The sequence below is a fragment of the Bidens hawaiensis genome, unplaced genomic scaffold, assembly GCF_021521415.1.
Source record: "Bidens hawaiensis isolate Kalapana, Puna unplaced genomic scaffold, B.hawaiensis_p1.1 tig00000142_1, whole genome shotgun sequence".
Classification (NCBI taxonomy): Eukaryota; Viridiplantae; Streptophyta; class Magnoliopsida; order Asterales; family Asteraceae; genus Bidens; species Bidens hawaiensis.
This window is the reverse complement of record NW_027491019.1, coordinates 1,436,501-1,508,589: the sequence shown is the minus strand read 5'-3', so window position 1 is coordinate 1,508,589 and position 72,089 is coordinate 1,436,501. Positions and strand designations below refer to the sequence as shown.

Sequence of the window (72,089 nt, the reverse complement as noted above, 5' to 3'; positions counted from 1 at the left end):
TCTAATTTCTAGACTTGAAGGTATGTTTTGAAAAACACCCTATGGTTGTTCTTGATAGCATGTATATTGTATATGGATCCCGGATTGGGTTTAACATTAATGGGTTTATGTGTTTTGGTAAAACAAAATTTAAAACTATTATTTCCGCTGCGTTTTCCTAATAAATCGGTTTATTTGGACTTTGATAATCTTGCTAAAACCCAACATTAACGACTTGCTATTTAGAGTAAGAATAAATGTATGTTAACGATGGAATCACTAACACACAAGATTGTTGCTTCAAGAGTGTAAAATGTAACAGACACAAACATTAACTCAAAAGATTTCCATTTATAGAAAGATTCATACATATGCAAATCAATTAGGGTTTCAGTAAGGAATGTTTATCTGTACAATTCTTAGGACAGCCGTCACACTTAATATTCAGTACAATTCAGGAATATTCAGTAGGTGTGAAAAGTGTAAACTGTTATCCGTCGTATGTGTGCCCCAAAATATTCTATTTATAGGCCTGGCACTACCTGACAGCTGTCCTGACATCTGGAAACCCTAATAATTGATACATATTCATAAAATATATTACAAAATATTCTAAGTGTAAAAAACAGGTCTTCGGATAGACATTTGTGTCTTTTGTCTTTTTCGAGCAGACCTAGTAACCTTGAAGTGTGCTGGCAAACAGTTCTCCGAGTAGATTTTACTTGAGTGTTTTCCTTATAAAATACTCACCTAGCAAACTTCAATCTTCTTGACCATAGCAAACTTTGCTTGATATGGTCCTATGAACAAACTGTTATTCATGAATCCCTTCAACTCTATGTTAAAGAATAACTTATTAAGCAAACCAAAGTGTGCTAGGAACAATGTTTGACTTGTGCTATGAGCACTGTAGCTTGCTAGGAGTTGAACCTTGATAGAGAAAGTCCTTAGAATATTTCTTGATCAACTTTCCTCAAGCATGTTCGGACTACTTTTTATTAATCAAACCTTGTTAGATCTTCCAAAATACTTGGCTTCATCAGCTTGGTTTAGTCAAGAGTTTGCTCGTAAGCAAACAATGCTTGACTTGAAGAACACCTTTTCTAGACAAAGTGAACCCTGCTCGGATTATCACTTAAGAAGACTTCAAGAAGATAACCTTGCCCGAATGGCAAAATATCTTGCTAGGACAAGTAAAACCTTGCTATGAGGTCAAAGTGTGCTCGGTATCCGTACTTAGCCATATTTGAGAAGTGTTGAGAAGATTCCAATCTCCCTTAAGTCATATCATGTCAAATATTTGACCCAAAAATCTCCCCCTAGATTGGAACACCTCAGCTGTACCAAAACACCTCTAAGGTTACATACACTTAGTCAAAAATACATATCAAATCAAAGTCAAATTACATGACAAAATCAAAATATTATAAAGTTTAAATTCTGTCCGTAGATATTACAAAGCAACCCTAAGCTAAAACATAGTCTTCACTTTCTTGAGCTATAGGCTGCTTATCATCTATCCACTCTTACGGATCCTGCCTTTTCTTTGAATATAAACAATTTATGTTGATGAGGATGATTCACAGGAAGTGTCCACTTCATTATGTCTTTCAAATCCTCATCATGTAGAAAGGTCAGATCTTCATCAGACTTGATAATATCCAAGATAAGTCCATCAGAGTTGCGAAGAATGTAGGAGTCTTCATTTTTGTTGTAGTCAATTTGGGTAATCCTACCATTCTTTTGGACTTCATGGTTGGGCCTTGTCATTTGTCTTCTCATATTGATGCAAGTGTTCAAATTGGAAAGTGGGTTTTTGTTCTTGACTCTTGAGATGTAGCCATATTCAGCATGCTTTATGTCACTAAGTTTCTTGGCTCTCTTTGTCTTTTCATACTCGGTCAATTTCCACTTCTTCTTTTGATTCAACAAAGGGTATCCCATCCCTGCTTCACTTCTCAAATACTTGGACAACTCATTTGTTTTCTACCTGCTAGTTTGTTCCTGTTATGGTAGTCATACAACTCCAAAGTTGCCATCTTTTCAAGTTGTTCTTTTTTCAGTCTGCAAAATCATCATTAAAAATAATTTCTCTCAATTCTCTGCTTTTCATTATCACCTTCAATGTATGAGAGACACAGTCATAGAAGAGCTTTATTGGTAGGTCCACATCAGTTGGCGGCCTTTCTTGTCTTTGTGGTTCATCTCTTCTTGGATCATTTCTGGTTGTTGAGCTTTGTCCCTTGAAGCTGAGGGCCTTGATGGAATAGACTTCATAGGTTTAGTGGCCCCCACTATTTCAAATTTCTTCTTATACATGGAGATCACCATCTCCACTGGCATATTCAACAGATCAAGAAGATTTTCACCTCCATCTCTGATTAATCTTCCAATCATATTCATTACATTTTCATCTCCAAGCTGACCGACTAGTACAAACCTTACTCCACCGGGTTCAGCTACAAAACTTCTGGGGTTCCTCTCCTCAGTTAATAGTTTCTCCCATTCAACCTTTTCTTCATAAAACAATTGTTTCAATTAAGCTTTTCCAAGCATATCAAAAACATTTTCTTTCATACCGTTATTCTTCATTATTTCGTTCAGGATCTTGATCATCTCCTCATCTTCCCATGGATCTTTGTGTTCAATAGGTTCTGGTTTGACTTCCATAGGAATAGGAGTCTTTGAGGCTTCAGCTCTTTCCAAATCATCTTATTCAATTTCAGACATCTATAGAGACAGTTTTTCTGTTCTGGTCATTCCTTCAAGTTCACTGAGTCTCCCCCTTGCTTCCATCAATCTGTTTAGCAAATTTAATTGTTCTTCTTCCCATTTCCTTTTCTTTTCATTTTTCCTCTTTTCACCCAAAGTCACAAGTCTTGGCCTTTTTGCAGAGGTTTCTAGTTGATCTTTCATGGATAATCTTCTAAAGTGAGACTCAATCATTTCTTTTATTAGACTGTCAACTAACTCATGAGCCATCCCTTTCTCGATCAAGTACTTACATTTCCCTCCATACTTCTTCATCACACATCTATCTTTTCATTTAGCTTTGTTTCTATTTCAAACCTCTCCTTCTCCTCTTTCTCGATTGTTTCTCTGGTTGTATTGTAATGTCTTTGCAAATCATAGAAACTCATTCTGCTCAAATCTTTCACATTAAGTCCTTGTTTTCATAGAGTCTCGGTTTCTCTTTTCCATTAGCTTCTTGATTTCATCATTTTTCTCATCAATTAACTTTTGTAACTCCTCATCAGATAGAGGAGCCAAATTTTCAAATTTAAATTCATGTCTTAACAGACTTATCACCAACGGGTTATTCCTTCTTGCTTCATCAAGACTTCATTGTATATTCACCCTCTGTTCATCAGTCATTTCAACTTGAGGGGACACAATATCAACTTTTTCAGCCTTATCACCTTGACCATCATCATTATTGTTGTCATCATCAGTATCATCTTCAGCACTTTCATCAACTTCAGTGTCATCATCTTGTTTGGTGGAATCATCAAGTGCTTCAATTCTTGGTTCATTCATATCTGGTTCTGCATCAGGCATAACCTTTTGAATAGGAGCAACCATCACAGGGCTTTCATGTTTCTTGGGACTTTCAACTGTATATTCTGGTTCATCATTCTTTTTAGCCCTTTTCTTTTCCACTTCATCATCACTATGATCACGATCATCATATCATTTTTTATCATCATCTTCATCTTTTCCTTCATCTTTCTTAGCAAGTTTCTTTGCATATTCAATCCATTTCTTGCTTAGTTGTACAGTAATTGATTCTCCAGCCTCATCTACCACCATTTATGTGTTTGTTTCATTAGTAGCCTTTTTAGTAGTGTTTGGTGCTTCAGGCTGAGCAAACTTTCTTATAACCATTGCTAAGGTGTTGTCAACTTCCTCAACTTGTTTCAATTTGATGAGCACTTCAATCACTTCTTGTTCCACATTACTTTCTTGTTCAAGAGTTTTGGAAATGTTAGCTTGTTCAATCAGTGTTTCTTGCTCAGCCAACTCTTCTTCAGTCATGGTTTGGGCAATAAATTCCCTCTCCAATGTTTCATTTACAATACTTGCATGTCTCTTGCTTGCCTGAGCATCCTCATCTTCTTTATCCTTATAATTCACATCATGTATACTAACAGGCTCATCTTCAGATTCAATTTCAAGTATTGACTTTCCCTTCTCCTTCCTCCTATTCTCCTCTTCAGATTCATGTGTGAAATTATCAATATCATCCAACAACTCTTCCATTTCCTTATCATGCTCAACCTTCTTGGAAATTTCTTCATTTGTTTCTTGTTCAGTCAAAATCAGTTCCTCAGTTGTTGCATCCTCATATATCACATCAGTTAACACATCAGTGGCAATGACGTCAGTAGCTACAGCTTCTGTGGTCAATATATTATCAGTAGCTTGATCATTCATTTCATCATCATCATCATCATCAATCCACATTCATATCTTTCTTCTTTGCTAACACATCTTCAACATCATATTCCTGCTCATCAATGTCAGACTTGTCACTTTCATAACCTTCATCATCATCCATTCTCTCATCACTGTCTTCAACATCACTATCACCATACGTATTCAAATGTGTTTTTCAGTCCATCAGCCTCAACCTCCACTACTACATCTGCCATATCTTCATCAACAGTAGCATCAGTTGCCTCTGGGATATTCTCCCCCTGTTTTAGTACAGCTGAGGTCTTCTGAACCTCAGCCTCCAGGGCTTGAATTCTCAATTGAGCTTGGGCCAACTGTGCTTTTAACTCCTCATTTTCTTTAAATACCTCTGCATTTCTCCCTCTCAAATTAGCATTTTCCAACATAAGGTCTAGATTCCTTTCAAATAGATAAGTACCAAAGGGAGGGGTTTGTGGTGGTGAAGTAGAGAAAAGTTCAGGTAAAGGTTGGATAGGTTCAGTGGGTGGGGTTTGGGTATGTGTTGAGGGTATAGGGTTTATGGTTTGGGATTGTGAGTGGAAAGTTTAATAAGTGTGTAGGAAGTGTTTGTGGGATATAAGGTTCATGAGTGTCATGGATTTGATCTTGGGTAAAGGTGTGGGTTTGGGTTTGGGTTTGGGTTTGGGTTAAGGTTTGGTTTTGGGCTTTAGGTGGGCTTTGGGTATGGGTGGGTGGTGTTTGGATGGGTGGGGATTGGTTAGTTTGGTCATAAGGTGGTGGTGATGAAGATAGTGGCTGGTGGGGTAGGTATTGGTGTTGGTGGTGATGTAGGTAAAGGTCGATCCTCCCCCCTGAACTTGTGCAACATCAACAAAATTTCCTCCATCACCCATGTCATCTCCATCTCCTCCAATATCTGCATCTCCTCCATCATCTCCATCCGAATCATCATCCATCACTTCATCATCCTCCTCTTCCTCCTCAGAGGTCAACTCTGGCACATGCATGACATCAGCATCATGATTGACTAACCAAGGCAGCACATCAAACTCAGCTCTTAGAATAAATTGGCTTGTGCTGGACAAGGTAGCAATCCTTTTGTAGACATTAGGGTTCTGAAGCACTTGTGTTGTTCCCAGAGTAGGAAAATCCTTCAACTCATGATTAAAAATAATTTGAAGAAATCTGGGATATGCTAAGAATTTCTCTTTGTTAGGCTTCCTTAACATACTTACCATCCCTTCAAAAATCATTCTTGGTAAATTGAACGGAAGATCATATACAACAGCAACTGTTGCATTTGCCAAGTCTCTGCTCATCAGAGTCCAAGATCCTTTCCGAGGAGCAAATCCTTGTATAATATGATGAATTAAGAACCGATAAATGTTCGGAAACATGCCCTTCTGGAGCTGTCCCTCATGGACATTCCCTTGATAACCCATAGTTTGCTCAAAGATTTTCAGAAAATGATCAGTCGTGAAGTGAATTGGGTTATGGTCATCGTAAATCAAATGAAGACATGTTCTGATCAGTCTTTCAGTGATTCGGATCTCCTGGTTTGCCACAGTAGCTTCCAAACACCTACCATTTATATCATCACGAAGTGTGGCTGAGCGCCAAAAAACTAAAAGATGATTTCTATAGAGAACATGGCACTACGTATATTCGATCTTTGGAGCCATCTTATCATGTACGCCACCTCTTCATTATCCGGAGTTACTTGTAACAGAGCACACATGTTCTGCTTATGCTCAAATGGGTATGTCGGTTCATCATCCACCATATCTGTTCAAACAAAAACACATTCAAAGCAAAGATTTTTCATAAAGTTCATATCTTTGAATAGTTTTAAGTTATAATTTGAAGAAGATAAGAAGAAATTTCTTTAAGAACCTGACCTTCGACAAATTAATAACCTACAAAACAAACAGAGAGTTAGTAAAGATGAATATTAAATGCCCATAATCACATAATCTTTGTCAGAAAACACTTAATTGATGCTTACCGAGTCGATTGTGTGTGCTGGTAAACTAGGGTTAGGATGGTGAGTTTATTTGATTAAGTCGGTTGGGATTCCGAAACGAGAGCAAAAGTGAAAGGAGGGAGAGATGAAATTGTGAAATATTTCTCTAACTCCCTCTCTTATACCTTTTTGAAAGTGGGTTTTAAATGCATTTTATCATTTAGTGAGTAAATAGTTGTCAAATAGTAACATTATCCAATTAAATATATTCTCATTTAAAACCTTGCTCGATAAAATTCATTTTGCAAACCTTGCTCAGAAAAGTGAGTTTTCACAAAGATTGCTAGGTATTTTCCACTTTTTCAAAGCTTGCTCGTTCCAGATTTATTTCAGATTTTATAAAGTATCTAGAAATAAAACTAAGTAAAATGAAGGAAGCATACTTGAAATACAAGATTGCTCGAGAAATGAATCACAAGACAAATAACCAAGTATAAATCATCAAATAGTCAACCTTGCTAGGAATCAATTAAGAATCCCAAAATAATATCTTAGACCTATTTCTAAATGTCAACCTTGCTCGAATTTCTGAATAATCATAAACCTTACCCGAAAGTTCGTAATAAGTTAACAAATATTCTATAAAGTATACTTTGAAGCAAAGTATGCTTGAAATACTTCAAAAGTTCAACGTGTACTAGAGAAGGAATCTAATCACAAAGTGTACTCGAAAAGCAAAGTTTTGAAACTACCAAATATGTTGAGAGAACACTTGAAAACTTTAAAGTGTGCTTGAAACATAAAAATATGCCCGGAAAACTAGATTTTCCCGAAAACACTTGTAATTTTAAAGAATCATATTCATAATCATGAACTATGCTAGACAAGTACTTATATTAGTTAAAACATCAAAGTTTACCCGAAACAAGTATGCAAAACATATTCACAAGTAGCACATAATCATCAATTGTGCTTGAATTGAAAGTTTATATTACTATATAGGATGAAGTCAATTACACACTCGTAATCACAAAGCTTGCTAGAATGGGTTCAAACAGTCAGATAAAACACCTATGTGTGCTAGAGAGTCCAAAAACATTTAAGCTTGCTAGAAGTAACATATCCAATCACAAAGCATGCCTAGTATTATCCAAACACTCTATAAGATAGTTAAGTTTGCTAGAAAGTTTAGAAATCAACAAAGCTTGCTAGTGAACAGTGTAATCAATCATATCAAATAGCTTGCTAGAAACAGTTGTACTTTCCTTCAAAACAACAAAGTATGCTAGAAAGTATAAATTATATAAAAGCTTTCTCGAAGCATAATATTTAGACTTAAACAAAAATCAAGCTTGCTTGGAAAATTAAATTTCAAGTAAAACAGTAAACTCTACCCGAAAATTGTAAAAACTTCAAAGCATGCTCGAAAAGGATAAACTTAGACCAAAATGTCTAACTTTGCTCGAAAAGGTTATAAAACATCAAACCTTACTCGAAAACACATATTCAGACCTTTTGAAGGTAAAATGCAACACTTTTTGTCTTAAACCAGTTGTCAAACATATTTATCTTCAAAGATCATTGTTTAAGAGCAAATGGTGCATCAAGAGATCAAATTTCAGTTATCTTTCCTTTCAAACCATTTCTCTTCCTTTTTATGAAAAGATCTTAATCATGGGATCATATTGACTAAGTGGCTTTCTCAATACTCCATTCTCAGCATTAGTATAGACAGGTTAACAGCAGGTCTAGACTTAGCATGAATTTCATTTCTTTGGTGATATGATTAAGGTGCAGTTAAGATGCATAATACTCAATGGATAACACATATTACTTTCTGATGCTCCATATCTATTCTCAAGGCTTATTTGGCTTTCTCCAGATCATCTCGATTTGACTCTGATCCCATGATATTTGGTAAAAACTTTTTAATGACAGAACTTATGATGTTTTTTTATATAATAAGTTTGTGAACATATAACAACATTGTGTTGTTTAATCAGTATATTTTGTTCACTTGTGTTCTCTGTCATTCTCATGTAAATACTTTATTTTGGGGACCAATACCAACGGGCTCGTGTATGACTGGACATTCACTTTTCTGCCTATCATTTGGATAGATGTATCTTGGAACATGCATAGACAATAATGTAACTCCACATTAAGCTTAGCAGTTTCTTTATGTTTATATCACCTTAGATTTTACACATCATGGGAAAGCAACCATACATGTTAATGACTGTACTAAGTGTCCTTTTAGCCTATTAAATCTATATGATTGGCCAAATAGTCAATGTACTATCATTTCCCAGTTTATAGAAAAACTCATTTTAAAACTCAGTCACCCCAATCACTCTTAGTTGTTTAGGAAAATGGCTATCCTGTTGGTCCACAGGTGGTTAACAAGACCAAACATATATGAAAATACATGCCCTTCCAACTTAGAGTTATTGACATAATTTAAGTGAAAGAATAAAATCACATCACAATTGCCCGCGAATGCTTTCAGTCTTTAGGTGAATGGTAATCCTTTGAATATAGGAATAGATGACAGGACCAAACATATACAAGTATATGTCCTTCCAACTTGAGCAATCGACATAATTTTAAGCAAAAGTAACTCTTTTGAGTCTTTTCATTGAAAACCTCTATTAAGCTTCAATAAAGCTTTGAACTGAATAATCTTATCATATCTCTACACCATTAATCAACTTGCTCTGTTTTTGTCAGAAATGTTTTAAGCAAAACTCATCTGAAAATTTTATTTAAGCATGCAGTATTATCAATGAAAATAGGAGTGTTCAAGAAATTCAGACCATAATCCAGCATTTGATTCTGAATCCATAGAACTTGTGCACAGCATGCAAATGCAGCAATATACTCAGCTTTGGCAGTTGAGATAGAAACTGTGGTTTGCTTCTTACACTGCCAAGACACTAGCCTGTTTTCCAAGAATTGACATCCTCCAGAAGTTGACTTCCTGCTCATTTTGCATCCATCATAATCATTGTCAGTATAGGCAATAAGATCAAAGGATTGGTTCTTTGGATACCAAATCCCCAAATCAGGCTTTCCCTTCAAGTATTTAAATATCCTACTGACTGCTATCATGTGAGAGACCTTAGGACTTGACTGAAATCTTGCACATACACATACAATGTAAATACCTATAAACCGTAGATCTCAAATCTGTTAGATAATAATAACGATTACGGATCTAGTTCATTATCGCACTTAATTATATGTTATATGTTATCTGTATATATTAATTGTATGTATGTGTATGTATAATATTAGATTTAAGCTTGAGAAAACAATTCAGCAGAGGTAATTTAAACTCAAAACTTAAATTAACAGTGGAATGAAACCACTATATATAGAAGATGGATCTAGTTCGTTACACATTCCATAACGAACTATCCTCGACCTCGTTACATTACAATAAACGAAACAAACATAACGAATCACCCCCTGATTTGTTAAACATCCTTAACGAATCAGGAGGGAACATAACTTAAGTCTAGTTCGTTAAACATTCTTAACGAACTAGATGATAAACTTAACGAACTACATTAATGTCTTTAATAATTAATACATTAATAAAACAACAAATACATTAACGATAAATACAAAGACTCGAGACGCAAAACCATGTACTAACAAACACCCCCTCTTCTTGAGCTCTCTGTCTTTAAACTTATTTGAAGCGCTTTGTTTGTCAATCTCTGCAACTGTGAATTCCATGCTCATGACACACCCGAACAACGCGTTGAAACTACATTGCATGGTCGTAGTCTTCACTGCGCTCAATCAATATCTTATTCTTGAAAAGCACGTCATTGTCTGTCTCTGTCAAGTTCACGAGCCACATTGGATCAATGAAATTTATCAGCTCGGTCTTTAACCCTTTACCCAAGACAATGACGGCCTCGCCAGTTCGGTTGACGTAGTACCAAAGATTGAATGATAAAGACATGTGTTGACTCAACGTCTTCACCGGCACACGCTTCATGGTCTTTGGCGGTTTTACCTTAAGAACCAACTTTCTCCAGCCCGTTCTTGGATCAATATCATTGATACGCTTACGAGTAGGGACCTGTGGTTTGAAAAACTTAAAACCATGGTTGACCTCGAACAGAAGATGTTGATGAAACCAGTTGGCATGTCGATTTCCACCACGATTCATGAATGGTCTACACGCAAGGGTACGAACATCCCACCGCGGTAGGAAGAGAACATTGATCATCTTCTCATAGTATTGGATCCCTTTCTCCCATTTAACAATACATACTTTCAAATCAGGATCAAATAACCATGAAATAATATCACCTTGAACCTTTGACACGGCCTTGAATGAAGTCATCTGATTAGCTTTGGCACGAGCAACAGCTTCATCCTTCTGCTCCTGATCCACATACCGATAACCCTCAATAATTTTACGAGACTTCTTGCTTTGATAACTGAACCATCTCTGAATGTCAGCATCGGTCGGGTTTTCAAGTGTATTAAATCTTGTATCAACCACACGTTTACCCTTAGATACCATTTCCAAATTATCCTCAGCTGCCTTGACTGTTTCCTCAGTGAATACCGGAGCACCCTGATCAACATTAGTGTGTTGAAATAGATCAGGATATTCCTCAGCTGTCACATCTTCAACCTCAACCTCCTCATCTTCATAAATAAAATCTGTATTCATTTCAATAGTTGGATCATTTAAGATCTCTTCATCATTCTTGACTTCCACATCTTGATCAGCTTCAAACACGGCCAATTCCTCATCATTTAATCCAAGCAGTAACGAAACCTGTTCTCGTGTTAGAGACCTCTCAACAAACTGTCCTTCCTCAATCTCATCTCTATTCACAACACTTCTCACCAACCCAAATCCATCAACAAAGATAATTGTGTTAGCTTCAATCATTTCAATTGGTTTGGCAACTGTATAGTCATGATAAACAATAATCTGCTCTCCAGAATCATCAGCAGCACTTGTACCAGCAACAGAGGATGAACCGTGAGTTTGTATAGGCTCACCACCTGCACCAGACTCGTCAGGATCTTCTTCATCATTCTTGAGCTTCTTAAGTGCATCATCCTTGCATGTTAACTGCAAGATGAGATCCTCCTACTCTTTGATCTTCACCCCTGAGACTTAACAGTTTCACGAAGATCTTTTGTTTCCTTCTAACAAAAAGAGATATATCCCATCAGCCTTCGTTAATTGTCCATCATGCGTTCTTGAGTCATACAGTCAGCAGACATTTGATTTTTATATAAATGAAGTAGACTCAGAACCATATTCATCTGTTGATCATGTGTCATATCAAGAAACGAAGCTAGGTAGGTTGAACAGGACCTTGAGGTCGGTTAAGCCTCAAAAATAAAAAGTCCATTGGTTGTGGAGGCAGCATAGTCGGTGTAGGAGAGACCACCGATGTAGCAGGTGTAGGTCTTGGTATTGTAGACAAAATAGTTTGAGGAATTAAACCAAGCCTAGGATCCGACATAAGCGTGGTCGTCAAAGTGAATTCCGGAGTGCTAGTAGTTAGCGGCCCTCCGGTCTTTGAATAATGGACGACCTTGGAGGCTGAACTCCAAAAGAAATGCCAACACCAGCCGACACTCATCGCTTAGACGATCCTTCAGTAGCTAACTCTTTTCCCTTTCTCTTGCGTTGAGCGGCAATTGTCGCAGCTAATGTCGCCTCAACCGCAACTTGTTGTTCAATTATAGCAGCATCACCATCACCACCATTACCACCATCACCACCATCATTCCCACCTGGTCCCTCCTTATGCTCAGAATCCTATTGAGCGTATAACATGCAGTATTCACCTCCTCATTCCAAAATTGGACAGGAAGCTTAGAATCAGCAAGCATCGTTCTAGCCGCTTCAATCAACGTTCTGTTCTTTTGCTCAGAAAAACCGTTTTGTTGTGGTACGTATGGAGCACTGTATTCTCAATGAATTCCCTTTTGTAAACAAAAGAAATCCAATACAGTATTTTTAAATTCAGTACCATTGTCACTTCGAATTCTCCTCACTTTCTGCTTGTATAGTGATTCGATCTTAGTGATTAAATTCTGAACCAGAACAGGTGTTTGATCTTTCGAACTTATAAATAAGACCCATGAGTATCTTGAATAATCATCAGTAACTACCAGGCAATACCAATCTCCAGAGATACTTGCACGATTCACTGGACCAAAAAGATCCATATGAAGTTGCTCAAGAGGAGTATCAATTGAATTCAATAACTTAGAAGGATGCAACTTTTTCTTCTGTTTGCCCTTTTTGCAAGCAACACAGTGATCAGATAATTTTTAAAATTCTTCAAAGACACACCTTCAACTAGGTCATTTGCCATTAAATAATTCATCTTACGAACATGGATGTGACCCATTCTACGATGCCATAGAATAGAATCTTTCTTAGTTGCTTTTGAGACGAAACATGTTTCGATAGATGTTGATACTTTAGAACTCATATTCAAGACATAAATATCATTTGATCGAGGTGATCTCATGACAACCATGTCCTCGGGAATCACATACCCCCGTTTCAAAATCAGACATTCTTGATCGGTAAATATTGTAGTTTATTTCTTGTCACAGATTTGCGACACACTTAATAGGTTATAGTCTACCTTGTCACAACAATTAAAATTTTCAAACGTAATATTCCCATTCAAAACATCACCTTCTTGTGTAAATCATACCCCCAGAATTCCCAGCAAATGCCACATAACCCCCTTGAATATTTCTCACATTGGTTAATAAGTCAAGATTTCCAGTAATATGACGAGAACATCCGCTATCCATTATCCAGTTTTCACCCGAAATGGTCTTGGATGAACCCTACACACAAACGAAAATGATTAGTTCAAAAAGGCAGCCCAGGCCTCAATCTTGGGCACCTTTTGTTTTCCATGAGAAACATGAAATTGAGCTGAATTCAACAGTTGTTCAGCAGAATAAGTTACAGGCTTCTTAGACTTACGTCTTAAATAAGCAGCTTGAACGACATTTGAGTTCACATTTTTGCATAACGGTTTAGTTGGAACAAACTTTGGTTTAACTTGACCATAAGTTTCATTCACATGAACTACCTTTCGAGGATTCACGTTAGAAAACATGATGTGAGTATCATCATCATACGAAACAGGTCGTTTCAGAATCTCTTTTATCAAAGGAACTGATTTTGATTGATCCTTGACAAAAGGATGAAGATTCTGAGAACTTTTCTGTCCACAGTTTCTCACAACATGACCTTGTTGACCGCAAAGAAAGCAGGTTCTCATGTCCACATGATCGTTTTGAGATTTAGCAGTAACATATGACACAGAAGGATGATGACTCACGTTCTTGGTAAAACTCTTAGCCAAATCATCAGATGACACCGATTTTTTTCTCAAATAAAAATCTAAATTAGAGCAGTTTGAAAAACTTTGCAAAATATCGGTTCAAGTAGATTTTACAAACTGAACTTTCTTAGCTTTATTCAAGGGATCAGATGTAACTGATGTTTTAGCTTGAGCATACTGACGTTCAAGATCTTGAATCTTGGAGGTTTCATTGTGAAAAAACACTTTCAATCAGTTCTGGTTTAATAATACTAATTGGAATGTCTTTCTCAGTGAACATCGTGTCAATACCTTTTAATTTATACACACGACCAGTTGATGGCTTAGAGACATTTGGATTGATGAAACGCAACAAATCCTCATCAGAAATTTTGGGCTTTTCTGGTTTCTTAGCCTTCACTGGTTTAACCTTAACATGATTTTCTTGTTTCACTTGAGTTGTGTATGAACCATACACAGCCTCCTCAAATTCATGAGGTTCACAAAGAATATGATTAGAACTTGGAATGTTCTTGTTCTTGTGTATTATCTCAGGTTCAAACACATCCTCAATGATAACTTTATCAACATTTTCAACAAAGACTTTGTTGCTTTGAACATGAGGTTTTTGAATTGTTGATTTGGCTTTAACATTTTCATATTTAACTGGTTTAGCTTTTTTCTGAAATCACAGGTTCTTTCACAATCACATCCTCTTCTTTTCTAGCAAAAGGATTTGGTTTATAATCATTCTGAAAAGGTGGTGGAATTTCAACAAAACCTATACCTTTCTTTGAATCTTTTTGTTTACTAGATACTTTTATTATTTCGTTTAGCTAAAAGGAAGAGTTTCTGAATTTGCCCAGTTTGTTTTTTAACTCAAGAACCTCAGTCTCAAGCTCGGTTATCTTTGATCTATGTTTCAAAATTTCTTGAAGGTTTTGATCATTGATAGTCATTTTAATAGATAACTCAGCTTTGAGATCATGGTTACTTGTCGACAAAGCATCAATCTTCTCTCAAGATCTCATTTGAGATTCCAAAGCTTGTCGATAAGTATCCTTTAGTGAAGCAATTTCTTTCACTAAACTGTCATTGTGATTTTTCAAGGAATCTAGCTTAGTTTTGTTTTTCTCATATTCAACACAAAGAACAGAAGAACTAACCTCATTGATTTTGGCCATGCAAGCAAACGTAGTTGGAAGCTTTTCACATGAATCATCAGAATCAGACTCAGTATCATTGTCAGAAGATAGTTCGCTTCCACTTGCATCTTGAAAATTCTCAGTCGATCCAAACATTGCCAGATTTGCTTGATTGTTATTGCACAGCAATCGTTGAGACCAGTCATCTCCATACATGTTGGACAACATTGCTTGTGATCAAGAAGACGACGGTTTAGTTCCAGAAGATTTTCCCGCATCATTTCTACTATTACCAGATGAATTCTGATCTTGCATTTTGGGACCATTGTACTCCTTCTTCGGCTTATCACATTCTTTAGCAAAATGCCTAAACTCTTGATAGTTATAGCATTTGACCTTTAATTTATCAAATTCCAACTTCTTTTTCAAAGATGGAAGATCTTTGCCCGTTCTCTGCATAAAGTTTTTCACTTTCATGACTATCACAGCCATATTCCACTTCAAGTCCATCAGTTCCAAATCATCGGGATCAATTTGATCATATTCTTCATCAGTCAAATCGCTCGTTGCAATCTTACTACTAACTAGATTCTCGTATGAAGTCATGAAGGAAGACAAGAAAGCAAAGTTTTGTTCGGCCTCCCTCATGTTCACATTTGGTTGTGATTAGAATTGATTTGTAGGTGATGAATTTCCAGACCCTCCAGATAAACCAGAACCACCAGATGAACCAGAATTTCCATCCTTTTAGAAACAAGTGCGTGAATCACTATAAATAGTTGTAGCATTATCACTTGCATTTTGAGTAAGAAATGCAGTGATAGGAGAAATGGTTGAACTCAATGGCATACTTCCACCAAAAAAGGCAGGATCTTGATTATCCTTTGAAGACTTCTGACATTTAAGATCGTATTCCCAATCTTCGATCTTTTGCATGAATTCAGATGTCGTCAAATCTTCATTGTTAAAATAGTTATTCTCTTTCAAAACCATCAAGAAAGTTGAATAAGAACTTGGTAAAGCACTTTTTATAGTGTCAATCTTATCAACTTCAGACGTCTCCAACTTCATTTTGTCCATCTCTACTATCAAATGATTAAACCTTGTAGTCATCTTATCAACTTCAGACGTCTCCAACTTCATTTTGTCCATCTCTGCTATCAAATGATTAAACCTTGTAGTCATCTCTTCAACAGTCTCATCCTTAAGTAGATTAAAGTTTCTGAACTGAAACTTAAGCATAACCTTCTTACTTTCAGCGGTATTACCCATACTCCTCATACGAATATGTTGGAAACTTTCATGAGTATTTCCCTTCTTAAATCTCTCACTTGGTTTAGGTGGTTTGATTCCAAGTCAAAATCAATTGAGAAAGGCACAAACTCTTCAAGTTGGGAGTCATCTTTGGAAAATCAGGAAGTTTGTTAATTGAATCAGGTTTCTTTTGTCTTCTGTTTCTTTTTGCAGCTTGGATTTCTTCATCTGAGATTGGATCACTAGAATCACTCAAATCATCCTTGTTCAGATCATCTTCATTGAAATCATCTTCAGAAACTTGCACACCAATTGACTTATCATCGTTCTCCTTTTCTTTCACAACAAATTCTCCATCTTTACTCACTTCAACCATCTTGTAAATGTCAATGAATTCTTCTTTGTCTTGAAAAACATCTCTAAACTGTTGAAGATATGCATCTCTCTTTTCTTTGTCAACCCTTGCTAAATAATTGTTGTTGAATGGTGGAGGAACAACCTTGTATTTATCTTCTTCTTTTATCTTGTTCAAAATGCCACAAATGTTTCCAGTAGATACTAAGTTCTTTAGAAACTCATTTTCAACTTGTAATGTGGTATTCTTCACTTTTTCTTCAACAACCATTTTCTTTAGCCCTTCAATTTCAGTCACATATCTTTACTGAATTCTGAAACTATTCATACAATCTTCTTCAAGGCTTTTGATCTTATCTTCATAAGTTACATCACTTGCTTGATACACATTTATCATGCTCTGTTTTCTAAAACATTCACTCTCCAACTTTCCTATTTTCACATTCAATGAATCAATTTTTTCAAGTAATTCAAGTGTGGAGTTTGAATGTACCTGTGATGAAGAAGAAGATCCAGCTTCAGTCTCAATTTTTGCCATAAATACAACATTGGCCTTGGTTATGTCATATGCATGATCACTCCAATCAAAACCACCTTCTTGTTGAGCAGCAAGTGCTATATTTCCTTGGTTTCTAAGCTGATTTTGATTGTTTCTGTTGGGGTTGTTGGGAGCATTTGGAGGGTTTTGGTTGTTTCTTTGGTAATTCTGGTTCTGGGGTACAACTTGCTGATTTTTCATCTGTGGTTGCTGGTAGTTGTTGTTAAAGTTGGGGTTATTGTTGAAGTTGTTGTTTCTTGGTTGGTTTTGCTGATTCGGTATTGATTTCTTGGTTGTTGGTTCTGATACTGATTTTCTTGGTAGTTTCTTGGATGATTGCATTCTCTATCAAAGTGTCCTGGTTGCTGGCAATTGTAGAAAATTTCCTTAGACTTGTCAAACCCAATCCTTTCATTTCGACCAGACACTAGAGACCTTCCAGTCCTATTAAACAGCCTTTTGTTTCTAAGAGCCAGCATTGCAGCCTGCCACTTCAAGTCCACGTCTTCAAGATCATCAGCATCAATCTGTTTCAAATCATCTTCAATGACACTTGTGTGGATCATGTTTTTGGCTACAAATGCATTGTAAGACTCTGTGAACATAGAGAACAATGCTTGACTTTCACTTCCTTGACCACTATTTCCACCAGCATAAGGTAAGTGTCCACTTCCCATTGACGCAGAATCATTATCATCTATGAGTTGGACATTGAACCTTGATTGACTTCCTTGGTTGCTTAAGCTTCCACCAACAAATGCCTTTGGTATATCACCAACATGTTCAGTAGGTTCTTCAATAATAGGGATTTGTTGTTGGTTTTTGGTAGTCAAGTTTCCAATAGGAGCTATTAGAGCATTTGTCATCTGAAAACAAGGCTTATCTTCTCTGATCATCTCGTTTTCAATCATCTCTATTTCAGCAGCTTGTAGGAAGCAGATTACATCATCCAGTCTCAAAGTATCATAATTGGGCTTTTGAATTATGAATTTACTAGTTGTATACCATTCTTTTGACAAGGATGATAACAGTTTCGTATTCAAGTTAGTATCAGTAACAACATAATCTGTTGTTCTAATCTCATTCACAATAGCTAAGAATCTTTCAAGCACCGACTTTAGTCTCTCACCATCCTTATACTTGAACCTATCTAGTTGTTTCTTGAGTCTCTCTTTCTTGATTTTCTTTAGTTCAGAGTTTCCCTCAAACATCTCTAAGATAGCATCATACATCTCCTTTGTAGTTTTGTGCTGAGACACCTTTGTCAGGATTTCCCATGAAAGACCTAACTTTAACATAGCTAGAGCTCTATCATCCACTTTTCTTATTCTGGCTTCAACAGCTTGACCAGCAGCACCATTAGAAGTTCCATCAGGAGTATAAGCTCCATTCTTAATAGAGTTCCACATATCCATGTCATTATAGCAGACAACAGCTTGAAACATAACTTTCCATTTAATGTAGTTTTCCTGCCCATATAATCTTAGGATTTTGTTAGTGGAAATTTCTTGCTCTTCAAAACCAGACATATTTTTGGTATTTTGTAAAACAATTTTAAAGAGAAATAGGTAAAAGTTTAAACAGATTCAAAAATCGAATTTGAAAATCAATCAGATCTGAGAGTGAAATCTTCATATCTGATGTATCTGGTTCGATTGGAGCAATATTTAATGATAAAAATACAAACTTTAAGTAAAACAAGTGAAAGAAAACACTGAAAATTGCAGATCTGGAAGAATAAAGAAGAACAGAGTTGCTGACGACAGGATCCAATGGAACAGTACTCAGCTCACGTCATTCTTCATCTTCTGATAATCAGTAATAAGCAACTATTCCTCACACAAACAGTAACAAACAGCTCTGATACCACTTGTCGGTCCCGTATGATCACTCAATCACTCACTATTAATGTCGCAACCCACACAATGATGTGTCGACAAGAAGGTTAACGACTTGCTATTTAGAGTAAGAATAAATGTATGTTAACGGCGGAATCACTAACACACAAGATTGTTGCTTCAAAATTGTTAAATGTAACAGACACAAACATTAACTCAAAAGATTTCCATTTATAGAAAGATTCATACAAATGCAAATCAATTAGGGTTTCAGTAAGGAATGTTTATCCGTACAATTCTTAGGACAGCCGTCACACTTAATTCAGGAATATTCGGTAGGTCTGAAAAGTGTAAAGTGTTATCCGTCGTAGGCGCGCCCTAAAATATTCTATTTATAGGCCTGGCACTACCTGACAGCTGTCCTGAAATCTGGAAATCCTAATGATTAATACATATTCATAAAACATATTAAAAAATATTCTAAGTGTAAAAAACAGATCTTCGTGTAGAAATTTGTGTCTTTTGTCTTCTTTGAGCAGGCCTGGTAACTTTGAAGTGAGCTGGCAAACAGTTCTCCTGGTAGACTTTACTTAGAGTATTTTCCTTAGAAAATACTCACCTAGCAGACTTCAATCTTCTTGACCATAGCAAACTTTGCTCGATATGGTCCTACGAGCAAATTGTTCTTCATAAATCCCTTCAACTCTATGTTAAAGAATAACTTATTAAGCAAACCAAAGTGTGCTAGGAACACTATTTGACTTGTGCTATGAGCATTGTAGCTTGCTAGGAGTTGAACCTTGCTAGAGAAATTCCTTAGAATATTTCTTGATCAACTTTCCTCAAGCATGCTCGGACTACTGTTTATTAATCAAACCTTGCTAGATCTTCCAAAATACTTGGCTTCATCAGCTTGGTTTAGTCAAGAGTTTGCTTGTAAGCAAACCATGTTTGACTTGAAGAACACATTTGCTAGACAAAGTGAACCCTGCTCGGATTATCACTTAAGAAGACTTCAAGAAGATAACCTTGCCCAAAAGGCAAATTACCTTGCAAGGACAAGTAAAACCTTGCTAGGAGGTCCAAGTGTGCTCGGTATCCGTACTTATCCATATTTGAGGAGTGTTGAGAAGATTCCAATCTCCCTTAAGTCATATCATGTCAAATCTTTGACCCAACACGTTCAGCTGTGAGTAGAGCTGGTGAACCAGATGCTTTAGAAGAATCATCCCCAAAAGCTTTTTCAGTAGAGTCAGTGTACTTCCTGTTCGAACTTCTGTCTTGATTGCGGGGTCCATTGAATTCCTTTTTTGGCTTGTCACACTCTTTGGCAAAATGACCAAATTCTTGGTAATTAAAACATTTCACTTTAAGCATATCAAAGTCAACCCGCTTGTTCAATGTCGGTAAATCTTTATCAGTTCTTTGCATGAACTTCTTAACTTTACGTACAATCATGTAACATTCGTTAATTTTCAAAAACGAAAACCCGACCCATTTTAAATTTTCGGTTTTGTTTCTATTTAAATTTATATATTTTTATAATATTATTAATTAATCTTAATTTTCATTAACATATTTTATGTGATCATTTCTATGCAATTATACTTTTCACCACCCTTGTAGTATTACATACTCATTTAAAACATTCATAATCAAGATCAAATATTTATGTACATGTCCCATGCAATTTACTAGAATTATTATTTAACTACTACTACTACTTTTATTATTATTATTATTATTATTATTATTATTATTATTAATATCATCACCTTTTCATATCATGTTACTTAACTAATAAAAAACTAATGAACGTTTTAATTAAATAAAGTTTATTAAAATAGTTAAACTTTTTGAATGCCCCATTAAACTATTTTTAATTTGGGTTTTAATTATATTAAACATGATTTAATTTCTTTAATTCCATAAGGCATAACAACTCTATATTTTCACTATAAAAGGAGGATAAATCATCCATTATTTTCACACCTCAATAGATTATTTTCTTAAGCTTAAGAGCACTAACAAGTAAGTTTTATGATTTCATGCATGCACTTTATAGTTTTTGTTTTGATTTAATGTTGAATGTTTATAATTTGTTCTTCATGGTCATGATACGTTTATAATAAAAATATTATATTTTGGTTATAAGAAATCACTATGATCATGGATATCCAAGATAAACACTTTGTATTTCTAAATATTATGTCAAAACTAGTTATTTTGCAAGAACAAATATAAATATCATCTAGGTGTTATTATTTGTTGATCATCATAAACTTATAAACCTTTTAATTTTAAATAAGATTATATATACGAAATGGTTTTAATTAAAGATTTCTTATTATAGAACTAGTATACTTGATTTCTCTAAATAATTAATTATTATTTATTTTATTTCAACATAAACTAATATCTATAATTTCTTTAAAATAGTTCATGCAAAACATTTAAGTTAAATAATTAGTAAATTAATTAATTATGTTACTTGAAAAAAAACATTTAATCATAAATTATTATTAATATTGTTATTTAATATTATATTAATACATTTTAATTATGTATCCACAAATCATTCTTCAACTAATAAACGTCAAATGATTTTTATAAACTTTATTCATTTTTGTTAAACTCATTAAAAATCTCCAAGTCCCCATTTGCCATAAGTTAATGAAATTGATTTTAAAATGATGCATAATTCCTAAAACTAATATTATTTAACTTTTATAATCCCGATAGTTAGTTTTTAAATATTGTATTTCCTTTTTAATTTTAGCTCGTGAGATTCGCTCGTTCGGTTTCATATAACGCGCTTACCGTTTTATTTTCAAGTTATCACCCAATTGTAAATGTGAGTTTCTCACACCCATTTTTAACGTTTTTACATATTTTGGGGGTAACATGTATATCGTATTCAAACCCATTTACATATCTTTTTCTTATTACAAACTACAATTCGCATCATGGTCTTGTGTGTTTACTTGTTACTTGCTCAAATATTACGTGCATAGATTTCATCGATAAGTATGATCATACGCCCCCCTTTGCACTCAGGACCGTGTTTCAAGTGGAAAAGGGACCTCGATCGAGTACGTTGGTGCACAATCCCAACTGGAAAAGACCTTCATTTATTCTTTACACTCAGGACATTGATTCAAGTGTAAATAACTCTTATTTGCTTTTCACAAGTTTTTATGGAATTGTATGGTTTTTATGTAGTATACTAGTATTTAAACTGTGCGAACTCACCAACTATTCATTTAGTTGACTTTATTTTATATATCTGTTACAGGTATAGTTATAAGAGAATGAAACGGAGAAGACACTAGAACTTAGGTTATATTAATAAATGGACAAGTTGTTATTTGTTCTTGTATTTTCCTTGTATTTCTTGTTACAAACTTGTGTACTTGATGTTTAAATTATTAATGATAATATTGTCACTTAATAGTGTTACATGTGTTTTGAATAATATGTACGTCACACTCGGGCGTATTCCGCTTTAACCGGGGTGTTACAGATTGGTATCAGAGCCGTGACTATAAGATAGGACATTAGACGTAGTGTTCTAGTTGGTTATAGTTTATTTGCTTAATTGTTTAGGTTGCATGATTAGAAATTATGTGAGCCTTATGCGATTGTTCAAAGCACTTACTTGTTACTATTTTACTGACGATTCAACTACTTCAGTTACACAAGCACACACAAGTCCAAGGCTTAAGCCTAAAAACAAAGATTTTCCAAACATTTTCAATTATCGATTTTTATTGTGGAGTTCCGATATTTCTTCATCTTAAAGATAGTTCTATATGGCGGGTATGTGGTAACCTGTAAGGGGGACGTGCTTGTTTTCTGAAACTCTTGACACCAAGGTTATTTAAACATCAGGATAGGCAATGCGCATAAATCCCAATCAAACGTGGGACCCGGTTGCTTACCTGGAGAGTTAGGAAAGGGTATGAACTCTATTAAGCCAAAGCACACCACTTTCAACGCCATATGAATCACAACTTTAAGTTTTCAAACATGACCATGTTCTATTTTTGAAAAGAATATGGTTGCACTCCTAAGGATGTCACACAAGTCATGGTGGTTCATGTGACGTGTGACTCCCACCTTCAATGTTTTACAATGTGTTTTAACTGAATGTCTGACAAGTCGTGGTGATACACTAACACCCAGCTTTCGGTTCGATTTGATTACGCATTTTCACTTTTGTGTTGAAATACGAGAACAATCAAGTTTCAACTCGTTTTCTTTATTTAAATATTCATTTACTATTATGATTTATAATTAAAAATTGAAAATTCATGGTGATACATGAATAGTTGAGTTTCAATTTGAATATGTCATAATTATATGAATTTACTATTATGGTTTAGAATTGAAAATTCGAAAGGTCACGGTGATGCACGAATAGTCGATTTTCAATTTGTTTTATATATATATATATATATATATTCGTTTATTTTATGGTTTGAATTTGGAATGCGAAGAGCCATGGTGGTACATGAACAATCGATATTTATAAAAATAATTTCACTACTTATATTAAGTTTGATATATATATATATATATATATATTCATACGGCTATTCAAAATTTATGAGGTTTTTATTGGAATACGAAAATTCGTGATGGTTCATGGACATTTCAATTTTGATTTCAAAGTTTGTTTCATTTAATTCTATTTCTCTACCTATTTATGATTTATATAGATTGATTCTAATGTTCCTTTTGGTTGTTAATAAGAAATTTCATAGTTACGCCCCATGTCACACGAATAATTCACGTTTCGCCGCATGTCTTCTTGTTTTCCTTGACGTCGTCCTTGAAACTCAACCCGCAAAATGACCACTCATATTACCACGTTGTTGACCGTCGTGATCCCAACTATGATAAACCAAAATTCATAACAGTAAATTCAAAACTATGCCTGAACCATTCCAAACCCAACACAACTCCTGGACACTCAAACTTTCCTCCGCAAAAAGTCTTGCACAGGAACACACCCTTTGTATAACATGTGTAAATCTAACCATACAACTGTGATAAATTCAGCCACCGCCTCTTACCAAAAACCTATACATATTCAAAATCACATATTCCCACAACATGTTACCCAACCATTAATCCCAACTATATGCCTTATGCTCGTACTTCAAGCATGTTATCATTGCAGTGACCCGAGTACCCCCACAATACTCAAACAGGTCTAACTTGTTTCCGTCATGCAATATCTAAAACCGCATCCTCTGACCACTTGGAGCTCACTCGTAACTTTACACCCCTACTTATCCCATTCATACTCGCCAAACATACTTAGTTCTATTATCTGTTTTTTAAAATCATGAACGTTTCTCCGCATTCAATATATTTTTTAAGAACACCTTATATTTATAATTTCAAATCCTCAAATTATTTTAAAATTTTTAATTAATAAGTATTTAATCAAATTGATGTTATTCAAAATGACTTTTAGCCAAACATATGGTTATTATTACTATTCTTCTTCTTTATTTTAAAATATTTAATTAACAAGTACTTAATCAAATTGATGTTATTCAAAATGACTTTTAGCCAAACATATGGTTATTATTATTACTATTCTTCTTCTTCTTCTTCTTCTTCTTCTTCTTCTTCTTCTTCTTCTTATTATTATTATTATTATTATTATTATTATTATTATTTCATTACTACTATTACCGTCACTATTATTATTATTAACACTATAATTCTTATTATATATAATATTTTTCAAGGTTAAATAAAAACGTTAAATAAAGTAAAATCGTTGTTTCAAACAAGTCCTTGAGGCTATTATATTATCATCATAACAATTCTATCAAAACGAATCATTTTTAGTTGGAGATTCTCTTTAAAGTTTTCATAGGACGCCGCCATAAGGGAAACCTTTATTTTATATTAAAATTTTCATAAAGTGGCGCAAACTTTATCACTAGCTAAGAAATTTTTTATTAATATTACTAAGCTTTTTCAAAAGTTATTATTATAAAAGCATCGCATTCTTTTTCAATTTTCATAAACTTAAGTGAATTTTATAGACAGTATTTTCCCTTTTCCCTTCGTCAACACCAACAAATTCAGTTGAGAAATCATGGCACCACCCTCACCATAACCTTTATACCTCAAATCTACCATCGGAAAGAAAAGTATTGCAAGTTCCATCTTGTTTTATTTTATTTATTATTTAAACTGCGCGAACTCACCAACTATTCATTTAGTTGACTTTATTTTATATATATGTTACATGTACAATTATAAGAGGATGAAACGAAGAAGACACTAGAACTTAGGTTATATTAATAAATGGACAAGTTGTTAATTGTCCTTGTATTTTCCTTGTATTTCTTCTTACAAACTTGTGTACTTGATGTTTAAATTATTAATGATAATATTGTCACTTAATAGTGTCACATGTGTTTTGAACAATCTGTACTTCACACTCGGGCCTATTTCGCTTTAGCCAGGGTGTTACAGATCATAGCCATGTTCTGCTTCAGATCCATCAACTCCAAGTCATTCAAATCAATCTGATCATAATCTTCATCAGTAAGTTCGCTCGTGGCAATTTTACCACCCACCAGATTTTCATAAGAACTCATGAAAGCATTTATGAAAGCGAAATGTAATTCAGCTTCCTTCATGTTCACGTTTGGTGGTTGAGTTGAACTAAACCCAGAGAATAAAGTGTTAGCATCGCCAGAAGGTGTAGTTGACCCAGATTCCATGAAACATACATTTGGCATTTGTTCATTAACCGAAGATGGCATCTCTTGTGAATTATGTGATAAGAAAGCCGTAATAGAAGTTGCAAAACTGCTCAAAGGTAAAAGATCCTTCGTATAATGTTGGATCTTGAGTTTCTTTTGAATACTTTTGACACTTCATGTCATAGTCCCACACTTATATTTTCTACATAAACTCCATAGCAGTAAGATCTTCATTTTTGTAGAAATTGTTTTCTTTCATCACCATCAGAAAAGTTGAATAAGAACTCGGTAGAGCATTCTTGACGGTATCAATCTTATCTGATTCATTTGGTTTCATTTTCAGTTTATTCATCTCAGCAATCAGATGATTAAACCTAGTCAGCATTTCTTCGACTGTCTCACTTTTCAATAAATTAAAGTTTCCGAATTGGAACTTCAACATAACTTTCTTGCTTTCTTGAGTATTACCCATACTCCTCATCTTTATATGTTGAAACAAAAATGCACATACTTTAATAATTCCCACTTGATGGAAAATATTGTCGGGTAATGCCATAGTCAAAGTGGAATATGCTTTTGTTTCGATCTCTATGGCCTTTTTCTCCTCTTGAGTATATGCAGAAAATGACTTTTCTTGAAACCCGTAGTTGCATCACCAAGAAATGGAGAAACATACACATCATCAAGACATCTCAAACAATCAGGATGTACGGATCCTAGATGTGCTCGGAATCTTGGTTCACATTTAGCAAAGTCGCTAACTTTCATCAATCAGGGACATTTAGAATTAAACCCGATATCAGCATCTAAATGAAGCATTTGTTGCATCATCGTGTTTTGAGAAGCTAACGCATAGAAGTTATTCATATCAAAAGTATGATTTAAACGATCAGCAATTTTACTTTTAGTTTAAAGTTGTCCAATATGAAAACTTAGAGGTTCAAATTGTAGTATCTTATAGCGAATGGGTTAACTTTGTAATGAATGGATGATTAACGGTAACGAATCAGTTTATGGAAATGAATGGATGATTAATGTCAACGAATGGTGAATAGTGTAGCAAAAGAGGTTATAAGTTTATGGTAACGAATGGGTATCACGAATCAGTTAAATAATGACACCATAGTCTTCACGAATGACTAGAACGAATGACTATCACGAATAAAGATTCAATGATAACGAATCAACACACAAATGGTTAAACGAATAGCATAACGAATGGCATGACGGATAGTATAACGATTATGGTAACGAATAGAGTAAGGGATAGGTTAAAGAATAGGGTAACTTTCTTTAGCGAATGATGTTGTCACGACTGTGTTTTCCTAACGATGAGTATCACAAATCAGGAAATTGATGACAAATGGTTGAACATGAATGAGCTATAGTAGCGAATGAGCGGTTATTCTGTTTTAACAAACTTGCCATGTGTCCAAAATTAGTTACGAATTGATAGCAAATAGCTATCTACAGTATAATGAATGGTTCGTTATACCATAACGAATGACTCCTTTGAATCTTCAAATCTTCAAACTCAATTTCCAGATCTAAATTTTCATATCCAATCGTAAATTCAGACAAACACTAATTCATGGATTACTTAAACTTAACCAGTTAACACAATATATAGCTTAAAACAATCGTCTAATCCCTGCGAACAAACCCAAACTCGTCCAAACCTCCAATTCCAACTCAAACCAAGTCCAAAATCCTAAACCGTACAAAACAGAAACGCTTGTTTTTAATACACTCAAATCCATTCTATTATCCAACAATAACACAATAAAACTAAAACAAACCTCACAGATCTGATTACGAACTGAGAATTATCCAATTAAGCTTCAATTATCAATCTCAACATAATAACTGAATCAAAATCAGTAGATACAGTTTCAGATTCAAATTTAAAAAATTAACAGATAAATTCGCAATCAATTCACCATTATAATACCTTAATTCACGTACATAAGCGAACGCTCAGCTCTGATACCACTTGAGAGAGCTTGATTTAGCTTAATACTTAATCAATTCATATCGATATTGATCTAAGATCTAGTTATTGATATGTGTAGGTGATCAATAGGTTAGATTGAACGAAGTGTTTAGAGTGAGATGATAATTTGGCAGAGTAACGGCTCACATAGACTTAATTAGAACACTTATTAAATTACTTAGCATGAACAGCCTATATAAAGAAGATGAAGGCCATTCGTTACACAGCCCGTAACGAATGGTCTCATTCGTCTTCATTCCGTACATAACTTAAGGAGTATAGCGAATGACTCATTCGCAATACCTCATTTGTCAACATTCCATGACGCGTGGATACGAAACAATAACGATTAGGTCCATTAGTTAAACATCCTTAACGAATAGACAATAGCAATAACGTAGAGCATCATTCGTTAAACATCCTTAACGAATGAGCTAATTAACATAACGAATGGGACTAGGTAAATTACCAAAATGCCCTTTACATTAATAAAGATAAATTTCATTAAATACAAAGACTCAAGATGACCAAAACGGTGCACTAACACAAAATCATGGAATAATCCGGAATTTAGCTGTCTAGGCGTTGCACGACCTGGATAGAAAAGCTGGCCGCACGGAGCGGCGTACTCTAAAGGGGGGAAGAGCCGGCTTCGGCCGGTCTGACCAGTTCTCCTTCCGGTTTCGTTCCGGTTTCTCGTTTTAGCATATTTTGACTCGTTTTTTACCTTTTTCAACTACGCTCAACTTCCGAAATCTACAAACACAATTATGTTAGTAGTATACAAATCTTAACTAAAAACAAACAAAAACTAATTAAATATTATATAAAATATACAAGGGAAATAAATATAGATATCAGTATATCAGTTGCCCTACGATCCACCCGTCAGCAGTCCTAATGCAAGACGACCAGCCCTTGGCCTTTATTAGTAAGAGCATTTTAGTTAAACAACATTCTTCTCTCATGGAGTCTCTCTCCATCTCCATCTCCATCCTCCTCTCATCGTCTTCCCCAACTTCCCACCATCTCCATCCTCCCCTCATCGTCTTCCCCAATTTCCCAAACCAACAAGAGCCCTAATTTCCCCAAACCCAAATCCATTAATTCCACCAAAACACATTTCTACTTGCAATTTTAATGGTTGTCAAACACTGTCACCATTATCTAATTGTCAAGCACTTTGTAATTAGAACATATCAGCAAAGTCTCAAATACCTATTGACCAAAAGGTAAGTACACATCTCCAACAGAAAAGGTAGTCGATGCTTTGTCTAGAGTAGAAGGTTTAGCCCTGTTCCAAATGGGGTTGAGTTCCATTCATCCTTGCCTTTGGCTAAGAATCAAACTCAGTTGGGATGAAGATCTAAAAAATCAAGCTTTACTACACAAGTTGCAGCATACATCACATGTAAGCCATTTTACTTGGGATGGTACTGTGCTTAAAAGAAAATCCAAAGTTGTCATTGGAAATAATGAACAAGTTAGAAAAGATATTTTTCATTGGTGTCATTCTTCTCCTATTAAGGGGCACTCAGGATATTATGCTACTTTACATAGACTTGAACAATTGTTTACTGGAAAAAGTGTGATAAGGATGTCAAGCAATGAATCACAGCTTGTCAGATCTTTCACCAAGCCAAATATGAAAGGGTGGCTACACCAGGTTTGTTACAGCCTCTTCTTACCCCTACAAATGTGTTTTCTAATATCTCAATGGACTTCATTAGAGGTTTTCCTAGAGCTGGTGGTAAAGATTCTATTTTGGTTATGATTGATAGGCTCACTAAGTATGCCCACTTCCTAGTTTTATCTCACCCTTATACTGCTGCAGAAGTGGGTCAACTCATTTTTGACAATATCTATAAAATTCATGGTTACCCTAGCACTATTGTATCAGATCGTGGTCCTATTTTCCTAAGCCAGTTTTGGAAAGATTTCAAGAAGCTATAAGGGGTTCAGCTCAATTTTTCTACAGCCTACCATCCCCAACGGGCAGACAAGGTTCTTAATAGGTGTTTAGAAACCTATTTGAGGTGCATGGTCATGGATGATCCTCTCTTATGGCCCAAGTGGTTGGCTTTGGCTAAATGGTGGCATAATACCACTATTCATTCTAACATTGGTATGTCACCTTTTGAATCATTATACGGTATTCCTTCATCTATCCATTTACCTTATATTCCTCATGATATTAAGGTGGCTTCTTTAAGAGAAATGTTGCTAACTGCAACCCTATGTTCAAACATCTAGTAACTTTAAAGGCACATCTTGCTAAGGCCAATAACAAAATGAAACAATTGGCTGACACTAAAAGAGCTAAAAGAAGTTTTTCTATTGGTGATTGGGTATATCTCAAACTGCAACCCTATGTTCAAATATTTGTTAAAAAACATCATAATAAAAAGTTGGGTCCTAGGTATTTTGGTCCTTACCAGATTGCGGAGAAGATTGGAACAGTGGCCTACAAGCTTGCATTACCAGTTGATTCTCAAATTCATCCCACTTTTCATGTGTCCCTTTTAAAAGCTACGCCTTGTCCTGCGTCTTCTGTAGTTTCCCTGCCTCAAGACAATCGTTGCATTGTTCAATCTAGGGCAGTTTTGGATCGCAAGTTATTGAAAATGGGACATCGTGCAGGTGTGCATGTTAAACTTAAACAATATTAGCTTGACGTTCAAGGCCGGTTAGCTTTTGATCTCATGGGGTGGCTTGGAGGTGATCGGGATAATAGTTAAATTAATTGTTATCTTTATTTTATTTATTTGTTTATGTTTAAAATAATTGTTTGGTCTTATCTCTTCGTTTCTAGATATGGCAGGAAAAAGTCATAATTGGTTTATGAGTCAATTTGAGTGGGTAGTATATAAACCCAGAAGTCTTAGTTTATATGTATGTTCCGTTTGCTTTTGTTTGTTTCGTGAGTCAAAATATTTAATAAGAAAGAGTCACTTGAGTTAAGAAAATTTGGAGTTCTTGTTTCGGTTTGATTCGTGATCCACTTGTGAAAGTTTAACAAATTGTATTAGAGCCGATTCACCAAAACATTTGTCGTACGTGTTCATTGATCGTGGTCCAGCCTTTATAGTATTACTCAGTTGATTGCATCCAGCGATTAATCGGTTGTGGATTGAAGAACAAACTGGTGAAGAGAAGAAAGAAACAAATCTGCTAGTCATGGCAGAATTCTAAGGTCTTGGTGCGGTGAAAAAGTTGAACAACTCGAATTACAACACATTGTCTACCTGTATGAGTTCTTTTCTGCAGGGTTCAGATCTAAGTATCGATGGGGTAAAGTTTACTACAAGCATCGGATTTGATGTTTCAGTTCAGGGTCGGCTCCAAGAAAGCAAAAAAAATTTTGGGCCGAAGGTGAAATTTTTTTGGGCCTTAATTAAAAAGGAGTGTTTTGTTGGTTTAAACTATTATTAAATTTATATGTGTTCACTTGGTTACAATTTGGGTTATGTAAAAAACTTTTGTATAAAAATAAGATTAAATATGCTTCAAATGAGACTAGAACCCATAACCTTTTTGGTTGGGAGTAATACCCCTTTGTCACTAGACCAAGCTAGTGGTTATGTAATTAAGTTTAAACATTAAATATACATATTGTTTTAAATAAAAGTTAGTATAATTTTTTCACAAAAAAAAAAAAAAAAAAAAAAAAAAAAAAATTGGGCCTAACGGGGTGTCGAGCATGTGGCCGTCGACCACCCCGCCATCCCTATGGGCCGGCCTGTTTCAATTGCGTAGATTCCAAAAAACCGTGACTCCGAACATAGAGGGAGCATCCCATAGCTTGCGAATTCCTGAAAATTTGGACGTTCAAGATCAAACAATAGAGTCTAGTGAAGTGGATGATGAATTTGGTTGTAGGGAACTCAGGTATGAGAAAGCAGGTCATGATGTTTTTGGGGATTAGAGACCTCGGTGGAACAAGTCAAGCTTGAGAGGGAGTCTTGACGAAGCAAATATTGAGAGGTAGTGTTAAACGCAAACAATATTTGCTTTACGTTCAAGGGCGGTTCAGTTTTGATCTCATGGGGTGGCTTGGAGGAGATCGGGATAACAATTAATTTAATTCGTTATCATTATCCTATTTATTTGTTTATGTTTTTAAAATAATTGTTTTGGTCTTATATCTTTGTTTCGAGATATGGCAGGAAGAAGTCATAACTGGTTCATGATTCAATTTGAGTGGGTAGTATAGAAACCCAAAAGCCTTAGTTTATATGTATGTTTCGTTTACTTTTGTTTGTTTAGTGAGTCGAAATAATTAATAGAAAATTTGGAGTTCTTGTTCCAGTTTCATTCGTGATCCACTTGTGAAAGTTTAACAGTTCAAGTGTTATTGCACCGGAAAAACTTACTTGTTACAGAAGCCACGTGGGTAGACCTAGAAGAATTTCAATTACGCTTTCCTCATTTTGAATCTTGAGGACAACATTCTTTATAACCGGGGAGTATTGTTACAACAGTAATCTCTCACTAGGGGGGTTAAAGTTGTAATTGTTAGATAGTTACTAAGTCAAAGGGCTAATCTGTAATTGTTAGAAAGTTGTGGATGTCATTGCAATTGGTTAGTTAACTAGTTGTTACGGATCGAGTTGTATAATAACGAACAATACTGGTAATAACTGTATGCTTGATTTGGTTGAAATCTCCTCCTCTTTGATTTCTTTCATTTTGTAGAGCGAGCTTTGACTATAACCATTATGTTACTATATCTTTATTGTTCTTTTACCTTTTTTCTGTTGTTAGTAGCGTACAAATATTATACTTTTAGTAAGTGTTTGTTTTCTAAATGTTTAGATTTCATTAGAAACAGTATAATATACTAGTCTTATCCTAATAGAGAATTAATTACATGTAGCCGGTTTTGAAGCCTCGTGAGCTAGCAACTCCACAATAGTCTCTTATTTCTTCTTTATAGTTAATTACTATATTATCCTTACAAAACATAAACTCCAACATCAGTCAATAACTTCAAGTTCCACAACATCTATTCATGTCTTGTGAAACAACTCTTCAAGAGTTTCAACTTTAGCTTCATCATCTTCCTCTTCAATGTCCTCATTTGTCGCCGCATGTCTCACCGTATCCGACAGCTATTCAGACATGCGAAACGACAGTTCTTGTTCTGGCAGAGGATTGGAGTCCTGGTTATCATCAAGGTGGTTAAGGGTGCCTGTGGAAGATGATTGAGAGAAGCTCCCGGATGCAACGGTTATTACTTCATCGCCCTCGTCAATGGTTGACCCGAGAGAACATGTTGACCGTGTGGCAACTGACTGAAGCGCTCTTGATCTCTCTTTTACTCGTTTGCACCAGCTGTGAAGTGAATCACGAACGCTTTCTGCAATCAGCGCTTTCTTGACCCGAGAACCCATCTGAGAGAAAAAAAAGTCGGGTTAAAACGGATTGCTTCAAGTTTTAATAACAGATTAGATATAATGACTAAAATGTCATTATAGTAACATTTATTTAAATCTATAGTATGATATATATATTTTTTTCTATCAATTATTGTAGTTTTGAAAGTTTTTTTTTATAGAAAAATTGCCATCTTCAAACGCAAGACTAATGTGGAAGATACCTAAACTATAGAAAAAAGGAGTGGCAAATAAGTAACTTTAGATTTAAAGCATGCTCAGCAAGCAATAGGGCTGTAAACGAGCTGAGCCCAACTTAAGAGAGCTCTATTTCTAAATATCGACACCGGCTCATGAATAAGTTTACAAGCTCAAGTTCCGTAAAGGACGTCTGGTGTGATTTTTAAACATTAAGGATGAAACCTGAAAGTAGAGACAAACATAAAGGATATTAACTGTAATTTTGTTTTATTTTTTATGTATTATTTAAATACTTCAAGCTCAATGCATAAATCTTGGTCTCAAGAACGTTTATTAGACGAGCCTCATCTGGGGCTTGAGGTTGTTTAGGCCGAGCTCTATGTCTAATATTAATCCTAGCTCGTGAATAGCTGTACAAACTCAAATTTGGCTTGTTTATTTAATTATTTTTTATGTCTTATGTAAATATTTCAAGCTCAATGCATGAAGCTCAGGCTCAAGGCCAATTATTAAGCGAGCCTCGTCTTGAGGCTTGAGCTTGTTTAAGCTCGGCCTAATTCAAGATTTTAACGATCATCCCGGCTCGCTTACACCCATACTAATCAAAATTACTATATCAAACGCTATAAAAGTATACCGTAAGTATTCAAACTTGTAATGATCAGATAATCAGTTTCATACCACAACAAGAAAAAAAATGGGAATACTGTTGTACATACTAACCAATGTGACTATAACGTTTAGCGGCACAGTGCTGTAGCTACACCAAAACTGAACAACCACCCTGCAACAATGATCATATAGCCATACTTTAACCAAAGGTTGGTTTTATATGACACAAAAAGCTAGTATTGAAAGAGATACATACCCACAAGTCAGCCTAATAACTATCATCACATGGTTCTTCATGAAACACGACCGTTGTCTGAGTCCCCACTGCACATGACAGTTTCATAAAACAACGATAAATCTGGTGTAACAAAAGCCACAAAGTTTCAGGGGTTTACTTACCAAAGACCAGATGAATGTTGCCATCTCAAAGGCATTCTGTAAAAGTAAGAATCATAGGAAGTTATTTACTTTCTGTATAGGTGGGTGGCCTGGCTAGGGGTGTAAACGAGCCAGCTCTTTTAACTCAAGGCAGCTTGGGCTTGAGAGCTCTATTCTAAATCTCATGTTCGGCTTGTTTATTATTTATTAATCGTTTTATTCTTATATTTTTACCATAATATGTAATATAATTATTATATAAATATATATTAACTAAAAGTTATACAAATAGAAGGCTCGTATAGGCCCGCGAGCTGGCTCGGGTTTGAGCTAGTTTATTAAATGAGCCTCAATAAAAGCTCGAGCTCGAGCTTGAGCCCATTTAAGCTCAAGCTGGATTAGAGTTTTTAGCGAGTAGATTGCGAGCAGCTTGGCGCGTATACACCCCTAGTATAAGAGAATTTGCGTGTTGAAAATTGACTTTTTTGAGTCATAGGAACTGCTTTTATTAGCCCTTGTGTCAAATTCAACGTGTTATATTAAGTTACAAGCCACATTATATTGCCCTTTTATTATATGTTAGAAATAACAAAAATGAAAAATTCACCTGAAAGGAGATAAACTGTATCAACCACAGTAATATTTCGGGTTTACCAAACCAGAAAAGCTCATCACGCGGCTTCACCTGAGTTCCTCCAACGGAGGGCCCACGCGGTTCTACTATTTCAAGTGCCAACAAGGACACAACATGCTGAAGTTTTGTCCCCACCAGCAACACGAGCTTTCAGCAATAAAAGGTAAAATGAGCCAAAGCAGGTTCAGGTTAAAACTTAAAACAAGTCACATTTGTAAGGGTCAAAACATGTTAGATCGAACAGGATTGACTTACAGGTAACAAGTCAATGAAGTCAACAACCATGTTTGTTTAATTTTATTTTGTTATAAATTATAGCTAATGTGTTAATTAAGATTACTAAAGCAATATTATTACAATAATACTTTTATATAAACCTTTGGTAAACAAAAAATGATTTACAGGGTTGTATGCATTCATAAGATGAGCTGTTTGACCCATTCCCCTTTTAGCTATTTTTTTTTGGGGTTTACTTGTTTGAAATAAAAGACAACCCAAAACGAGCCAAATCAACTTACAATGGCGGGGACGAAGGATATCCAGAAGTAAATGTTAAGACCTGAAAATACCCTCAAATATCAAGATTCAAGAACACGATGGAAATTATATAAAATTGTTTTGAGAAAAAAGATAAAAGATATTAACTATTACCATGAATGTTTACAAATATGCATATTATAGCATAGGCCCAAAGAGGCCAGCTGCAAAATGAATTAAAAAATTAGAAATTTTATTTAAAAAAAATAAAAAACTTCCACAGTTTTATAAAACATGTAACAAGATGAGGCATGATACCTAATTCCCACAATTTCATAAAACTCATCTTCCATGCTTCTGACCATATAGTTGTGGAAGTTATAAGAAAGTGGCAAGTTATGAGTCTGAAATTACACAATTGCCATTAGGTTATTGTGAACTTGCAAGAATAGAAGAAGTTCACATGTGAAGGTAGAATTAGAATACCCACGGTGATGAAACCCAACCGCAACGCCGCATAATCAGACTTCTGCATTCCACTTTTGAATTGTCTTAAAAAGCATAGCTGAAAACAACAACAAAATAAATCCATTTTAATCATCATAAGACACACAACAAACTATATCTTCACTGGAACCACTTAACAACTTGGTCATATTTTCTTTTTGGTGACCCTGAGAACTTGTTACTGGTAAACTCACAGAACCCCCCCACCAATACTCTGTCGACCAATGAGATCAAGTAAAACACAACTTATGCTAAGGGACTTAAACCTTCATGGTGGCTGTGACCTTTTGGTATGAGTTTAGGTTTCACTACTTATGTATGAGTTTAAAAAAAGTCATTTATTTCTAATATGTTGAAAACAATCCTTACCATCCATATGAGAATCCGGCTTCTGCTCCACGGATGAGTCGCATGATGCTTAATAAAAGTAACTTGGCGTCTCATCACCTTCATCTTCCTTGCTATATAATGAACATAGGTGTTAACACGAATAATAACATAATTATTCTCCTAGGCATTTTAACGGTCTTCCATTTCATGGGTCACATTATATGGTGTCAAAGTGATGAGAATTGAAGATGATAAATTTTAGTTGGGTTTTTTTTTTTTAGACTTGTTTTCGCCCCATTTACTTAGTAAATGGGTTGATTCGGATTATGTTCCACTGGTAACCGGTCTAACTTGTAACATAAATATAAAAAGCTTAAAAAATAACCCTTTATAACATGTTACCCGTTTTAAAATAAATTCATATTTATTGAATAATATATATGTTGAGTCCACCCAAAAACTGACTCGTTTTGACATGTTACCAAACATGCCCAATTATCAACTTCTGGTCCATACCTTGCAAGTTTTCAGGCGCCGATTGGCTTGCTTGATATTCCCATTTTCTCCAACTGTATATCTAAAAATACATACACTAGAAAATTAACTTAAACTAGTTGTTGTAGCCTATGGACATATCTCATAAGGATTATTTGCTAATCCCCAGGGATTCAACGAACAATGTACCTTGCTCATGGCTAAACCGACTGATACACAACTATAGAGAACATGAGTCATCCCGAGAACAAACAAGAATCGGTGAAGCTGCTCAAGGCCTTCATAAGAAACAAACGGTTCTCGTCCCTGCAATACAAATCAATTTAATTGGACGCGTTTACTTTTGAATGTGTCAATGCAGGTTATGACATTAAAAGGAAACATGTCAAACGGCCGAACAACTTTTTAACTCATAAAACCCCCTAAATCAACAGGTCAAACGGTTTGAACAGGTTGGGGGGACTCAAGCTCGAAGTTAAGCCAGCTGACTCGGCTAGTTTAATTTAATGAGCTGAATAGTCGAGCTTGGCTCGTAAAAAGCTTGATCCAGATCATTATTTATATTTATTTTCTTGCCATGGTTGCATAGGTCGCTACGTGGTCCCAAGTCGGTCAATCGGGGAGTTGCGAGTAAAATAATTTATATACTCTATGTACTGATATTGTAATTTTTTTTCCAGATTTTTAAGATCGATAGACAGATTAAAATATTGTATGAATTATATTTATCAATATCATATATGTTATTTATTTATACAAGCCAACGAGCTGAGGAACCGTTTTGTGTAACTAGTCAAGTCAACCCAGTCGGGTTCATTCGGTACAAGAAATCAAGTAGCCCATTTTGCCACCTCTATGAAGCATGTTAACTAACATACTCTAATAAAAACTAAAAAAAAACAGAGAAATAGATGTCAACAACCATAGATTTTTATTTTACCTCGCCACACTGATGGGAAGGACGCGAGTGTAGTCCTTCGGGCGGTATATCGGTTTCGTTTGAAAATGACGATAATAACCTTGAGAAAACGATCTCTTTGTCCAGCTCATAATCTTCTTTGGAGCAAAGAAAGAATTTACTGCTGAACAGTGAGGAATCCACACAAATCTCTGAGATGAGATGCGCCCATTGCCCCAATAACAATGATATGAGTCCAAGAAGCATAAGCTCTGGCATCAATCAAAATAAAAAATAAAAAAATATAATGATAATATTACTTTATAAGAATTAATCCATGTAGTTTAAATTTGTATAATCCTTTTTCACAAGAAAAAATGTGAAGTTCACAGACTGAATACTTTTGGTCAACCATTTATACTTAAAAAGTCAAACCCACATAAGCAACAATTGTTGAGAACACATACTTGGTTATTTTCTATGGTTCATAAGGATAATATATTATTTTGAACAAAAAGGACACTGATTTTGACTTTTAAGTCAAACATCAGTTGGTTTTCTAGATGGGATTGTAATAACAATAAGATCGTCCTATTTTGTTACTAAAGTATTTTGGAGATTTGATTGACTTTTTCAATCAAAAGATGAAATCTTATTAGATTAATTAAACTAATCATGAACAACAAAGTGCACTCAAAATCAATCAAAATTGTGACTGACCTTCTTTGATCTTCTCTAAAGAAGCTAGCAGAGCCTTCCTCCTTGTCTTCTTCAACCACTGCATACCACAAAACTCATAAATCGTTCAAATCTTGAACAAAAAGGTTTAAACAAACTGAAAATAATGAAAAAAAAAATTAGGAAAAACTCAAAACTTGCACTCCCAAATATGAAAGATTATGACCTTTGAACCAACAAGCAAGCAAAAACCATAAATCATTTAAATCTTCAACAGCAAAAAGATTCAAAAAAAGTAAAAACAAATTGAACTCCCAAATCTGTAACATGATCTTTGTAATTGAACCAACAGGTAAGCAAAAGTCATAAATCTTTCAAAGTTTGAACAAAAAGATTCAGAAAATAACCTTTTTTAATAGGAAAAACTAACTTTGAACCAACAGGTAAGCAAGAATCATAAAATTTTCAAATCTTGAGCAAAAAAGATTTAGAAAAATAACCTTCTTTTGGGAAAAACTAACTTTGAACCACAGCAAGCAAATGCCATAAATCACTCAAATATTGAACAAAAGGATCCAATTTTTTTTAAAGGTTAAAAACACAAACTTGCCTTCCCAAATATGTAATATGATCTTCAAGGCAACAGGCAAGCAAAAACCACAAATCATTTAAATCTTGAACAAAAAGGTTAAAAAATTTAGGAACAACTGAAAACTTGCCCCACCATATCTGTAAGTGGTCTTTGAACCAATAGGCAAACACAAGCCATAAACCATTCAAATCTTCAACAAAAAGATTCAAATTTTTTTCAAAAAACTCAAATCTTGCTTGCCCCACCAAATCAGTAAACTGGTCTTTGAACCAATAGGCATGTAAAACCCATAAACCATTCAAATCCAGAACAAAAAGAGTCAAATTTTCCTTAAAGCCTTTTCCCACCCAAATGTTGACCATAAAAACTCTTAAAAAAATGTTGAAAAACTTGCCTTCCCAAATCTATAAATTGATCTTTGAACCAACAAGCAAGCAAAAACCATGAAAGTAATAGTTGTAGCAACAGCCCATGTTGGTGTTTCAGCCAAAGATCTCCCTTCTCTAATTAATAAACCCTCCACCATTTTCACATCAAATTTCAAATCTTTTTTTTTTTTTGACAACTTTAAAGAGTATTTAGGGAGTTCTCAAAATGCTGCTGCGCATTTTGTCCTTCCATTTGGGTATTATTTAAATCATGAATCTTGACAGTGATTTTTGTGTATATATAGGTTGCATTTGGGGTACATAAATTATGTTACATGTAGGCTGTATATGCACTTGGTGGGGCTTAAATTGATGGCCTTATTAATACTCCACATGCATTGGAAGTGATGACCTCACATTTGCTTTTGTTTTGTTCCTTCACACCCTACCTGCCCACATGCCATTTCTTACTTCAAAAGAAATTTTCAAGAAACTTAGATCCAAAGATTACTAAACTAGACAGATAACTCTATTAGAGTCCAGTGATAGAATCGTAAATAGTTTAAAAAAATTCATTCTTTTTAATTTAAGAATCATATGATAACTCTATCAACGTTCAGGTATAAAAACGTAACTATATTAAACTTCAGGCGTAGAAATGTAAAATCATTAAAAATACTGTCCCCGATAACAAATTGCCACACGACGACGCTTCACCTAGGTTCAAAGTTACTATTCACATAGGTTTAGACTTTTGAGCTTGTATTTTATAAATATGATTAACTAATAGTTAATAGTTAATAAATAATAATTAACTAGTCAGTAAGTGTCAGCTGATTTAAAAAGAAACTTCTCTATTCTTGGAAGGTTACCTACTACAATCCTATTGTGGTTTCTTGTTTTGAAGTGGATATGCATATGGAGATCCACCTCCTTGATTCTGCAATGTCTTTTACTTGTTTTTCTTTTTTATATTTTATGACTATGTCTATAAAGATAGTAGAATAGGCAAACTTTTTATTAAACAAATGATATCCGTTCAAGTTTTTAATTAATGTTTCTTTAAAATATATAAAGACATCGACTTTTGTCTAATCTAAGTAAAAGTGTTAGGAAAATATTTCATTCATGTTTAATGCATAAAAAACATAACAGATGTATATTTAAAGATTAATTCAAGATTGGGGGTTGTGTCGAAAATCCATTTTAATTTATATTGACATAATTTATAATAACTCATTTATAAATATTATTACACTTTATATGATGGTTTTATGTTCATTTGTTAAATATAATGGTAATGAATAGGATCTTTTTCATAAGGATTATTTGCAAAATGAATCTAGTCGAATCACACACGTGAGGAAAGTTGAACCAAAGAAGGATGTCGGTCCCGATTGGTCTCTCAATTGATCTATGTCGCAACCCACACAAATAGTGTTGACAAGAAGGTTAACGACGGGGCTAGATTGGAAAAGAATAATAGTGTATTAAAGGCGGAATCAATAACACACTAATTGTTGATTTAGAGTATACAATAAAGACAGACACACTTTTAAACTCAAAAGATATTCATTAATAGAAAGGTCGATTACAAAATAGAAATCATTAGGGTTCAAGAAAGGCATGATATGATTCTAGGCAGAATATCCGTACGAATATATCAGCCGTCAAATCATTGTCAATAAATGTTCAGGTATCGTATGTGTGCTCGTTTTGTAGACGTGCCCTAGATCATTCTATTTATAGGTCTGCCACCTGACAGCTGTCATTCTTTCTTGAAACCACAATCATTAATACATATTCAGTATACATATTACAAAAGATTCTAAGTATAAAACACGTCTTCGGGTAGACTTTGTGTCTTTTGTTTTCTTCGAGCAAACCTGGTAACCAAAGTGTGCTAGGGAAAAATTCTCCGGGTAGACTTTACTTAGAATATTTTCCATAGAAAATATTCACCTAGCAAACTTCAATCTTCTTGACCATAGCAAACTTTGCTCGATATGGTCCTACGAGCAAACTGTTCTTCATGAATCCCGTCAACTCTTTTTTAAGGATAACTTATTAAGAAGACTGAAGTGTGCTGGTAACACTGTTTGACTTGTGCTGGTAGCACTGTAACTTTCTCGGAGTTGAACCTTGCTAGAGAAAGTCCTTAGAATATTTCCTGATCAACTTTCTTCAAGCATGTTCAGACTACTTTTTATTAATCAAACCTTGCTAGATCATCCAAAGTATTTGGCTTCATCAGCTTGATATAGTCAAGATTTTGCTAGTAAGCAAACCATGCTTGACTTGAAGAACACTTTTTCTAGGCAAAGTGAACCCTGCTCGAATTATCACTAAAGAAGACTTCAAGAAGATAACTTTGCTCGGAGAGCAAAATACCTTGCTAGGACAAGTAAAACCTTGCTCGGAGGCCTAAGTGTGCCCGATGTCCATACTTAGCCTTTTCTTGAGAGATTGAGAAGATTCCAATCTTCCTTTAAGTATTTTCTTATTCCAACAATCTCCCCCCTAGATTGGAACACCTCAGCTGTACCAGAACACTCTATGGTTACATACACTTAGTCAAAAATACACATCAAATTTTCAAAATCAAAATTACATAACAAAGTCAAAATATTACAAAGTGAGAATTATGTCCAGTGGACATTACAAAGCAAAACCTAAGCTAAAACATAGTCTTCATCTTCTTGAGCTATTGGCTATTTGTTGTCTTTCTATTCTCACTGCTCCTGCCTTTTCCTTGAATATAAACAGTTGATGAGGATGATTGAGAAGAAGTGTCCAGTTCATTATGTCTTTCAGATCCTCATCATGAAGGAATGCCAAGTCTTCATCAGTTTTGATAGTGCCAAATGCAAGTCCATCTGAGTTCCTAGGAGTGTAGATACCATCATTCTCATTATAATCAATTCTTGCAATTCTATCATTCTTCTAAACTTCATGGTTGGGTCTAGTCATCCTTCTTCTCATACTTATACAAGTCATCATATTAGCTAAAGGATCTTTGTTCCTTACTCTAATGAGATAGTCGAATTCAGCATGTTTGATATCACTTAACCTCTTGGCTCTCTTTGTCTTTTCATACTCTGATAACCTCCACTTCTTTTTCTTGTTTAACAAAGGGAATTCCATCCCTGCTTCACTTCTAAGATACTTAGACAGCTCATTCTGCTGCCTACCTGCAAGTCTGTTTCTATTGTAATAGTCATACAGTTCCAGACTTTCCATCTTTTCCAGTTGTTCCTTCATGTAATCAGCAAAATCATCTTTAAAAATAATCTCATTCAAATCTCCATTTTTCATCACGGCCTTCAATGTTTGAGCCACAGAGTCATAAAAGAGCTTCGTGGGTAGGTCCACATCAGTTGGTGGCCTTTTTTGTCTTTGTGGTTCAGCTCTTTGAGATTCAGTTCTAGTTGTTGAAGTCTGTGCTCTTGAGGCTGAGGGCCTGGATGGAACAGCCTTCATAGGTTTTGTGGCCCTCAATTCTCCAAATTTCTTCTCATAGATTAATATTACCATCTCAACTGGCATAGCCCTCAATTCTTCAATACTTTCACTGACTACTTGGGCCAGTTTTTCAATCCTCATATTCACAGTTTGATTTCCAAGATGACCAGCTGGAACAAAATGAACTCCATTGGGTCCAGCTTCAAAATTTTGTGGATTCCTCTGTTCAACTTCAACTCTTTCCCACTCATCTTTCTTCTCATAAAACAACTTTTTCAATTGAGCTTTTCCCAACAAATTAAGTGTATTCTCATTCATGTCATGGCTCATCATTATTCCCTTTAATGTCTTGATTCTTTCTTCATCATCCCAAGGATCTTTATGTTCAACAGGTTCATGTTTAACTTGTACTATGATGGGAGTTTTTGTGGTCTTTGAAGCTTGAGCTTTCTCTTGATCATCATTCTCAAGTTCAGACAAATATAGATCCACTTTTTCTTTTCTGCTCAATCCTTGAATATCACTTAATCTCCCCCTTGCCTCCATCAGTCTATTCAACAGATTCAACTGTTCATCCTCCCACTTCCTTTTTTTCTCCTCCTTCTCTTTCTCAGCAAGAGTCATAAGTTTTGGTTTTTTCTAGTTGGTGATTGTCTCATTTTGTTTTCTTCTTGTCACTCTTTTAAATTCCTGTTCCACCATATCTTTAGTCATAATTTCCACATCTTCAACAGTTCTACCATTCTCTATTAAGAATTTGCACTTTCCACCAAATTTGTTATAAAGCTTTTCTTTTGGTTTGAAGCTTTTGATATAAGTCTATCCCATTCCTCTTTATTTACATATTCTCTTGTTGTCTTGTAAGCTTTTTCAAGTTCTTCAAACTTAAAGTGACTCAAATATTTTTCAGAGAAGTTGTGAAGTCTATATTAATTTTAGAATCTTTGTGCTTCCTTATTCTTTTTTTTCCATCTTTTTCTTAATAACATCCCTCTCTTTATCTAACTTATTCTGTAACTCCACATCAGTCAAAGGAGCCAGATCTTCAAATTTAAAGCCATGTCTAATCAAACTGACATTCAGAGGATTATTCCTCCTTGCATCATCCAAACTTTGTTGTATGTTCACCCTCTGTTCATCAGTCAGTTCAATTTGAGGGGAGATAACTTCAACTTTTTCAACTTTATAAGCTTGACCATCATCATTGTCATTGTCATTGTCATCATCTGCAATGTCATCAACTTCAGTACATCATCTTGTTTGGTTGAATCATCTAGTGCTTCAATTCTTGGTTCATTTACATCTGGTTCAATTTCTGGCATAACACTTTGAATAGGAACATCCATTACAAAGCGTTTGTGTTCCTTAGGGCTTTCATAAAAGTATTCAGATTCATCATCCTTGCTTAGCCCTTTTTACTGATTTATCTTCTTCATCATCAGTCTTTTTGTCCAGCTTCCTCTTCCTTGTATAAATTTTCCCATACTTCTTCTGAGATTGTTCATCATAACTCCACTCATCTAGAGGATTATTCTCAAACTCCTCCTCAGCCTGTTTCACCCATTTCTTTGTTGTAATTCTTGTTAATGATTCTCTTGCCTCATCAGTCACCATTTGCTTACTTGAATCATCATCAGTAGGTTTAGTAGTGGTTGGAGATTTGGTTTTAGGTTGAGATTCATGTTGTGGCTGATTGAACTTGCTTAATACAAGTGCTAAGGCATTATCAACCTCCTCAGCTTGTTTCAACTTGATTAGAACTTCAATGAATTTCTGCTCAACATCTCCTTCTTGATCTAGAGTTTTGGCAATGTTAGCTTGTTCAATCAGTGTTTCTTGTTCACCAAACTCTTCTGCAGTCATGGATTGGGCAATAAATTCCCTCTTCAGAGTTTCATTTACAATATTAGCATGCCTTTTTGCAGCCTATTCCTCTTCATCTTCTTCTTCAATCACCAAATCCTTTGTATCAACAGCAGTTTCATCATCATCAGATTCGATTATTTTTTCCCTTTCTATTTTATCCTTCTTTCTTCTTCTGACTGAGTTGGGAAATTTTCAATATCATCCATTAAATCATTCATCTCTTCATCATTAATTTTATCATCTATCATCTTGTCAGCCACAATCTGCTTCTCCTTTATCAATAAATCATCATCAAAATCTCCATACAAGGTTTTTAAAATTTCATTATCCACATCATAATTTTGTTTATCATCAGCAGATTTATCACCTTCATAATCATCATCCGCAACTATCCTTTCTTCACTATCATCATCTCACCATACATATTCAAAATACTCTTCAAACGATCATAAACATTTTCTAGAACATCCACCATCTCTTCATTTACAACATCAGTAGTAACAGTGGTCACAGTAACATTCTCCCCCTGTTTTGGTATAGCTGAGCTCTTCTCAACCTCAGCTTCCAGGGTTTGAATTTTCAGTAAAGCTTTTGCCAACTGTTCTTTTAGCTTAGCATTCTCCTTCATCACTTCTGCATTCTTATTTTTCAAATCAATGTTTTCAATCATGAAGTCTAGGTTTCTTTGAAACAGATAAGTACCAGATGGAGGGGTTTTTGGTGGTGAGCCAGAGAATATTTCAGGTAAAGGTTGGATTGAATCAGTAGGTGGGTTTTGGGTATTGGTTGAGGGTGCAGGATTTATGGTTTGGGTTTGGGTTGTGGAATGGATGATTGTGAATGTAGGTTGGTTGGGTTGGTCTAAGGTATGAAAGTGAGTTGGGTATTGAATTGGTGTGGGTGGGAAGTTTAGTAAGTGTGTAGGAACTGTTTGTGGGATGTAGGGTTCATGAATGTCATGGCTTTGGTCTTGGTTAAAGGTTTGGGTTTGGGTTAAGGGTTGGTTTGTGGTTTGTTCTTGGGTTTCAGGTGGGCTTTGGGTAAGGGTAGGTGGTGTTTGGATGGGTGGTGATTGACCTATTGGTTCATGTTGTGGTGGTGGGGAAGGTCGTGTGGCTGGTGGTGTGGGTAAAGGTGTTGGTTGTGGTGTAGGTTGTGGTGTTGGTGGTGGTGTAGGGAGTGTTGGATTCTCCCTCTGAACTTGTACATCATCATCAACATTTCCTCCAACTCCCCCTTCATCTCCTTCTCCTCCATCATTTCCATCTCCTCCATTATCTCCATCAGAATCATCATCCATCTCCTTCTCATCCTCCTCTTCCTCCTCAGAGGTTTTGGTACAGGCATAATAGCCGCATCCTGATTTACTAGCCATGGTAATATATCAAATTCAGCTTGTGGATTAAAATGGCTTGTGCTTGACAACTTAGCAATCCTTTTGTAAACATTAAAATTCTGTAGCACATGAGTTGTTCCCATCGTGGGCAGATCTTGTAGCACACGATTGAAGATAATTTGTAGAAATATTGGGTAAGCTAAAACCTTTTCTTTGTTGGGATTCCGCAAGATACTTACCATCCCTTAAAAGATCATCCGTGAGAAGTTAAATGGAAGATCATATACAACAGCAACTGTTGCATTTGCCAAGTCTCTGCTCATAAAGGTTAACGATCCCTTCCGACGGGCAAACCCTTGAATAATGTGACGAATTAAAAACCTATACAGGTTTGACAACTTGCCTTTTTGGAACTGTCTTTCTTTGACATTCCCTTGATAAACCATTGTTTGCTGAAAAATCTTCAGCAAATGCTCAGTTGTGAAGTGAATGGGGTTATGGTCATCATCATTCAGTTGTAAGCATGTCCATATTAATCTTTCAGTAACTCTAATCTCGTGATTAGCCACAGTAGCCTCCAATAGCCTACCATTTTGATCATCATATAGTGTTGCTGAGCGCCAGAAATCTAAAAGATGATTTATATATAGTACAGGCACTCGATTAATGAGAATCGAATATTAGATCTTTGTAGCCATCGGATCATGTATGCCACCTCCTCATTGTCTGGAGTAACTTGTAATAAAGCACACATGTTGTGCTTTTGCTCAAAAGGATATGTCGGTTCATCATCCACCATATCTATTCAAACAAAGACAAAACACATTCAAAGCAAAGATTAGTCATAAAGTTCATACCTTTGAATAGTTTTAGATTATAATTTGAAGAAGTAGAGAAGAAATGTCTTTATGAACCTGAGCTTCGACAAATTAATAACCTACAAAAGAAACAGAGAGTTAGTAAAGATGAAGATTAAATGCCCATAGTCACATAATCATTGTCAGAAAACACTTAATAGATGCTTACCGAGTCGGATTATGTGTGCTGATTAATTAGTGTTAGGATTTTGAGTTAATTGAATTAAGTCAGTTGGGTTTCTGAAACGAGGGCAAAAGTGGAAGGAGAGAGATATGAAAATGTTAAAAATTTCTCTAACCTCCTCTTTTATACCTTTTTGAAAGTGGGTTTAAATGCCCTTTGTCATTTAGTGAGTAGATAGCTGTCAAACATTTAAAATGTTTTAAAGAAATATCTTTTGTTACACAACCTTGCCCGATAAAGTTTTCCCATTTAAAACCTTGCCCGTTGGAGTACATTGGAGTAACCTTACTCGGAAATCTCACTTTTCAAAGCTTGCTCGTTCCAAATTTAATTCAGAAATAATAAAGTATGTAGAAATAAAGCTAAGTAAATGACATGAAGGAAGCTTACTCGAAATACAAGATTGCTCGAGAAATAAATCACAAGACAAATAATCAAGTATAAATTATCAAATAGGCAACCTTGCTAGGAATCAATTAAGAATCCAAAAATAATAACTTAGACATATTTCAAATTGTCAACTTTGCTCGAATTTCTAAATAATACAAACCTTACTCGAAATGTCATAAACAGTTAATCAAATATTCATTCAAGTATAGTTTGAAACAAAGTATGCTTGATACATTTTTGGAATACAAAGTGTGCTAGAGATGGACTCTTAACACAAAGTGTACTTAAAAAGTAGAGTTTTGAAATTACCAAGTATGTTAAGAAAACACTTGAAGATTTCAGAGTGTGCTCGAAACATAAAGTGTGCTCGGAAAACTAGATTTGCCCGAAAACACTTGCAATTTCAAAGAAACATATTAACTATCTTGAGCGATGCTAGACAAGTACTTATAATAGTTAAAGAATCAAAGTTGACCTGAAACAAGTATTCTTAGCGCAGTCACAAGTATCACATAATCATCAAATGTGCTTGAATTCAAGGTTTACCCGATGATATATGATAAATTCACTTAAACACTCATAATCGCAAAGCTTGCTAGAATGAGATCAAACAGTCAACAAAACACCTAAGCGTGCTAGAAAGTTCAAAAAACATTTAAGCATGCTAGAAGTAACGTAATCAATCACATAGCTTGCTATAGTGACCTAAACAACCTATAAAACAATTAAGTTTACTGGAAAGTTCAGAGATCAACAAAGCTTGCTAGACAAAACATTGTAATCAAACATATCAAATAGCTTGTTAGAAACAGTTGTACTTTCAATCAAAACATCAAAGTATGCTAGATAAACTATATAAAAGCTTGCTAGTAACAACATATTCAAACATAATAAAATATCAAGCTTGCTAGGAAAGGTAAACTTCAAGTAAAACAGTAAAATCTGCCCGATAGTTAGTAAAAACTACAAAGCATGTTCAAAAAGGATAAACTTAGACAAAATCATCTAAGTTTGCTCGAAAAGGTTAAGAATCATCAAACCTTACTCAAAAATACATATTTAGACCTTTTGAAGGTAAAATGCAACTCTTTTTGTCTTAAACCCAATGTCAAACATTTTTATCATTAAAGATTATTGTTTAAGAGCAAATGGTGCATTAAGAGATCAAATTTCAGTTATCTTTCCTTTCAAATCATTTTCTTTCGTTTTATGAAAAGATCTCAACATGGGATCATATTGACTAAGTTGCTTCTCAATACTTCATTCTCAGCATTATTATGGCAGTTTAGACAGGTTAACAACAAGTCTAGACTTAGCATGAATTTCATTTCTTTGGTGATATGATTAAGGTTCATTTAAGATGCATAATACTAAATGGATAACATATATTGCTTTCTGATGCTCCATATCTAATCTCAAGGATTATTTGGCTTTATCCAGATCACCTCGAATTGACTCTGACCCTCTGATATTTGGTTAAAACTTTAATGACAAAACTTATGATTTGTTTTTTTTTTTGTAACATAAGATTGTGAACATATAGAACAACATTGTATTGTTAAATCAGTTGACTTTGTTCACTTGTGGACTTTGTCATTCTCAAAATAAAAACTTCATTTTGGGTACCAAATACCAACGGGCTCGTGTATGACTGGATATTCACTTTTCTTCTTATCATTCGGAAAGATGTATATAGGAATATGCATAGACAACAATGTAACTCCACATTAAGCTTAGCAGTTTCTTTATGTTTTTATCACCTTAGATTTTACACATCATGGGAAAACAACCATACATGTCAATGACTGCACTAAGTGTCTTTTTAGCATATTAAATTCATATGATTGGCCAAATAGTCAATGTACTATCATTTCCCAAAAGGTTGGATCAATATTCATTGAAAACCTTTTTAAGCTTCTATAAAGCTTGAACTGAATAATCTTATCATAACTCAGCACCATTAATCAACTTGCTCTGTTTTTGTCAAAAAAATGTTTTAAGCAAAATTGATTTGAAAATTTCATTTGAGCATGCAATTTTGACACAAAAGCATATTTTGACTCAAACATAAGGTAAAATATTTAAATCTTAATCATGACATCATCAAAACAAGCAGACTTCACAAAACGTATAGTCTACCAAATCCTAACAACATCATATCAGATAAACACATATCCAAATAGATCAATTTAAAATACTTATCAGGATATCACACATGTTAACTGATAGAAAAACATAAGGATCAAAGATATCTAAGTTGCACATATATTCAATTAAGCATACATTAGTTAACATCAGATTCACATATAAATCACTAATCATCAACCTAAGTATTAAATATACCCAAGTTATTCAGATAGTCAATTAAGCATACATCAGTGATTAACATATTCATTCACAAACATTCTCTAAGACCCTTTATCAAGATAGTAAATTAGCACATATAGCGCATATCATTAATCAGACCTCATCTGAGTTGATCATTCCCGGGGCTTTCAAAAGAAAGTTGAACATGGTTTTATCAAGTGGTTTGTGAATAGGTCAGCCAAATTATCACTTGTATCAACCCTTTTCATTTCAATTAGACCTTTTTCATTGCAATCCCTAATGAAATGATGTCTGATTTCAATGTGCTTGGTTTTAGAATGTTGTACTGGATTCTTAACAATGAAAAATGCAGCAGTATTATCAATGAAAATAGGAGTGTTCAAGAAATTCAAACCATAATCCAACATTTGATTCTGAATCCATAGAACTTGTGCACAACGGGCAGATGCAGCAATGTACTCAACTTCAGTAGTTGAGATAGACACTGTAGTTTGTTTCTTGCACTGCCAAGACACTAGCATGTCTCCCAAAAAGTTGACATCCACCAGAGGTTGACTTCCTGTTCATGTTGCACCCATCATAGTCACTGTCAGTATATGCAATCAGATCAAAGGATTGGTTCTTTGGGTACCAAATCCCCAAATCAGGTTTTCTCTTCAAATATCTAAAGATCCTCTTGACAGCAGTCATGTGAGAAACCTTAGGACTTGACTGAAATCTTGCACACACACATACTACAAACATGATATCAGGTCTTGAAGCAGTTAGGTACATCAAGGATCCAATTTTGGCTCTGTAATCATGCTCATCAATAGGCTCCCCCTTTTCATCTGCTATCATTTTCTCATGAGTGTCCATAGGTGTTGAAGTAGTTTTGAAATCTTGACATTTGAACTTATTCAAAATGTCCTGTACATGCTTAGACTGGCATATGAAAATCCCATCAGCCTTCTGTTGAACTTGCAATCCAAGAAAGTAGTTCATTTCTCCCATTGAGCTCATTAAGTACTTGGATTTCATCACTTCTTCAAATTCATGGCACATTTGTTCATTTGTTGAACCAAAAATGATATCATCCACATATACTTGAAGTAAACGCAAATCTCTTCCTCTTTTCTTGTAAAGAGGGTCTTGTCAATAGTTCCCCTTGAGAAGTCATTATCAAGTAAGTGATTTAGATAACTCATCATACCAAGCTTTTGGAGCTTGATGTAGTCCATACAAAGCTTTGTTTAGCTTATACACTTTGTTAGGATAATCAGGGTCCTCAAATCCTGGTGGTTGAGACACATACAATTCCTCTTATATTTTTCCAATTAGAAAGCATATTTGACATCTAACTGGAATACCCTTATATTCTTTGAGGCAACATAGGCTAAGAAAATTCTTATTGCCTCACCCCTTGAAACAATATCTTTCATATTCAGTTCATACAAATTGCCATTTCTTGGAGCCATCATTATAATCATATCTGGAGGAATTACAATATCAGGTTTGAGAATAAAGCAGTGAGAGTCATCAAACCCAACTTTATAACCTTTATCACACATTTTTGAGATGCTAAAAAGGTTATATTGTAATCCTTCCACATAAAAGACATTATCAAAAGTAACTTTCCCATTTGCTAAGATCCCTTTTCCAATAATTTTTCCACCATTCTCATCACTTCCAAAAGCTACTGGACCTTCAAAACTTCTCTTCATAATTAACAAGTGACCTTTTGTCACAAGTCATGTGCCTGGAACACCCACTATCCATGTACCATACTTCATTCAGTGGAGTGGACTGTTCCTGCACAAATCAAAGAAGTTGATTAGTTGGGTGATGAAATTCAAGCTGAATCAACATGCAAATCATCATTTTCAATGACAGTTGTTGCATTGGATGTGAGAGGAATAGGCTTAGGATCTCCATAAATAAGTTCACAATCATCATATTCATCTGATCATAGCCCCTGTAAGTTGGGCTTTTCACATAAGGAATTATGCTTTTGCAATCTTGCACCACATAATCCTTTGTACTTGAATAATCTCTCATATCAATTCCCTTTGTCTCTTGAACTTCACTCCTTGGTTTCCAAAGAAACCCATGGGGTTCATACCCATGCTTTAATAGAAACTTTTCATCACCATTCAATTCTCTTGATTTCTTTCTTGAGAACACACCCTTCTCAAGAAATTTTCATCACTTTTCATCACCATTCAATTATCTTGATTTCTTTTTTGAGAACACACCTTTCTTCCTTTGTGTCCACTTGTTGGTGATTTTTCTGTATCATCAGACTTGACTGAATTTGAGTCTTTATTAGGAACAATTATTAATGGTTGTGTGTTTCTTTTCACAACTGTTCAGATCTGATGGGAAGATTGTTTCTTTTGACTTGATTAATCACATTCTTCTTTGGTTATTCGTCAGCATTCCCACCTTTCTTCATATTGTTAACAACCTTTGGCTCAACTTTGTTCGTTGTTTCCTTTCCCCAAATATTCATCATACTTCTGCTTGTAGAATCAAAAGTCTTGACCTAACTTTGTTTCACTTGGGACATGGATTGGTTTGGAGATGAATCTTTCATGACATGAGTCAGTATGATGTCCATACTCATCACAATGTTTGCACCAAACCTTTTCTTTGAAACTTTCACTAGATTTACCCTTCTTAAATCTGTGACTAGGTCTTGGAGCATCAACACCAATGGTTTTCTGGGTTTTAAGGCCATCATAATCAATTGAGAAAGGTACAAACTCTTCAATTTTGATGTTCTGTCTTTCAATTTTGCTTTTCACAAAGATGATTTTCTTTAAATTCATAGGCTCTTCATCCAAGTTTCCCTTGTATCTTGACTGTCTTCTCTTATACTCTTCAACAGTCTCAACTTCTCCTACATCAAATAGTTCTTGATTGGAGAACACAGGATACACTGGAATGAATGGAAAATTCGCACTTATTTCTTCAGCCTTTTTGACATCATTAACCTTTTTCTTTTGGAATAGTTCCTTCTTTGGTGGTCTAACAGTATTGTAGCTCACCTTTGACCTTTCACATATGTCAAAAGACACATGCTCTCTTCTCATTCTTTCATGGTTTTTGATCATCTTGGGAGTCATCTTTGGTAGATCAGGGAGTTTATCAATTGAATCAGGTTTTTTTTGCCTTCAGTTTCTTTCTGTAGCTTGGATTTCTTCATTTGAGATTTGATCACTAGAACCACTTAAATCATCCTTGTTCAGATCATCTTCATTGAAGTCATCTTCAGAAACTTGCACACCAATTGACTTGTCATCTTTCTCATCTTCTTTCAAAACAAACTCTCCATGTTCATCAACTGTAACCTTGTCATAATGCTCAATGAATTCTTCTTTGTCTTTGAACACATCTCTGAATTGATTGAGATAAGTCTCCCTTTTCTCCTTGTCAACCTTAAGAGAATAGTTGTTGTTGAATGGTGGTGGAACAACTTTGTATTTGTCTTCTTCTTTAATCTTGTTCAAAATACCACAAATGTTTCTAGTAGATACTAGATTCTTCAGAAACTCATTTTCAACTTGTAGAGTGGTATTTTTCACCTTTTCTTTAACTACCATCTTATTTAGGCCTTCAATTTCAGTCACATATCTTGACTGAATTTTGTAACTATTCATACAGTCTTCATCAAGGCTTTTGATCTTTTCTTCATAAGTTAAATCACTTGCCTGGTACACATTTATCATGCTCTATTTTCTAAAGCATTCACTCTCCAACTTTCCTACTTTCACATTCAATGCATCAATTGTTTCAAGTAATTTAAGTGAGGAGTTTGAATGTACCTGTGACTGTGAAGAAGAAGATCGAGCTTCATTTTCAACTTTTGCCATGAATGCAACATTGGCCTTGGATATGTCATCAGCATGATCACTCCAATCAAAACCACCTTCTTGTTGAGCAGCAAGTGCTACATTTCCTTGGTTTCTAGGCTGGTTTTGGTTGTTTCTGTTGGTGTTGTTGGGAGCATTTGGAGGATTTTGGCTGTTGTTTCTCTGGTAATTTTGGTTCTGAGGTACAACTTGCTGATTGTTCATTTGTGGTTGCTGGTAGTTGTTGTTAAAGTTGGGGTTGTTGTTGAAGTTGTTGTTTCTTGCTGGTGCTGGTATTGATTTCTTGGTTGTTGGTTCATATATTGATTCCATTGGAAGTTTCTTGGCTGATTGCATTCTCTAGCAAAGTGTCCTGGTTGTTGACAGTTATAGCATATTGCTTTAGACTTGTCAAACCCAATTCTTTCATTTGGACCTGATACAACAGACCTCTCAGTTCTATTGAACAACCTTTTGCTTCTAAGAGCCAGCATTGTAGCCTGCCACTTCAAGTCCATATCTTCAAGATCATCAGCATCAATATGCTCCAAATCATCTTGTACTACACTTGTATGGATCATATTTTTAGCTACAAAGGCATTGTAGGACTTTGTGAACATAGAAAACAATGTCTGGTATTCACTCCCTTGACTACCATTATTACCACCAAATGGTGCATTCCCACTAGCCAGGGATCCAGAATCTTGATCATCTATTAGTTGCACATTGAACCTTGAAAGTCCATTCTGATGGCTTGAGCTTCCAGCAACAAAACTTCTTGGAGTGTCAGCACTATTCTCAACTGGTTCTTCAATGATAGGAATTTATTGTTGGTTCTTCACCGACATGTTTCCCATTGGAGCAATGAGTGCATTTGAAACTTGGAAACATGGTTTTTCTTCCTTTTTCATTTCATTCTCTATCATTTCAATTTCAGCAGCTTGGAGAAAACAGATCACATCATCAAGCTTGAGTTGTTCATAATTTGGTTTCTGAATGGTGAACATGCTTGCTGTGTACCATTCTTTTGACAATGATGACAACAGCTTTGTGTTCAAATCAGAATCAGACATCACATAGTCTGTAGTCCTGAGAACATTCACTATGGCCAGATTCTCATGTTTAGAACGTTAATTTAATTTGTATTTGATCCAAACCATATATATATATATATATATATATATATATATATATATATATATATATGAATGTTAGAAAAAAAACACCAACTTCACAGCCTGACATAACAGTTGACATTGATCATTCTAAGTTAGAAACACCAAATAAAATGTTGCTTATGTTAATTTGGGTGCGTTCGTTGTGTTCGTGAACTGTTCTTGAACATATTCATCTCTTTAATGAACGAACACTGACAAGAAATTTCGTCCAGTTAAGTGTTTGTTAACCATTCGTTTGTCCAATAAAAAAACTTACTTTTAGATTGAAGAACACTTGCATTAGTATAACTACACACAAATTTTACAATAATATATGCCAAGTCAGATGTATCATGTAATGGATTGGACTTATCATTGTAGTGGAGGAAAGATATTTATCAAAATTCACTATAAAAAATCGTCCTGAAAAAATTACACAAGAATTACCATTGTAATAGAGGAAATGTATTTAAATAATCAAAATTCACCGCAAAACAAAAAAACAAATCATGCTTGAATAAGTTAACATTAAAAACTCCAATACACTGTTAGATCAGACAGAGTGAGACATGGGAAAACCCGTGAAGCCACTTTCCTTCGTTGGCCCCGATATTGAGCACCACCCACTCGATCCAGGGGTCAATTTCCACGAGAATCGGGATGTGCAAATGGAATTAAAAAAACTAAACTTATTTAAAAACCAATTAGTTTTTTAACAAATTCTCTCTCAGCTCTCTCATATCTTCATACTTTTATTTCAATATTCAAGCTTTTTTTGTTTCAAAAAATGGAATCATCATCAAGGTCCGACTGAAAACAACAAAAACCATTTAGACGAACCAAAGACTTGAATTCATCTTAATCTACCACTCCACGAATTCCGCCCTGCTGTTGGAGATAATTATAAACCAAAAGTATCGATTGGCACAACGTTGGGGATAAAATTACCTTACTATTATTTCAATTGTTGAGTTATTAACTTACTGTGATAGTACCCGTGTTACACACAAGTGGAAATATTTAAAACGTCATATATATGTATATAATATAAATTAATGCAGATGTTATACATATGAAAAAAGAATAATTTTACATAAAAGACATGATATTGTTATTATAATTCAAATACAAAAACATATAAAGACTAACAAAAATAAATAAAAATAAAAAAACATTTTTATAATTTATATCATGAGTATAAATTAACTTATACCATTAATACAAAATGTATTTCTTAATTAAAACTTAATCATCTAATGAAATCAACATGCAAAGTGTCTATCTCATACACATGATTATCTGAAACAAAAAAAAACATTAAATAAATTCAATACAATAATAACCTTTTGCATAGACATGCCAGCAAAGATCATGTCTTCCCATTGCACATTATATGAACTAATACCTGGTGTCAAAGCTCTCGAATTTATGACACAAAACTAAAAATAAAAATCGTTAATTTACAATTCAAACATATTAACTGAAATTGAGTTGTTGCAGGCATACATAAAAAACTTATTATTCAATAAATAAAATAAAAAAGATAAGCCAACTATCTAATATTAATCACTCTTGACCTATCTCATTTACTCTTGTTTATGGGCACGTCAATATTTTTATTAGCAACAGCTTGTGTGCCGTAACTGGTATGATAGTTTCACAAATGAATATTGTATGTATATATTTTTAAATATATGTGTGTAATATTTTAATAAAATATATGTAAACATCATACCATAAAGATCAACATCCATGTTCACAAGCTAGATTTCACTAAGAGGTGATACAATATCCGTTTGGCAAGTTTGACAAAAAAACATATGGCAAAATATATTCAAAAGGTAAAAGAAAAATGCTACAACTAAAACTAAAAATATAAACATTTAAAACAACCTCTTAGTGAATAAGAATTGAAGATTCTGGCTTTGGAATCATTGATATCGTGTGTCTTTGCCCTTTCTTTAATCTGTAGTCAATCATCAAAACTTAAAAGGTCAAAATGTTCTTTGCATTATCACTTATAGCTAAGCTGGTAAAACAGAAATACATACAATTAAAACCATGTCACGAAAGCGATCATCAGTTGCATTTATAAAGTCGAATTTACAATGAGCTGGAACACTCTAAATCAATTTATATACCTAGCTAATTCAGCAAAATGTAAATAATAATACAACTCTAATCAATACCAATCAAATATGAAGAAGAAATTGGACAAAATCAAGTCAATTTAAACAGAACTACCTAATTTTTCATTAACATTTAAAGTTATGTTTCTACAAATACATTCTTGACCACATAAACTTCTGGATCATACTTCTTGTTTAACAACTTTAACACGATTTTTTCGTAACCTTAATTAAAAGAAAGTATATAAATTAAAGAATATAATGGGGTTTTAAAATATCTTTTGATTTAAACAAAACTACCTAGTTTTTCATTAACCTTTTAAGTTATGTTTCTACAAATACATTCTTGACCACATAAACTTCTAGATCATACTTATTGTTTAACAACTTTAACACGTTTTTTCGTGACCTTAATTAAAGGAAAGTATTCAAATTAAAGAATACAATGGGGTTTTAAAATATCTTTTGATTTTTTATAAATGAATTTTAAATATTTGAATTTTCTCGATATGTTTTTCTTGTAAATTAGAAATTTGAAATTAAAATACAAAAATATTTAATGAATTTGAGTTACTAAAATGTTTGAAATAAAAATATTAAAATCTAAGTTATATTAATCAATTTAGTTGAAATTGACATTCAAATCAGAACTTGAAATATTTAGAATTGGTACAAAAATATAAGGTTTTTATTTAATGCAATAATCTTGAAATTTAGACATCATTATTTACAAATATTTACAAATAAATAACCTAAAATTTATCAAAATTATGGAAATATTTTTAAATGAGATTAAAATTATGAAGGGTATTAAAAACTTTAAAAGTTTGTTGAAATATTAGTCAAATTTTCAATTTGAAATGGGTTTAAATATGCTATGAATATTAAGAAAATTAAGTGAATTATATAAAAACTGAAATGTATAAATGTAAAAAGTTTTATTAACAAATTTTTAAATAAAATTTTTAGTTGGATATAATAATCGAATGTTACGGTACAATTTTATAAATATAAACAATAAAATTGTGTTCTACTAATTTTAGTATATAATATAACGATTATTACAAAAGTTAAAATTAAATCGGGTAATTAGAAAACTTCAAAAATTATGGAAAGAATTTTGTGTTTTCAAACATTAAAATGGGGTTTTAGAACGTATATGTTATTTTTGACATTTAGGAACGATTAGAAAATTGTCAAATATTAAAATTGGGAACTTTATTGAGATTGGAGAGTATTAAAACATTTAAAACTTTCCTACAACATTGGTGAAATTCTGTTATAAAAATGGCTATAAATATGTTATCAATATTAAGTAAAAATTATGGGTATTAAATAAAAACAAAAACAAAAACAAAAACAAAAACAAATAAATGTGTATTATTTTAAAATGTAAAGTCTGACAATATTAGAAAATATAAAAATATTTTAAATTTTGTTGACATTGGTGATTTAATTGTCTATGATATTAAATTTAAATTAAAATGATTATGTAAATTAATTTGAATTTCAAATTGAAAATTGATTAGAATGGACTATAAAATTATATAAAAACGGATAAAAATAAAGAAGGGGGGGGGGGTTGTTTATTTTATAGATTCATTTTGACTTTTGGTGATAAATATAAAATGGTAAAAATATAAAAATGGAAAGTTGTATTTTATTCTTTAATTTTTACCAGAATATATTACATCAAATTTTGACCAATAATGAAAATTATGAAAATATGTTAAATCGAATTTGAACAAGAATTAAAATCTTGGAAATATAATAAATTAAATTTGACTAACAACAATAGAAGATTGATTATATAAAAATCAATTAAATTACATGAATTGTTTAAAATACATAAATACATGAATAATCATAAATTAACATCCATTCTTGACAAAAACAAAGCCATTTTTGTAGCAAATAGTTCATCCATAAAATTAGCTATTCTACCAAGTTGGGGGCCATATGCTGAAAAAGATTAAAACTAAATAAATGTAAAATAATATATTATTTAGGCTAAAATAAAAAAATCAGAAACTATATTTTGGTTTAGTAACCGGTATAATTACCAATAGATCTAATAACAATTGATATCACATAATAACTGAATTATCAATTATGGTAGATTTGTATTATGTGAACAAATCTACCATTGATGTCATAGTGTATAACCGTAATAATTACCAATAACTGGAAAAATTGAATTACCAATGGATGTAACCAGAATAATTAACAATAACTGTAAGGCCTCGTTCCCGGCGCCCTACATTGTCGTTTGATTTACTTATAAACACAGTTCTAAATATCAGAGTTAATTAAAACTTTAGCGGAAATAATAAAAGTCAACCATTCATTACAAATCATTCAAATCTAGTCTTTAAAACATAATATAAAATATTATATCAAACAACATGACAAATCTTTCTTCAGATGCTAGCCTCTTCAGATCATGCCATGTGTCTCCCTCAAGCCAGCTGCTTCAATCTTTTTACCTGCGTGCATATAAAAAGTCAGTTACGCTGAGTGAGTTCTAATTAAACATGTAACATACATTACATTCATATACTTACTCATTCGTATCCGAAGATACGTATTACTTACTTCACCTGTTTATATTTCTTTCGTACATACATAAGTATATACATTCTTTCTTTCTTTCATACTTTTATATTTAATCTTACTTTACATACTTATACGTTTTTAAGAGCATTACGCCCTAGTTCCTCGAGTATTATTAGGGCCCGGTTCCCTTTCTACCTCGGATATTATTAGGGTCCGGTTCCCTTCTTTCTCGAGTATTATTAGGCCCCGATTTCCTTCTTCCTCGAGTATTATTAGGGCCCGGTTCCCCTCTTTCCATACAACCATACCATACATTTCTTTATATTTATGTTTATAAAATTTCATACATACTCTCAATCTTTCATATAACATACATATATCATTCATACATCATGCAATCACATCATATAACGATCACCTTCCCTGGAAATACGTGCAATATCCGAAGATCGTTCACGTACCGACAAGCAGTCATTCATAACCTCAATAACTATAACAGAAATCATATATGGCATACACTTACCACTTAAGGTAAGTGTATTAACTAATGAAATTGAGTATGCACACAGCCCCAAAACATAACAAGGAAATGGGGCTAGAAACTCACATGTAAGCAATTCCTTTATGAATTTACGGTAATGCCCTTCTTGAGCCGTGCACGGATAACTGGTATCACTTAAATAGCATCACTTAACAACTCCTAATTATATTATATTTCTAGGTCATTTCCTATTTTAATCGTTACATTTCCTTATTAATTAATTACTTATCATTAGCTCATATATCATATAAGTCCATATCTATCGTTTACGTATGTATACACTGTTTATCTTTCGTTATTTGGAAAATCGTATAAGTTTTAGGGCGTGTAAGTTACCTCCAATGTATAAGTTGTTCCAGCGTATAAGTTATACATATACAACATACATATACAGCATACATATACATTCTGCATACATACACGTTACATACATACATATACGGTGTACACATACACGGCGTATATGTATACATATACGTTGCATGTACATATACGGTGCATACATACATGCTACATTCATACATATACGTTACATACTTACACGTTACATATACATATGCGCTGCACATACTTACACGTTACATATACATATACGCTACTTATACTTACACGCTACATGTACACATACGTTGCATATACTTACACGTCCTATACTTCCTTATACGACACATAAACTTATGCGATACTCATATTTATACGGCGCGTATATACTTATACGCCCGTATAAGTCCAGTTCAGCTTCTTTATTCGCGTTTTTGGGGGTCGTATCCGGCGCCGTCAGCCGCCGGTTAACCACCATGGTTGGCCGGAGTTTGATCGTTTATGTCCTAGGTAGCTTCGGGGTGTCCAGATCTGAGCTAAGGTGGCCTTAATCTTGTTTTTGGTTGATTAAACACCTAAATAAAGCTAGATCTAGATTCAAACGGATTATTCGGCATTCTGGGGCTGCGGTGCCGGGTTCTAAAATGTTGGGTCAACTGAATCGAGTTTTCAAACCAATCAAATCGAGTTTTAGTTCGTTTCGATTAATTTTCAATTAGATTCGTAACATTGCAATTCGATTTGATTAATTTCCAAATCGATTCGATTCATTTCTAGTTCGATTCGTTCTACCAATTCGCGATTCGTTCCTCCTTCAAACAAATCGAGTTTCTCCGGAATTCGATTCAAACGTGTTTTATGTGTATTTCCATTCTAATCCCTTCCTCACATCCCGTTATACTTGTTTTACTGATAAAAAGAGTTTTGGGCCATATCAACTTCATTTTCTCACTCTAACACGGTCCAAACGTCGCTCGTTTGTCCCGTTTCATAACATCTTATTTACGTTCTAGTTTACATTTTGCTTTCAAAATAATAATTTGACTTAGTATCAAATCCTAGAGCAAACCAACCTCAAAAACTTAACCTTTAACCTAAAACCTACCTTTTTGGTTCAGTTTTGCTTCGGCTCGGATTCAACACGTGAATCTAGACATGTTTCTTTCTTGACGTTGATGCTAGAACGCGAACTCTAATCTTTCCTTCAGCTCGGATCTAGGTCTGAATAGGATGATAGTGTTTGTGTGTGTTTTTTAGTGTGTATGGTGGGTGTAGGATGGAATGCGGGTTTTAGGGTTTTTGGGAGGTTTAAGGGTGTTTAGATACCCCTAAACCCATGGACCTAAGGCTCATCACCATCCGTTAATCCATCTTTTATTATCCAAGCTCACACTCTATTATTTTTATTTAACGTAGCTAAATAATAGCACATCATTAAGTAAATGAAATTCTTTTATTTATTATTATCAAAAGTAGGATGTTACAAGTCTACCCTCCTTGAAAGAGGTTTCGTCCCTGAAACCTAACTATTACCTAAAAAAATAGGGTAAACCTTGCGCATCTCTTCTTCAACTTCGCAAGTAGCATCCGATCCCTTACGATGCTTCCATATCACTTTCACCAAAGTGATAACTTTATGATGAAGCTGCTTTTCCTTGCGGTCGACTATCTCTACAGGCTATTCAATGTAGTTTAACTATTCATCAACCTCAATGCCTACTATTGGCACATGAGATGTGTCATCAGCTAGACATTTTCTCAAGTGTGAAACATGAAAAGTAGAGTGAATTCCCTCTAATTCCTCGAGTTAATGTAGCTTGTAAGCCACTTCATCCACCCGATCTATGATCTTAAAACGGTCCAATGTACCTTGGACTTAAATTTTTTCTCTTCTTGAATCGAATAATTACCTTCTAAGGCGAGACCTTTAGCATCACATTTTCACCAATGCTAAACTCAATCAGTCGTCGCCACTTATCAGCATAGGATTTCCGACGATATTAAGCAGCTTTCATTCTTTATTTGATTTGATCAAGCCTCGAGGAGGTTTCTTGCACAACTTCTAAACTTCCAATCTTTTTTTGACCAATCTCTCCCCAACATATAGGAGTTCTACAACGTCTACAATACAACATTTCAAACGGCGACATACAAATACTCGAGTGGTAGACGTTGTTATAAGAGAATTATGCCAGATGCAAAATGATCATCCCAACTTCCTCCAAAGTCTAAAACACACGCACGTAGCATATCCTCAAGGGGTTGGATAGTCCTTTCAGACTGCCCGTCTATTTAGGATGATACGCCGTACTGATTTTCAGTCTTGTTCCCATAGCTTCATGGAACTTCTTCCGAAATCTTGAGGTAAAGCAGGTATCTCTATTAGGAATGATCGATAAGGGCACTCCATGTTTAGCCAAAACCTCTTTTATGAACACGTTTGCTAACGTTTCTGACGAGATAGCCTCTCATATAGGCAGAAAGTGAGCACTTTTAGTTAAACAGTCCACAATATCCCAAATGGTATCATGATGTTTAGTATTACGTGGTAGCTTAGTTATGAAATCCATGGTTAGACTCAAACAGAGAATGTGACTTAAGTAAGAAAAGAAAGAAGATGTCAGTTCAAGAAAGCCAAGTGTCACTCAAGCAAGCTGGGTAAAGGTAAAGTACATGATTAATTTCATGTAAAATGTAGAAATATGTAAGAAACATAGCTTAAGTGCTAGTGATAAGGTTATGTGATTATATGAATCGTTTGATTGTTTAACTGTTTAGAAGTAGAACCTAGCAAAAGTGAACCACAACGGAGAGTGTATAGGACATGGAAAATAACGTGATCAGGTAATCAAAACTGGCCACTGTTATTACCTGTTAACCTTACTATCCTTGTACTAAATAGTTCATTGAGTGATGATGTTGTGATGTCTTATAGAATATAAATGGTTGGGGTAACGAAGGCTGTTCATTAAGAAGGTTGTACGAGTCATCGTGGTTGGCCACGTATCGCGCGAGAACCTTTTAAAGAACTAGTTACTAACACAAGAGAGGAGGGAAATGCAACTGTGCGAGATCAGAGTAACGATGAGGGGTATACTTGATCATGCTATTCAAGCTACCATTTCTCAAGCTGTAGCTATTGCAGTGAAGAATCTACAACCTGATAGGTCTGTTGAAACCCATGTAAGGACTACTGAGAAGACAAAGGAGAGTGGTAAGAAAGATGATGAGAATGAGAAAAAAGAATCTAGTGAAATTCGGTTTGTGAAAGTTGGTGAAGGGAAGGGGACCGAGGTGGATGCAACTACGAGTCATTTAAGGGTTGTGACCCGCCGAAGCTGACTGGTTTGGGGGATGCAATAGCTACTCACCAGTGGATAACCGCCATGAAAAAGGTTATCCAAATTAGCGAGTGTTGTCCCGACCAAGAGGTGGGTTATGCTACCAGTCGTTTGGTGATGAGGCTATGTTCTGGTGGGAAACTGTGGAACAGAGAAAGACCCGAGAAGAGATTAAAGCCATGAGGTGGGAAGATCTGAAGGAGATGGTTATGAAGCGGTTTGTTCTGATGCTGAAGTTGAGAGGGTTGAGATGCAGTTTATGAATCCGAAGGTAGGGGAACGACACACCGTGAGTACACCACTGAATTCAACCCCATGTTTAGGTTGGTGCCCAAGATGGTGAACGCTGAAGCGTAAAGGATCAAGTGCTACATCAGAGGACTTCCACAAAATGTCCGCACCTTAGTCGGGGCTAGTAAGCATGCTACTTTTGACTCTACTGTTGAACTTGAAGAGATGGTTTATGAAGACTTGGTTGTGGACGATGTGGTGGTAGAAAAGAAGAAAGAGAAGAAATGGGTTACTCTTGCTAAGAGACCCGGTGCATAGTTGTGGAATTCAAGAGATGAGAAGCTAAAGGTGTGGGAGAGAAGTCGTGTAAGACTTGCGAAAAGATGCACGGTGGTGAGTGCAAGTGGGGTACTGATTCTGATCTGTGCCACAAGTGTGGGAAAGCTCATGGTGGGGAATGCAGGCTTGGTTCTAAGGCATGCTATAAGTGTTGTAAGGTGGGGCACTAGCTCATGAACGCAGTTAAAACCCAGCGTGTTTCCAATGTGGTAAGACAGGCCACATGGAAAGGGAATGTACTAAAGTTAGGGGAAGCGAAAAGAAAGGTGCTGAACTATCTCGGCCAAGGACCAGAGCCTACATGCCGACATAGGAATAAGCCAAGCATATCCTAAATGTTGTGACATGTACGTTTCTAGTAAACAGAATTTCCGCTTCTGTATTATTTGATTCAGGTGCGAATAGAAGTTTTGTAGCTACGATATTTAGTAAGTTAGCAAAAATGCAATGTTGTCGTGTGCCTGAAACTTTTTACAGTAGAAACCTCTAGTGAGAACTCGGTTAGGATAATGAGAATGGTTAAGGATTGTAATATAGAGTTATAGGGATGAGAGTTCCCTATTAACCTGTATGTTATGACCTTAGGAGGGTCGATGTGGTTTTGGAAATGGATTGGCTGTCTGAGTTCGAGGCTCAGATAGTGCGTAAGAGTAGGTTAATAAGGTAAAGTCCTTGGATGGTGGTACAGTGACGGTTTATGGTGATAAGAAAAGTTTAGGGCTTAACGTCATTTCGATGATAAAAGCCGAAGGTTTATTAAGGTGAGGGTGCAGTGCCTACCTGGGGTGTGTTGTAAAAGTTACGGCCAAAACGAAAGAAGTGAAAGATGTTCCTATAGTGTGTGACTATCCAGAAGTGTTCCCTGAGGACCTTTTGGGGTTGTCACTGCAGCGAGAGGTAGAATTCCAGATAGACTTAATACCAGAAACACAATGCGTCGTGAAAGCACCTTACTACATGGCGTCATCTCAGATGAAGGAATTGATGTCCCAACTGCAAGAACTCCTTGACAAAGGTTTTATAAGGCCGACTGTTTCTCCGTGGGTTGCACCAGTGTTGTTCGTTAAGAAGAAGGATTGAAGTATGAGAATGTGTATAGATTATCGTGAGTTTAATAAGCTTATGGTGAAGAATAGAAATCCGTTGCGATGGACGGATTATTTGTTTGATCACAACAAGGTACGAGTTGGTTCTCGCAAATAGACCTTAGATCGGACTATAATCAGCTGAAGGTGAATGAGGCAAACATCACAAATACATCGTTTCAGACGCGGTATGGATACTACGAGTTCCTTGCGATGGCATTTGGTCTGACGAATGCTCCAACAACATTTATGGACATGATTAATATGGTATGTCAGCCGATGTTAGACAAGCTAGTTTACGTGTTCATTGACGATATATTAATCTTTTCAAAGATAGAATTTGACCGTGCTGAGCATCTTAGAGAAGTATTGGAGGTTTTGAATGGAGAGAAACTATATGCTATGTTTTTGAAGTGCGAATTATGGTTGTGTGAAGTACAATTTCGAGGTCACGTAATCAATACTAAAGGGTTTACTATGGACCTTGCTAAGATTGACGCGATAATGAATCGGAATACTCCACAAAACCCCGACTGATTTATGCAACTTCTTAGGGTTGGCTGGCTATTATTGGAGATTCATTCAAGGCTTCTTCAAGGTAGCCACACCGTTGACCGGTATATCCCAAAAGTCTTTAGTATTCAATTTGGGGTAAGTATCTGGAAGAAGCTTTTGAGGAATTGAAGAAAAGACTCACACAAGCTCCAATCCTTGCTTTACCCGATGGTGATGAGGATCTGATTGTTCGTACTAATGCTTCACATCGTGGGTTAGGTTGCGTGTTATGCAACGAGGAAAGGTGATAGCTTATGGTCTAGACATATGAAAGTTCATGAGAGTACCTACTCGACGCATGACTTAAAGCTAGCAGCAGTAGTGCATGCCCTTAAGATCTGGAGACATTATCTGTATGGTGTTAAGTGTACCATTTATACGGATCATAAGAGTTTACATTACTTCTTCGAGCAGAAAGAGTTGAACATGAGACATAGAAGATGTTTAGAGTTGATAAAGGACTGTGAATGTGATATCAAATACCATCTTAGTAAGGCTAATATGGTTGCTGACGCGCTAAGCCATAGGAACTAAGAAGTCATTGCAACAGTGAAGTCTTATAAGTTAATCATTAACTCAGATGTCTTTGGAGAAATCATTAGGGTATTGTCGGAGGTACTTATAGATGAAGGATTAACAAAGAAGAAAATAATTATTTGACAAAAAAGTGAGCTGACGGGTAAGACTCATGGAGTAAAGACCAGGTTCGACCGTATGTGGATTCCACGCCATGGAGATCAAAGAGGTCAAATATTTGTTGAAGCTCATAAGTCGAGGTACTCAATTCATCATGGATCCACTAAAATTTACCAAGACATGAAGAGATACTATTGGTGGCCGGGTATGAAAAATGAAGTGGTTGATTATGTCAGCATGTGCTTAACATGCTTGCAAGTCAAAGCAGAAGAACACCAGAAACCTTATGGAAATATGCAGCCATTAGAGATAACTAAATAGAAATGAGAACACATCATTAAGTAAACGAAATTCTTTTATTTATTATTATTGTCAAAAGTATGATGTTACATAATTTTATAAGTTATTTAGATTTTATTTAGTTTTAAATACTGTTTAATAGTAATTTAAATTAAAAATAATTTATTTTAAAAATAAATCAAAGCAAGGAAAACAGGGACACAATGGGATGACATCGCGCTATTTGAGGAACAATGAAAAGAAATTAAGTAAAAGTGGAAAAAGCTGATGTAACGATGATACAATATTAAAAATGAATGGGGAAATGTGATAAATTGTAGGACTCCCTATGGTCGCACAAATCTTTCAAATCACATTATATAAACATACTAACTTATAAAAACAAAAGAAGTTAAGATTAATATCAAATCTGGATTTTATGGTGTATTTTTAAAATGTAAAAAGTTTAAACCAAGAGCAGAGAGGATGAAACCAAGTATTTTTTTTAGAAAATGTGGCGTGGTATAAACTATTAATATCATACTCTTTTCCCTAAATTACCAAATTAGAATATTCGTATAATTAAACACTAGCATATCAGTGTACATAAACTGTTATATGATAAGCCATGTCAAATTTCTGTCAAAAAACCTCCAATGTGATGTCATAAACTGTTCTTTTATTAACTGTTATATCATACTGAAGAAACACGAAATCCGCCTAAGTTGAATTACTTTGTCCAGGGTGAAGATCAATTAATTATCCGGCGCAATAAGTAGATTCACCTACAAATCAAAACACCGTGAGCTCTTTACGAGAAGGAGATGAGGGTCTTCTCGTAACCACCCTCCTGCACGAGAATTAGTATTTGTGTATGAATATATGGAAGTAAGTTTCTATAAAGGAAGCTACAGAGTATTGTAATGTAAGAGTATTTAATTCTTGGATCCTTTACCGTTTGGAGGTAGTTTAGTATTTATTGCAGGTAGAGAGGAGAGAGAAGGTATGGCCACCTGCCATGTCGGGCAGTCCACTAATCAAAATCCTTGGACGTGTGCTATGGATAGTTGGTGGGCAACATGGCCGACTGATGTTGACATGTTGTACTATGTAGTACTATTGACCGTGTGTTGTCAATACCCCATTGGCTGGGTGTCTTTTTCGATGATTATATCTCCTTTTTGTACCATGCTTATGGAGATCTTTGACGCTCCCATTCCCGAGGTGTCAGGGAATGTTTGGCGCCTAGAGACATGATATCCAGTGCTATGGCGCATGACACAATACCCTGCGGAGGAATGTTGTTGACTAATGGGTGGGTTTAATACCCTACCTCTACAAGTCCCCCCCGTCCATTGTTGCCCTCTAATGTTAATATTGAGGGGAGCTACAGACTGAGTGATTGTCATTCAAAGATTTCTCCAACTATTCCTCCCATGGGATTTTTTGTTAGAAACCTTTTTCAATGAGATGCTGCCTGAAACAGCAGAATGTTTTTGTGAGCCTTCTTTGGCAAAGTCTTTTATGGCAGAAGGTTATTATGAACCTTCCTTAGGCGGAGTTTTTTATGGAGCAAGGTTATTATGAACCTTCCTGAGGCGGAGCCTTTTATCGTGGAAGGTTATTGTGGACCTTATTTAGGCGGAGCCTTATATGGTGGAAGGTTATTGTGAACCTTCTTTAGGCGGAGCCTTTTATGGTGGAAGGTTATTGTGAACCTTCTTTAGGCGAAGCCTTTTATGGAAGAAGGTTATTATGAACCTTCCTTGGGCGTAACATTGATCGTCGGAGGTGTGTTGGTGGATATTTACCAAGTTTCGTGGTTGCATGTGAAATTCCACGTGTCTTTGGCGGAGAGATATAAAATTAACGAATGTCAGGATAAGGTTGCATGAGATGGGACGTGTTGATGACGATAACGTCTTGCAAGCCGTTTTTTCGAATGTGTCGCACATGAGCTAGGATCCCGGTGATGCGCCCAGCTGTAACACATCTTCCTGGTTTGTCTTTCACGTGCCTCGTTTCAATTGGTTCACCCATCTTGTCTACCTCGATTTCTTCCCTTGACATTAATTGTGATGGGTATAAAAGGGAGTATTAGTTTATCCTTTCTTCCCTATTCCTTTCCACTTGGCTTTTCTCTCTCATCCATACCATCGCCATCCTTTTTCAACGAGCTTTCTGTTTGTTGTATCTTTTCTTTGTTTTGTAATGGTTTGCTCTTCCCAGCAAAACAAGGAGAAAGGTTCCAAGAAACACCATACTATGGAGTTCGTTGGTTGTCGGATATTACGTTCCGACTTCGACGAGGTACTCAAGGACTACTAGATTGATTCTTTGTTTAAGCCGGAGTTGCCGGCTCCAGGCAAAATGGTGTTGGATGCTCCTGCCGGCAAGATTTCCGTTTATAAGGAGTTCTTCGTGCTTGGCAACTTTTGGTTGCCGATTACTCGGTTTCTCTTGAGGTTTTGGACATTTTTGAGTTGCATTTGACCCATATGCATCCTCTCGGTAAGGCGCTCCTTCACCATTTTAAGTTTACTTGTCACTGTTTGGGTATGACCCTTTCAGCTGACAAGTTGGTGGCATTTTACAGGTGGCGAAACTCGCATGGGTGGTACAATCTGTTCACCCGATCTGGTGCTAAAGAGATTGCTCTTGATGCACCCAAGAGCTTGCATGAGTGGAAGAGTATCTTCTACTACATCACTGCGAGCGTGGTTCCTCATGTGACGCACTTTGCAGAGGGCAAGGAGCTTCCGGAGCCTAAACCAGTGCCGTATTCTGGTGCGGACTGGTATAATATTTTGAGGGAGAGCCTATCTCCACTACGCCCATATCCGGAGTGTGGGTTGATGCTGTTTGGGATGAGTCGCATATGGGGTGAACCTATGATGGTTCCTTTCATTCAGAATGGGGGTCAAGGTGATTATACAACTGCATATACTTTGTTTTTATATCTTATGTCGTTTGAGAATCATTATTTTACTGCAGATGTGGAAGACCCATTGTTGATGTTGTAACCTTCACCTGAGGGGGTGAAGACCCTCTACCGGCGGGCTCTGGGTTCTCGGGAGGAGCTGATCCTATCCAGGACAGTTAATATCTTTGTTTTCCCCTTCCTATGGTCCAGGCATTGCCGCCTCGGCCGCCGCCACCTCCCAATTTTGTTAACCCAAGAGAGGGTAATTTGTCCTTGTATCGTGACACTGTACTCAATCTGTATCCTTCGTACTAACATATGTTTTGTGCTTTTTTGGTAAAAGATCTCATATTGTGCACCTTCCCTTACCCCCCGGGGGGGGGGGGTGGGGTCACAAAGAGGCGGCGGAAAGATGGTTGCCTCCTCGAAGGGTGCTAAGCAAAGGCCCTGGGAGGATGACGACGACGACGATGTCTGAGACCTTTTGGCCCGCCAAGCGTTTCCTCCTTGACGGTTCTGGATAAGTCTAGGACTGTTGTGGACACAAATTTACTCCCAACCGCTAGCATCTAGCCTGCTGAAGGAGCCATGTTTCCTTTAGTCTTTCAGCCTGGAACCTTTGGGGATACCATGGTGTCCTATGGTTCTTCGGTAGGGTCCGGTGAGGGTGCCAAGATGTTCACTATTCCACACCACGCGCTGTTCACGACGGTGGGCGTTAACGCGGAAGAGAAGGAGGTTCCTCTTTTTAAGAGGCCTCGACTTAGTGGTTTCGTCAAGATAAGTGGTTTGGTTAAGTCTCTAGGTTTATGTTTATTTTTGTTCTTTCGCTTCTCGTTCTTATAGATTATCCCTTTGCAGAGGCACATAAAGCGCTTTTGTAGAAGAAAGACCAAACTAAAGAGGTTGCGCCGAATGATGTTTCCAATACATCTGCTATTGCTCAAGTTTGTTTGCTTATGAAGACGAGTGTTGGCAACTTATCTGAGGCTTGGCCTATTATTCAATCGGTTACTTTGCCAATGACGACGGGGGTGGTTCGCCCGCCTGAGGCTGAAACCATTGTAACTTCGGAGCCTTTGACGACGAAGTTGGTTGTTCCGCCCCGAGGTCGAAACTTCGGCGGCCATTTTTCAACCTGTGACGGTGGCCTTGGAAGAGTCTCCTAAGATTCCATTTGGGAAGTCGGTGGATAGGACCTCTGGTCCTATGTCTTTTGCCGGCTTCCTGAAGTCTATGGAGACGTCACCGCTCAAGTATTTTGTCCTTGATGGTGATGAGCCTGTTCAACTGCCTCCTTCTAATATTGGGGCGATTATAAGCGGAAAATTATTTGACATCGGTGGTAGCAATGGAGGTGGCATCTGCGGTGGAACGGGAGAAGTAAATATAAATCCCCATGATTTCATCGAAGATAATCAAGCTTATCAGCCTAGATTGAACATTATGCGCGGCGCCAATTTTGATGATCTGACTGCCTACACCGAGGTTTTGAAGACGTTCCCTCGTAGGGAATGTGTTGCTCGCAATTTCCAACACTGTAACTGTTTGGTTTCTGATGCTATTTATGACAACGTCCGGGGTCTCTCTAGTTTGGCGGAGCAAGTTCGTGAAAATCGAGCTTTGCATGCTGAAAAGATTGAGGTCGCTGCCTCTATGAGATAGATGGCGCATATCTCTGGCACGCACCGTACTTGCGGATATGATTTTCTGCATCGACGTGCATGCCCGGCCAATAAAACCATGCGTTCATTATTTTTGCTACTACCATTCCTGGACCCATGTGTATCACGCAGATGCCTTCATGAATTTCTCTTAGTAAATAGTTTGCATCATGCGGGTCCACGCATCGTAGGAGTGTTACCAAGTAAGATCACGGATACAATATTCCTTCTTTCATTTGATAATTCAGCGCTTTATGGTGTATCTTTCTGCCTTCCTCATTGCTGCTCGGTAATGCGCATGTGGACAGGAAGTTAATGATATGTGTCATCCACGTTGCGTTGCCTGTGGAAATGACACAAACTACTTTGGCGGGGACCGAAAGGTTGTTAAGTACCTCGACACGGATGTCTTTTTCCAAGTGTTCAAACCTTACTGATGCTAATTTTTTCAGTGCGTCTGTTTGTTTGTTATCACTTCGCTTAATGTGTATTACATTGCAAGTTGCAGAGTTTTGGATCAGCGCATTGGCCTGCGCAAGGTGTAAAGCCATTTTGTCATATTTGGCTTCATACGTCCCTTCAATTTGGTTTGCTACTAGCATAGAGTCCATATGGGCTTCTACATGTCTAGCGCCTAGCTTCTCTACTATTCTAAGGATTACCAGAAGTGCTTCATATTTTGCCTCGTTGTTTGTGCTTTTGAAGTCGAGGTGAACGACGTATGTAAATTTGTGGCCTTCTGGATCCACCAGCTTTAGCTCGGTGCCAAATCCTTCGTTGTTTGACACTCCATCTATGTAGAGTTGCCAAACGTCTTCTTTCTGCTTTGGTGTGGGAGGTTCTAATTCCCTTTGGCATTCTTATTCTTATGTTACTAGTACTTTAGCGATAAAATTTGCTAGGGCCTGCCATTTTATCACGTGTCTTGGTTTGTACTCTATTGCGTGTTCCCCCAAATCTATAGCCCA

At 35.4% G+C, this 72,089-nt stretch overlaps 1 protein-coding gene across 1 annotated transcript; it reads right to left on the bottom strand.

Annotated features, from left to right (window-relative positions):
* Positions 1-32,278: 32,278 nt before the first annotated feature.
* Positions 32,279-39,335, bottom strand: LOC143581540 (MLO-like protein 4). The gene is made up of 15 exons (XM_077064330.1): positions 39,135-39,335; positions 38,191-38,248; positions 37,513-37,742; positions 36,762-36,878; positions 36,594-36,654; positions 36,117-36,208; positions 35,731-35,805; positions 35,559-35,644; positions 35,415-35,464; positions 35,282-35,322; positions 34,737-34,910; positions 34,151-34,186; positions 34,008-34,075; positions 33,863-33,923; positions 32,279-32,956 (listed from the first exon to the last, which is right to left on the bottom strand). Exons 1-15 carry the CDS (start codon positions 39,264-39,266, stop codon positions 32,675-32,677), a joined length of 1,563 nt encoding a protein of 520 aa, XP_076920445.1. The 5' UTR covers positions 39,267-39,335; the 3' UTR covers positions 32,279-32,674.
* Between the last annotated feature and the right edge of the window lie 32,754 nt (positions 39,336-72,089).

Coding starts and splice junctions, on each gene's coding strand:
- LOC143581540 (XM_077064330.1), bottom strand. CDS start 39,266: ATGGTGGAGGGTTTATTAATTAGAGAAGGGAGATCTTTGGCTGAAACA. Junction 36,655..36,761: donor TCGGTTTAGCCATGAGCAAG/GTACATTGTTCG, acceptor ATGTATTTTTAG/ATATACAGTTGGAGAAAATG. Junction 34,076..34,150: donor CAACATTCATCTGGTCTTTG/GTAAGTAAACCC, acceptor TGTCATGTGCAG/TGGGGACTCAGACAACGGTC.